At 39.6% G+C, this 68,519-nt stretch overlaps 1 protein-coding gene and 1 long non-coding RNA gene across 2 annotated transcripts; one reads left to right on the forward strand and one right to left on the reverse strand.

Moving 5' to 3' along the window:
- The first annotated feature begins 24,629 nt into the window (after window positions 1–24,629).
- Window positions 24,630–25,691, forward strand: LOC146700451 (uncharacterized). The gene is made up of 2 exons (XR_014922674.1): window positions 24,630–25,478; window positions 25,558–25,691. It is a non-coding gene; the product is annotated as an uncharacterized LOC146700451 (long non-coding RNA).
- An 18,334-nt stretch (window positions 25,692–44,025) lies between these two features.
- drd1b (dopamine receptor D1b) lies at window positions 44,026–51,139 on the reverse strand. Its single transcript, XM_085470668.1, has one exon. It carries the CDS (start codon window positions 49,655–49,657, stop codon window positions 48,266–48,268), a length of 1,392 nt encoding a protein of 463 aa, XP_085326794.1. The 5' UTR covers window positions 49,658–51,139; the 3' UTR covers window positions 44,026–48,265.
- Between the last annotated feature and the right edge of the window lie 17,380 nt (window positions 51,140–68,519).

Genomic DNA, 68,519 nt, shown 5'->3' on the forward strand with positions numbered 1-68,519 from the left:
CTGAAGCTCGGTCCTCTCTGGCACAGCTGGCACAGCGGGCACGCCACTGCAACCCCCTCTGGCCTCTGCTCCATAGCTGCTGGGTGACCTCTCGTTTGGGGCTCTACTCAGCTCTTACCAGGAGGGTGGCACGGTCCCCCCCCTTTTGGTGGTCCTCCTCGGGTCCTCGTACTCTAGGACCTCTGGATATCTGGGGCCTGGATCTCCTCCATACCTGCTTCATGCCCTGGGGGACGGAGCTATGGCTCCCCACACTCCCTAGCAGATCGTTACATGGAGAAACCTTTGGAATACAAGCATGCTGATCCACACAGGTGTGCACACAGGTGTACACACGGGTGTTCACAGACGCGGACTACACCTTTCTTCAATTCAATTCAATTCAATTTTATTTATATAGCGCCAAATCACAACAAAAGTCGCCTCAAGGCGCTTCATAGATACAGAGAAAAACCCAACAATCATATGACCCCCTATGAGCAAGCACTTTGGCGACAGTGGGAAGGAAAAACTCCCTTTTAACAGGAAGAAACCTCCGGCAGAACCAGGCTCAGGGAGGGGCGGCCATCTGCTGCGACCGGTTGGGGTGAGAGAAGGAAGACAGGATAAAGACATGCTGTGGAAGAGAGACAGAGGTTAATAACAGATATGATTCAATGCAGAGAGGTCTATTAATACATAGTGAGTGAGAAAGGTGACTGGAAAGGAAAAACTCAATGCATCATGGGAATCCCCCGGCAGCCTACATCTATTGCAGCATAACAAAGGGAGGATTCAGGGTCACCTGGTCCAGCCCTAACTATATGCTTTAGAAAAAAGGAAAGTTTTAAGCCTAATCTTAAAAGTAGAGATAGTGTCTGTCTCCCGAATCCAAACTGGAAGCTGGTTCCACAGAAGAGGGGCCTGAAAACTGAAGGCTCTCCCTCCCATTCTACTTTTAAATACTCTAGGAACAACAAGTAGGCCTGCAGAGCGAGAGCGGAGCGCTCTAATAGGGTGATATGGTACTACAAGGTCATTAAGATAAGATGGGGCCTGATTATTTAAGACCTTGTATGTGAGGAGCAGGATTTTGAATTCAATTCTGGATTTAACAGGAAGCCAATGAAGGGAAGCCAAAACAGGAGAAATATGCTCTCTCTTTCTAGTCCCTGTCAGGACTCTTGCTGCAGCATTTTGGATTAGCTGAAGGCTTTTCAGTGAGTTTTTTGGACATCCTGATAATAATGAATTACAGTAGTCCAGCCTGGAAGTAATAAATGCATGAACTAGTTTTTCAGCGTCACTCTGAGACAGGATATTTCTAATTTTAGAGATGTTGCGCAAATGGAAGAAAGCAGTCTTACATATTTGTTTAATATGTGCGTTGAAGGACATGTCCTGGTCAAAAATGACTCCAAGGTTCCTCACCGCGTTACTGGAGGCCAAGGTAATGCCATCCAGAGTAAGAATCTGATTAGATACCATATTTCTAAGATTTTCAGGGCCGAGTACAATAACCTCAGTTTTATCTGAATTAAGAAGCAGAAAGTTAGCGGCCATCCAGGTCTTTATGTCTTTAAGACATTCCTGCAGTTTAACTAATTGGTGTGTGTTATCTGGCTTCATGGACAGATAGAGCTGGGTGTCATCTGCATAGCAGTGAAAATGTATGCTATGTCTTCTAATGATACTGCCTAAGGGAAGCATGTATAATGTAAACAGAATTGGTCCTAGCACTGAACCCTGTGGAACTCCATAATTAACCTCAGTGTGTGAAGAGGACTCTCCATTTACATGCACGAATTGGAGTCTATTAGATAGATATGATACAAACCACTGCAGCGCAGTACTTGTAATACCTACAGCATGTTCTAATCGCTCTAATAGGATATTATGATCAACAGTATCGAACGCTGCACTGAGGTCTAGCAGGACAAGCACAGAGATGAGTCCACTGTCAGAGGCCATAAGAAGATCATTTGTAACCTTCACTAAAGCTGTTTCTGTGCTGTGCTGAGCTCTGAAACCTGACTGAAACTCTTCAAATAAACCATTCCTCTGCAGATGATCTGTTAGCTGTTTGACAACTACTCTTTCAAGGATTTTTGATATGAAAGGAAGGTTGGAGATTGGCCTATAATTAGCTAAGACTGCTGGGTCTAGAGATGGCTTTTTGAGTAAAGGTTTAACTACAGCCAGCTTGAAGGCCTGTGGTACATAGCCGATTATTAGAGATAGGTTGATCATATTTAAGATCGAAGAATTAATTAATGGCAGGACTTCTTTGAGCAGTTTTGTAGGAATGGGGTCTAAAAGACACGTTGATGGTTTGGAGGAAGTAATTATTGAAGTTAACTCAGAAAGATCAATTGGAGAAAAAGAGTCTAACTTAATATCAATGGTACTAAGAGTAGCTGTAGATAATATTACATCTGTGGGATGATTACTGGTAATTTTTTCTCTAATGATAAAAATTTTATTTGTGAAGAAGTTCATGAAGTCATTACTAGTTAACGTTAAAGGGATGGTTGGCTCAAAAGAGCTCTGACTTTTTGTCAGCCTGGCTACAGTGCTGAAGAGAAACCTAGGGTTGTTCTTATTTTCTTCAATCAGTGATGAATAGTAAGATGTTCTGGCTTTGCGGAGGGCTTTCTTATAAAGCAGCAAACTATTTCTCCAGGCTAAATGATGATCCTCTAAATTTGTGACACGCCATTTCCTCTCCAGATTACGAGTCATCTGCTTTAGGGTACGTGTTTCAGAATTATACCACGGAGTCAGGTACTTCTGATTTGAGGCCTTAGTTTTCACAGGAGCTACAGTATCCAGAGTCGTACGTAGTGAGGAGGTGAAATTATTAACAAGATAATCGACCTCTGTTGGGGTAGCGTTCAGATAGCTGCTTTGCTCTGTGTTGGTACAGGGCATTGGAGATGATAACAGTGGGTGGATTATATTCTTAAACTTAGTTACAGTGCTTTCAGAAAGACATCTACTTTGATAAAGTCTACTCTTCACCGCTGTGTAATCAATTATTGTAAAAGTAAATGTTATCAGGAAATGATCAGACAGGAGAGGGTTTTCAGGAAACACTGTTAAATGTTCAGGTTCGATGCCATATGTTAAAACAAGATCTAGAGTGTGATTAAAGTGGTGGGTGGGTTCTTTTACATTTTGAGAGAAACCAATTGAGTCTAATAACAGATTAAATGCCATGTTGAGGCTGTCATTTTTAGCATCTACATGGATGTTAAAATCACCCACAATAATTATTTTATCTGAGCTCAGAACTAAATTAGATATAAAGTCTGAGAAATCAGACAGAAACTCTGTGTAAGGCCCAGGTGGACGATAGATGATAACAAGTAAGACTGGTTTCTGAGTTTCACAGCTGGGGTGGACAATGTTAAGCATCAGGCTTTCAAATGAATTAAAAGTCTGTCTTGGTCTTTCATTACTTAATAGGCTGGTGTGAAAAATTGCTGCCACACCGCCCCCTCGGCCTGTGCTTCGAGATTTCTGGTAGTTAGAATGGCTCGGGGGTGTTGATTCATTTAAACTAACATAATCATCCTGCTGCAACCAGGTTTCTGTAAGGCAGAGTAAATCAATTTGTTGATCAATTATTAAGTCATGTACTAACAGAGACTTGGAGGAGAGAGACCTAATATTTAATAATCCACATTTCACTGTTTTACTCTTTGGTTCAGATGTGGATACTGTATTGTTCTTTCTTTGTGATTGTTTATGTTTAAGTTGTTTGTTGCTGGTTTTTAGTTTGTTTTTTGTCTTTTTGGAAGCTGACACAGTCTCTATGGAGATGGGTTTTTGGGGGGGTAGCAGGAGGAGAGAAGCTGCAGAGAAGCGTGTAAGACTGCAACTCTGCTTCCTGGTCCCAACTCTGGATAGTCATATTTTGGGGGGTTTAATAAATTTGTCCATATTTCTAGAAATGAGAGCTGCTCCATCCAAAGTGGGATGGATGCCGTCTCTCCTAACAAGACCAGGTTTCCTCCAGAAGGTTTGCCAATTATCTATGAAGCCCACATCATTTCTGGGACACCACTCAGACAGCCAGCAATTTAAGGAGAACATGCGGCTAAACATGTCACTCCTGGTCTGATTGGGGAGGGGACCAGAGAAAACTACAGAGTCCGACATTGTTTTGGCAAAGTTGCACACCGATTCAATATTGATTTTAGTGACCTCCGATTGGCGTAACCGGGTGTCATTACTGCCGACGTGAATTATGATTTTACTGAATTTACGTTTACCCTTAGCCAGCAGTTTTAAATTTCCTTCAATGTCGCCTGCTCTGGCCCCTGGAAGACAATTGACTATGGTTGCCGGTGTCTCTAGCTTCACATGTCTGAGAACAGAATCGCCAATTACCAGAGTTTGACCCCCGGCGGGTGTGTCGCCGAGTGGGGAAAAACGGTTAGACACATGAACGGGTTGGTGGTGTACCTGGGGCTTCTGTTTAGGACTATGCTTCCTCCTCACCGTGACCCAGCCGCCCTGATTCCCCAGCTGCTTGGGACCTGCCGGGGAACAGCTAGCGGGGCCTACGCTATTTTCGGCTGCACCAGCTACAGGGGCCTGGCTAGCTGCGGGTGAATGAAGGGTGCGAAGCCGAGTCTCCAATTCAGTAATCCTGGCCTCCAGCGCTGCAAATATGCTACATTTGTTACAGATATCATTACTGCTAAAGGAGGCCGAGGAGTAACTAAACATCTGACACAATGAGCAAGAAAGTGCAGGAGGGACAGGTGAAGTAGCCATGGTGCTAATGAGTCGGCTACGAGCTAAGCTAGGCTAGCGAGACAGTACAGAGACAGTGAGTGAATACTTTGGCTATAAATTAGGTAGTGAGTACACAGAAAGTGTGCTTCGGAGGAAGCACGTGAAGATTATACTATGAAAGAAGAATGTATTTAAAAGTTGTTAATTAAATCGCTAAGCGAATAAGCTACTCAGAAACACCACTGTGTTTGAGCAGGAACAGGAAGTGATACTCTACCACAGAGCGAGCGAACACCAAGTGACAGCGCCACCAAGAGTCAGAGTGCTGCTGCCTCAAAGCACATTGTACGCTGTCTATCTTGCGTGCCGCACAATATCGTTTAATATTTAGTATCTACTGTTATCTACTGCTAGATAGTTTATTGTGATGGTGCTGTATTTATTATGTTGCTCTTTTTTTTGTTTGCTTTCTCTTCTGTTTTTTTTTTCTCCATACAGGTGATCCAGGTGTTTTGTTTGTTTTTCTTTCTTTCTTCCCCCCTTTCTCACCATCTCTTCTCCCCTCTGGTTTTCTCTCTCCCTCTCTTTCTTTCATTCTTTCTGCCTGTCCTATCCCCCAGTCATGTCTGTCCCGTTTGTAAAATAAATACATAATTATAATAAAGGTCAATCAAATGGACCAATATGGCAAGGCCATGATGATCCACTTGGTAAAATAAATCCGCTTGGCATCTTTCTTGGCCTTAAGACGACAATTCTGATGGCTAAAGATCCAAACGGGACACACACACAAAAAAAGAAATCCTTGAAGTGCTACAGAGAAAATTACATTTTATTTATGTAATTAACACATTTTGAACTCTTAAAGAAATATAACAAAAGGAAAGTGTTAAAATCTCCCAATTCTTTTAATCTTTAATCCTCTCTCCCTAGCCTTGATAATCTAATGTTGTTATCCATTGTTCCTCTAGTGATTCAAAGTTGGTTTAGAATCTCATGTTCAGGACTCTCTGACCCAGGGACTTATTCTAATCATAATCTATGTGTGTAAGTGTGTTTGCATTTACCCCTCTGCACTCAAAGTCAATACCTACAATATATCCATCCGGACAATAACGCCAAACGAAGCTTACGACCTTCAAAAGATTGAGTGCCAACCCATTATGAGCACATTTGCAATGTGTGTATATTTAGTAAAAGAAATCAAAAATTAATGAACCATTTCTAAGTCTAACACATTATAAGTTTTACCATACCTAAATTATTAAACACAAACAAAGTCATAAAATGTTCATAAAACCATTGTTTGATGTTCAGACTCAAAAACCATTGTTTGATGTTCAGATTCAACTCAACTAGAACTCAACCTTTGTTCGCAAAATGTGTCTTGCTCTAGTCCAGAATAAATGTAAACCCGTGATTACACAGCGGTTTCAGTTTTATTCTGTAGCTATGCGGGAGTCCTCAGTTCTCAAGTCACCACCTTGGCTAACCAGACGCCGCTGGACCGGCCGGTGCGTCCACAGACAGGGGGGCTGCCACACCATGAACAAGCTCTTTAGGGGTTCCACTCCCAAGGTTGCTACCCTAGTTACCTCCGGGCCGCGTCCGATCTACCGGTTGGGAAACCACTCCCGGAACTAATCCACGAGGCCCGCTAGACATCAACCTTTGATCCTAAAATGTGTCTTTGCTCTAGTGTCCTCCCATTCACACATCAACCGTCACTGTCACCATGTTCATATTTCACACAATGAAACACACAGAGAGCGCGTCTCACATGCAGAAACACACACAGAAACCTCTGAGCTCACCTTTGAAAATGCAAGCGCACCACAAGCCAGACTCCATTTCACCTCTATTTCATATGCTAAACTTTGGCCGCGTTTTAGAAGTTTTCCCCATTTCTTGCAACAGAAGCCAATCATAGACAAAGTTAAATGCGGAGGGTAACGTGGGCTGCAACTCTAGTCTCAACGTAGAATGTTTTTAGTATCTTGCTAGAGCCAGTTCCTATGACACACTGGAATTTAGCCTCAACTTATGATGTTAGTATCTCGTGCCAAAAACCAGACACCGACAATTTAATGTGAAAATACGTGTAACTCAGCGAACAGATTAATTTGGAAAGCCCAATATGCACATTTGGTATTTATAATACAAAAGGCTGTGCTTACCTTTTTATATTTGGACCGGTCCTCTGTTCGCCTCGCCCCACAATCTCACCACAGGCCAAATCTGCCCCTCCTCAGCACACCAAAGATCCGGGTCACGGCACCAAGTTGTTAAAATCTCCCAATTCTTTGACTCTTTGGGCTGAAGGAAGGACAATACTCGGTGTATAAATGCTCAATCAACAATCCTTTATTTCCATACAATCCAACACTTTATGAGCATAAGCCATCATGATGGGGAGACATGCATGAAGGGGGTCACAGCAAATCTCAAACTGGTAGAGGGTTACTCAAGCTCTTATAGCCTTTAGTGGCCCCCACCTAGTCGTAAAAGCCTAAACATTCACATTCTTTCTCTGTTACGGCGCCTAACTTATGACCTCGGCTCCCTGTCTTTCTGCTCTCTGTAAAGGTGGGGGTATGGATTGTGGTCTGTCTCTTCTATTATCGGCACAAGGTCCTCTGCACCCAACACTCTCTTCATGATTCAGCAGTATGAAATGTCAAGAAACCATGTAACACATTCAACAGTGTCGAATAATACAGGTCAATCCAATAGATCTAATGATTTTCACTCTCTTTTAAGTCAGAAGTATAATGCAAACTAAAACTATATACTGATCACACACTCTATACTAAGGAGTATAATATGACCTACAGCAGTATCCTAATTCAACTACTTCAATTACAGATATAAGGTAACATATGATAACAGAATAATCTCACAAAAGACACCCAGCTAAACTAAAATGATCCATGTAGCAAACAAAAACTGTTGTGAGCCGCCACCCTTATATTGCCTTTGGGTTTTTGGAGCCTTGACCTGACTTTTAAAAAATAATTGGAAAAAAAGCACTATGCTGCTAAAAGATGAAAAATAGATATTTGCAAAATTCTGCCTAAATATGTATTTTACCTGGTTAATGTGTGTGGCGCACCTGAGCGGCACCCGCAATCACGCCTCGCCGCCTTAACGTCTGTGCTATCTGTGCTGTTGTGTTGGTATGTGTCGGGCTGTGAGCTGAAAAGCTAAAGCCGGCTGTATGCGTACAGCAACTGTGTGTGAAAAGTGGTCAATAAAGAGATGCTGAAAAGCATGTTCATGGAAACATCGTCGGGTCTGCCGTGATATGTTTACAATGGAACGTCTGCTCCTGAACCTCTGCGCACAGCGTCTGCAAATCGGGGCTGTACGAAGTCACTTTTATCTTTATGCAGGACTGTAAGCTGTCATCTGTGAGGCGTGAGCGGTGTTTGTTTTTAACATAGTTCACGGAGGAGAATAGCTGCTGACATAATGTGGATCCGAAGATCCATAATTGGCCTACCTGGGGGTGAAAGTCTCGATAAATGCACGGTGTTTCGGCGGGTACACCAGCTTCCGCGAGTGTGACGCTTATTTTGAGCAATGAAAAAATAATAGAATATATTTGTATTTTTATATTTCAATATCACAATAATCTTCCAATTTAGAACTACAAGTTAAAAAAGAACTAACATAAATAAATTACACTTCAGCTAAATACTTCTAATTTATTTTCCCAAACCACGCGGAGCCGCACTATAAGGACTAAAGAGCCGCATGCGGCTCCGGAGCCGCAGGTTGCCGACCCCTGCTCTATACGTTTACGCAAATATTTCTCCTCTCAAAGATGCTGGTGATCAGGCATAAGGAGGGATACAGAGGAGGGTGGGTTATATGGATAAAGGGATGTTCGAGGGGTAATTAAAGGACACACTATATTAAATATGTAACATATTTATAAAACAAGAATAAACATGAGAGGGTAGAAATAAGCTTCTCTGGGCTTTCAAAGATAAAGAAGTGTAAAATTCACCATATGGAGTGAATAATAGGGCACTGCAATGGTTCTTTTGAGGATTCATAAGTTGGATGAAGTTTGATAAACAGAAAAAAATGAAATAATTACCTCCATATTCTCAACTTTTTGCACAAGTACTTTTCACAGAATCTGGGCATCTTGGAGAACTTGCCACATTTCTTCAGTAGCTGCAGGCTGCCTTAGTTTTATTTATATGGTCGTAATTACTAATAATATTAGGCGACTCTCGTTTGTAAAGTAAAGCCCTTAGAATATTGTAAAGAAAAACCCAACAGAGTGATTCCCTTTTTAAGGAACAATTATGTGGGGCATAAGGAAGGAGACATTTTTTTGCAGAACTGGAGTGCAGCTATATGGGGTCAAGGGAAGAATGAGTGACAACAAAAGTCATAGTGGAGCTACAAACCATACAAACAGAGTTGTTAGATAGGCTGCAGATTAGAAATGTGTAGAGCTGGGTGCAGTCACAAAGAGAAAGGCTAGCTAGAACGAGAGAGAAGATTCACAAAGTGTGACAGGGAAGAGAGAAGAGGAGAGCCATGCAGAGCATCATGGGAGGTCTGCTAGCAGCATGGGCCTATGGCAGCACACTCTATTTTTAAACTGAAGCCTAATCTTAAAAATAAATAGGGTCGCTGCCTCTGGAAATATATCATAGTGGAATCCCCTACATAATTTTACTACAGCATTTTTGAATATTTTTCTCCACATTGTGTTTTCATTGCAAATGAAGACCAAAGAGTTTTGAGAGAAAAGCCAATGATGATGTCTAATTAAATAATAATGAATACAATGCATTATGAATTCAACAGTGTTGATTTCATGTAGCTTCCTATCAATTACATATCACCCACTGAAATGACTATGTTTGTTCTAATCACTAAATTGCAAAAAAGTAGTCTGACTTATTCTAAGTATTTGAAGATGTGCTAGCATTAGTGCTAACTGAGTTATATATAACTTATAACAGAAACTTCCTAGGTTAGGTTTAGACTTCTTTTGTGAGGGTGACAGCTCGAGGGAAACTACAGAGAAATTTGTAAGACTGCAACTCCTGGTCTTGACTCTGTATTGTCATAGTTTAGGACTTCAAATTAAATCATCAAATCTAATCATCGATTTCTCATTTGTTGCTCCTCTATTACATGCCCATGCTACATTATTGTTTGACAAACCGATACTTAGTCACATTGAGGAGAAATAAAAGGTTGGCACATGTTTTTTATGTGCCAAAAATGAGTTATTGATGCTAGGAAAAATGATGAAATTGTGATATCTGATATAGTTGTTCAGCTCCTGATTATCTAGGAGGAGTTTGTGGACAGAGATTTCGTCTATTACAAGATGAGAGCACCATTGTAAAAAAAAAAAAAAATGGTTCATACAGTCTCTTCCAATTAGATCAACTTATTTGCCTGTGTTTTTAAAAATTTATCTGTGCAGTCAGCATCAATACATGCCTTCTTCACAGCCATCAATGGAGAGTATGCATGCATGATTTTACATGTCATCACTGTTAAAAGCAGAAGTAGAGAGAAAACTCGATGTCAGTGAACTACAGTTCATAATTGGATACCATCACCACTAAAGTAAATAACAGTTAACATTCAGTATTGCCTGGTCTAACCCAGTGATGCATTTAATAACCACAGCATCTGAATGACTTTTGGATCACGATGGTCACTCTTTCATACTGTTGTGTTTTCCCGTTGAGCCTCGAGTCCACTGCTTGCTCCGCTGTAGGCCTAACTGGTCATGATCGTTTGGTTGGTTTCTAACAGTGACGTTATCACTCTCTTACTGCAAGAAATCTGTGAAAATCTTTGCTTTTGATATAATGCTTTTCAACTGGGTTCTTGACAATAACACAGAAGTATGTCATACTCAAAATGGCATGACTAATGGCCTCAATGCAAAAGTATCTAGAGTATTTTTTCCAAATCCCAAAACCATGGAGATTATTCCCTTGCCTTATATCTAATATATGATGGGCTGTAACTAGGCCAAAAGCAATGGCAAATTGTTTCTTCATTTTAATATCGCTAGAACACGAAAACGGAAGATACTGTGAGAAAGTTGTGAAAAATCTAATTTAATGATATAGGGGTCTGACATGATGATGTCTTCAGAGATAAATATTTATACACTAAATAGAATAAGACAGTTGACGTGTTGCCATCAAGTTCCAAAAGACTTTCCTGTAAAAACTCTGTTCAGTCATCTAAATTCCCTCATGAAGAAGCTTATGCACAGACTTTGTGTCCCTGCAAGGCAAGTAAATCTGCAAGGATTAATCTCAGATTGAGATCTGTCACTCAGTCTCTTCACTCAGGAAGCCGACACGCCGGGTGTGTTTGGTCAGCCTTATATTATGACTCATTTGTATTCAGAACCACCACATCCTCTAGTCTTCTCAGGTAAAATGCTATATTCACGGAGAAGCTACTTATAAATAACATTTGTGATATTTGAGAGCTGTATCGTTTCCAGGATGGCTTGAGGATAGGAGAAGAGTTAGCACTCAAGCTTAAAGCCTTTTCTTTCAATGGAGGTCATACAAAGAATGATTCCAAACCAGGCAAACAAATTAAGGAAGAGATGGTAAAAAAAAAATAAAAAATCCCAATGCTGAAAAGTAATACACAGTCTGGAAAAGGACAAAAGGAAATTTGTGAGCATATATAAAAGGTGGGCTGGAATCAAAACCTGAGACTTGTGCTTGAAGGAAGAAAATTGAGTTGACAATGAATGTATTTTAAAAGAAAATGAAAACAGTAACAATTATAATGATGACCGATGGGTAGTTATAAAGAATTCAAGATAAACCGATAGTTGTGACCACCATGCACAAGCTTAACAAAGGCGTTACATTTCTTGAGAAAAATATTATTATTAATAATAATTATTTATTTATTTAGCTTCATTGTTCTATTATCAATATTTTAAAGTGACAACACTATGTCACAGTTAGGTCCTGAAGAGCACCTTCAGGACTAGTTTCAGTGCTGTAATTTATTGGGGCTGAGTGGAGAAGTGAGAATACGTGAGTGTGGCAGGCAGACAACGTTGGAAAAAAACTGAGGTTATAAACAAGGAAGGAGAGAAGAGAGACAACAGACACAAAAGGGCTCAGAACAAAACATTCTGCACAGGACTGACCATCGTATTTGGTTATACGATTTCACGGACGCAGTCCTGAGGTCTCTGTTGTTGTTTTCAGTCCAATTTACCCTTCAACATTTGATCACCTGTGAGTGGCCTGCTGGCTGCTCTTCCTAACCTACAGACACATGTAGTGCCTCTGTTAACCATCCTCCACATAATAAATTGTGGTGTCTGATTATCATAGGACTACTCTGTCTCCTACAGAGACTGTTTTGAAAACACTAATTGCCCATGTGTTCATTTATCACCTGAGAAGATTTATCAAACAGAAATCCAGTGGGCTCATTATCATGATAAACTGTTTTTCAGTTGCAGTCTAAATTTATGTTTTGTTTCCGAATTGTAGGTATTGCTTTGCTTTCAGTGTGTCAACAACAGCACACCAGACCAATTTAAAGTGGCACCATAATGAAAAACTAGATTTGGGACTTGTTTTGCAATTTATGTGTGTAAAACAAAGTTTTGTTTTGTTTTTAAACCATACTATTTTCACTTCTCCATTGTCTTCAGTATATGTGATTATACAAGAGGTTGTGAAAAAGTTTCAGGAACAAGAATATAAAAATAAAAAACCTTACACAAGAGCTTAACTTGGCTAATCCCCCAGTGAAAAGTTTCTTTTCAGGCATGCACAGATGGATTCAAAAGCAGGTGCTACTTTTGGTTTAGTCCCCTGGAAGTGTCACTTCAACCACTTGCACTGTGCCTTTGCAAATTTAACATGGGCCTCAAACTTGCACAGACCGCAAATATCTTTCAAATATGTGAAGGATCATTGATGCGAGTTGTGTCTCCAGCTATGACCATGCAGTTTTCAACAGTTCAAGGGGTTCTGCACTGTGAATTGGTCCCCCTGGGTGAGACTGCCAATGTCTAGTTCTAGTGTAACATGCTGAGGCGTCTGAGAGGAAACATTAAGTGGAAATGAACTGAACTGTGGTGTGTGTCAGTTTGTGCCAGCACAGAGTGCATTGAAAACAAAGACGTTTTTAGTCATGTCCTCTCAGTGTTTGCTCACTACCTGGAACATTCACTGGATTTTGCTTGAAGCTTTGTCCAGTTGAAGTTCAAGTTGAAGGATCATCACTTTGTCATATGGGAAAAGATCTATCTTCACTGCAAAGACACAAGTGAAAGGGGATATATCACTGGAAATCGCACCAGTGTATGAAAAGGATCTTGACTGGGAATCCAAATTTAAATCAGGTCATGTTTTTCATTTTTATTTGGCCATTCACAGAATTTTTGTTCACCCCTTCCTAGGGATGGGTATCGAAAACCGGTTCTTGTTGAAAACCGGTTCCCACTGTTTCAATTCCTTGGAATTGTTTGCCATTTTTGCAAATGATTCCCTTATCGATTCCAGTCACCCCAAATGACGTCACCACGTTGCGGAGCGTCATTTACCCGGCAGGAAACACGGCGCCTAAGCGGCTCAAACGCTCAAAAGTTTGGTTATACTTTACGAGAACGGATGACAACAGGGCAACTTGCAATACTTGAAAAGTAGATATTTCATTTAAGGGAGGAAACACTACGAATATGCAAAAGCATTTGCTCACAAAACACACGATGACCTTAAATGAATGTCGTGTTTTTAATTCCGCTCCGGACTCGTGAATCTCAACCCAGCAGCAGCGGTAACGTTTGCACGTCCTCTCCCGTTAGTGCGGCAGGTAAATAATCAACTAACAGTGCATATTATGTTAGCGCGATCTGCCTTATTACAAAACCTGCCATTACTGTGCATTTAGGTGACCATGATGAGAGAGACAGAGTCTGGCTGGCTCAGATGCTGGCAGTTTTCGCTGCAGTCTACCGGTAGCGTCTCCTTTCAGGCCAGGATAGACGAATGTCACCGAGCAGTGACTAAGTTTGTGGTAAAAGGCTTGACCCATTTGCCACAGCAGATGCCCCGATTTTTGGTAAGTGAATGTGTTTAATTGTAGACAGGGATATTACAGGATATTCTTGTGTAATTGCTACAGAGAAATTTATGTTATACTTTGTTATTGCTACAGAAGAATATTTATTTTGTTATTTTACATTTAAAAAATTTTTTCCTGGGGACCCGGTGACACCCCATTGAAGAGCCGTAGGCTGGATCTCTTAAGATCTCACTGTTGGTTTTGTAAGGCCATGTTACTCCTAAATTTCTATCTTGTTCAAAGAGAAGATATAAAACAAAGTTCTAAGTTAATCGACCTTAGTGTTCTCCTTTTTTAAAAAGAATCGATAAGAGAATCGATAAAGAATCGAATCGTTAAACAGAATCGAAACTGGAATCGGAATCGTGAAAATCTTATCAATACCCATCCCTACCCCTTCCATATATTGATTTCTCTAGAGCTTTGAATCCATTGTCCTTCTGCCTGCAGAGTTTAGATGATGACACTGTTGTGAAGCAGAACTGGGATTATGTACTGTAAACCGGCTTTTACGATTATTCACATCACTCTCTCGGTAAATGCTAACTGTCTATCCTCTGAGGGACAAGGCTAATCTGAACCTATCGGTCACTTCATAAAAGTTGAGTTCCTTTCACTTTAACAACAACAAGCCAATAATTAAACAGATTTAACACTAGCAAGAAATAATTTATGACATTGTTAACATAATATAAGGTCACTTCAGGTTAAATTAGCTCGGAACGGTAATTCCAGGTATTGCCGGTGGGCAATTATTGAACATGCATTGAAATGATTATAATTTGCGTTTTATGGGCTTTGCACTGTATGTTATTACATTATGTAGAACTCTTTGTATTAACCGCTGGTACAAATGGGGCACTGCTGTTCCTGCAGTTTGATTCTGACAGCTGGTCCTAGTGGCTGTAATAGACATATACCTTATCACACACACACACACACACACACACACAGAGAGAGAGAGAGAGAGAGAGAGAGAGAGAGAGAGAGAGAGTAAATTGCACACTTTATTAATCTAAAAATTTTAATTCCACCAAATAAACCATCTTATAGTGATGGGACATCAAAACCCTGGAGGCCTGACTGAGAGACTAAAAAAGGAATCATTACATAAAGAATATGACTGAGGGTGTTTGTTTATTTATTTATTTATTTATTTATTTATCTATTGGTAGCGTGGCCTACCAAATTCAAGCATGTCTGCTTATTCGTCCTTACACTCTAATGTGTTTTTAAGTTAGTTTCCAAGTCAATAGAACATTTTTAATTATTATGACTTTTTTGGCATTAAGACTGCATTTAATTTTCAGTTTTCTGTTTCCCATTCTCTCTGTGCTTCTTATCCAATGTGTCCACTTTCTCCACTCTTACACAAGCAAATAATCACTACACTGAAACCTACATACCAAAATCACATGCTATCATGCTGATCCACCCCCCACCGTTGCCCTGTTTCATTTTCTCTGTGCAGCAAAGACAGCAGAATGAACATTTATGCATTTTATGTGGATAGAACTGGGGGCAAAATAATCCTCATCTCAGGGAAAATGAAAGTGAACTGTGAGATACCAATAAAGGCCAAGATTAATCTATTTTCCCTTTAAATAAGTTCTATTGCCTTTTTTGGCCATTTTAATTTTGAGATACAAATGGTCACATTGGAGTGCCTTGACCTCCTGCCTTTCCTATAAGACCTACATATTGGCCGTCTATTGATGCAAACACGTCTTTATGCGATATTTCTAGCAAATCAGTTTTCTTTTAAGCCTAGCTTCCATTCCAATGTTTTAAGTAATCATATGTCGGTTAAAGTGGCAAATGTCTACAATACCTGCAATACTGTAGGATTCTGTAACATATTCTGTAATGTCAATCATCAAAGCAAGTTTTTACAATATATACTCCACATTTTTTATCCTTATGTCTCTAAGTGTGCATGCTTTGACTTTATCAGAGACAACCTAAGGTGAACCAAGTCCCTGGTGCACTTCCAACCACTCGTTAAAGCATGCACTGCTTTCTGAGTTTAAATATGGACGTTTTTTTGCACTATGTATAAGCACTTTGTGTTGATATATTTTCATGTGAATAATATGTATATTATGTATCTATGTAATGCATTTTCTGAAAAATGGGTTGGCAAAAATAGACTACATTAAGATCCAAACATTTTGTCCCCTGTTTCGCCTTGACCTACTTCTTGCTTCTTAGTACCTAGCATAATTAGGAGGTTATCCACCAAGTGGTAAAAGGTGACACATGACAAATTGAGCATATATACTTTTGCTTTAAATAGTTTCAAATGGAATAGTGATAACATTACTGAATTCACTTGGCGGGAACTTTTGGACGGTTTGTGTTTCTCTCATCTGTTGTCTATGATATGGACCTGTACCATGTTGAAGTGCCTGGCAAATAGCCACCCAGTTTCGTGCATTTTCATTAGGCCTGGCTGACCGGGAACCAGCAGGACATCGGTATGGTAATACCATGGGAGGTTGTCTGAAATTGGTTTCTTAGATTTGTTCTTGAACTGGGAATGAAGCAGATGAAGTCGAGAATGACACTGATTTGCTTTTGGAGCTTGGGGTTTTAGGAGAAGCTATTTCTTGTATAGATGAATGAAATGTACAGTTATAACATGCAAGTTAATTATTCTGAAGGATCCAGTATTTTCAGAGATGCCGTGAACATCACTGTAAAACACAGACATAAGAACACAGGCACAGCAGAGAGAAGAAACTATATTTTCTGTCTTTCTTCCTTCTTTGGTATCATAAAGTTATTATGAACCCCTCTAGGCATCCCCCTTCTTAACTTTTTCATATTGTTGCAAAACAGCAGGCTTCTATGTCTACAGACTGCAAACATTAATGCGCGAAATGTATTTGCACAAGAAAATCTGTTATAAAAATATTGATAGTATAGAGGAAATCTGACTAAAATGAAAAATATTTCCTCTTTTGCCGCTTCCATTGCTTTAAAGTAACACTCCTCACGCATCAATTTTAAGTTAGGACAGTGGATTGCAGGAGCAGTTTGAAGGACAGGGCTAAAATAAAATAGATCTAACCGTATTTCCAACTAGAGCAAGAGGCATGTGCCCTATTATAGTTAGGTCATTAGTGGCTCAAAGTAGAAATGACTGCAGGAGGGGGAGGAAAAATATCTGTCACAAATGCCATGCATAAATTCTTTGTGGATAAGTAAGAATAATTTAATGTGATTTCCTTAGACAGATGTTGTGCAGGAACAAAAAACATCTTGATTTGCCATTTCAAAAGGCCACTTTGACACCCCAGACAGAAAGGGCAGAAGCAACTTTCCACTCTGTCATCTTCCTTTGCGTACTTCAGTGAAGAACTGGCTTCTCACACTTCCAAGCGTTATGAGCAGATGTCACGCTTGAAGTTATTTGTTAGACAAGAATATTAAGAGAGACAGAAAAGGTGAAGGAAGGTCAAAAGGGAGATAAGAACGTGATAAAGGGGCATAATTAACATTTCAAAAGAAAGTAGCTATACTTTTCTGTGTGCGCATGAAGGCTGTATTTCCTGATGTGCAGACATTTACATGTACAGTTGTAGAATTGTTGATGTTTTTACACCCGGGGTGAGGTAAATATTTACAGCCTCTAATAGACGTTAGTTTCCAATTAGCTGATGTAAAATCTTCCCACTCCTGTTGCTTTGTGGGTGTATTCCAAAATCTTATCGAATTAAACCTGATGCAAATTTGCAGTAAAACGTATTTATTTTTCCTCTCATGCTGACACATCTGCAGTTGCTCAGTCTCTTCTGTAGATTTGTTGACGCTCAGCCAAACTGGGTGAACATTTACAAAAATCTAACCTAAGGCCATTTAGTGCTCTCCAATGACAACCAATGACAAGTCTGATCACCAGCCTGCTGTACTTGCGTCTGAACAATTTCACTTTTTATGGAGCTATATGTCTAGGATCATAAGATGTGTGCAATATTATCTTTGTTGTTGTAACATCACACATTCCCCATTTGCTGGAAAACACAAACTATGATGCACAGAATGCATTAGATGGGTGATGGACCATTTTCAGAGACTACATTGCTTTGGACTATTACTTTTGGACTCCATTTAGGGGTATTGGTCTTTTCAAAGAAGATATTTTGACATGTCTTACTGCAGTATAAACAATCATTTTAATGTTCCCATTTAGCTGCTTCAGTTACTGAGGAGTGAGCATGTGCAAGCCTGTTACAAATTCCTTCGAAACTTGCATACAAAAGAATGATTGTAAAAGGTGCATCAGCTGTCACAAAAATGAAATTCAAATTTGCTCCATCCCTAACTCATCAAGTCAATTGTTCCACTATATCTCCTCTAACACATCCACCAAACTCCTTGTGGAAAGTAGCCCTTTGTTAGATATTGTGCGAATGCGGTCACACGGCATTCGCCGTGACCGCATTCCACTGTGTCCACTGTGGCCTCTCTGCATGTCTGTGTCTGCAGCTTCGGTCCTCCTTTAACCAAACAGACACACATGCATGAACAGCAGCTACATTTATATATTGCCCCGCCCTCACAGACGGAATGGTTTTACTGGCTGGGAACCCCCTTCTGAAAGGCTGACATACATAAACATATGTAGAGTTCCACAAGGTCATAACTCTAAATATGTTTTCCCCTCTGTCAAAGTTTGAAAAATGTGATTCTGTTTTTATTTTTATTTTTGCTATTTCAGTCATTTAGTCAATTTGACATTTGTTTCCATATTTGTGATACTTAATAGTATCATTGCTGGACTCAAATGTTTCCAGTTTATTGGATATATTTCTTCATACAAAGATAGTTGACGTTGGGTCGTGGTACAAGTATTAAAACTATAACAAATGTTTGTTTTGTTTTGGTTTTGGTTTTCCTTTTAAAAGAGACAAAAATGATCCGTGTGGTAAGGAATTAGAATGATGTCCTGCAAATTGTACTTCTTTTCTTTGGAGTAGATGTATTGGTGTATCTGTTAAAAGAAAAGAATGAAAGAGTCAAGATAGATAGCGTTAATCAGAGTGACTGTAGGGAAGGGTAAGAAATCTTACAGGAGGATAGAGATAGAGTCAGTCTAAGGACATCTAAGCAGGGCTATAATTTCCCAGAGGGACCCTGCAAGAATCTTGTGGTCCCTGGTACCACATTTTAGCTGAAGAGAATTCAATCTGACCAAATGAAACCAAATTAAAATCCCATGGTCAAAGATGAGCCAATTTAAGCTCAACCAGTACCCACTTGTCTCAGATAACTACTGACAGGTCGGACTTGTGTGAACCATACTGTTCAAAAGTTTGGGCTCACCTACAAAATTTCACAGTTCTCCAGAAAACTCTTGGAATACTTTTATTCATCAAATGAGTTGGAATAGAGTCAGTACACTGACAAGGCAAGAAATATTAATTTTGTCCTTCAAACTGTCAATTTGCAGCAATCACAGTCTAAGGGGCCTTTGTCATTCTAGCTGTCAGTTTAATCTGGAGGTGTTTCACCTCCTGCTTCCCAAACCTCCCTCATATTAGACTGGTCAGATTGGTTTGTCTCTGTGCAAGATGATTGCTTTTTTCGCTGCATTGTTCTTGTGTATTTGAAGCTTTGGTCTGGATCACTGTCCTCTTGAAAGAGAAAATTATCTCAAAATAACCAGCATCTCTGATTACATTGTAAATGGAGTGACATGCAACCTCGTTTAAGATCCTATTTTTCCTTTACAAAGCTGACATTTTTAGTATCACATAAGCACCTGCACACCATTTCTCCCATTTGTTTGATTGATGGTTTCTGAAAATCCTTCTAGCACCTTGGAGGTTGAGATTATTTGGAGCAAAATAAGAGCACATGAGTAATTATTTGAAAAGTATATGTTTTTCTGTGTGTTTTGTGTCCTGTGTTGCATTCTCCTTCTTTTTTCTTTTATGTGCCGCTCAAATATGGGCTCCTTTCTCCAAGTTTGCCTGGATGGCCAGGTAACATTTAAAATATGCTGCCACTTAAGAGCCTCCGAGACACTTATATATTTTTGCTCTTCGTCACTTGTACACTGGGGACTCTGTCTGTTGTGGTTTGAGTCAGATTGGGTGGTTTATGATTCCATTAAAATTTAATTTGCACCATTTTGGATCAATTTCACACTCCTCAGTAAACTGGAGAGACTGTCTAAGAGGCAGACACAGAACATATGAATTACCCCTGTTACTGTGATCTGTCATACATTCATGATTTTTAACCGTATGTGGTATATATGTGTCAAAGCACCACTTTATTTCATTGGTGGAGTGAAGTTAAATGCATTTGTATCTATCCTACAATTGGCATCTGGATTTAAAATGATTTACCTTCACCTTGTGGAAAAACGTTAAGCTAACTTCTAACTCTTTTTCTTATGACTTTTACTCTATAGAAATCTCAGCACTCTCACAACCTGCTGGACTGGAACACTTTTTATTTCAATTTGTACCACCATGGGTACATGCACATGCGGGAACTGCACTCATCTCCTCTAAATCTAAAAGCTCTCACGGTTCAGTAGGCTTAAAGCTTTTAAAAGCAACTCTGATTATGGAGACGTGCTTGTATTTAAATATATTAAAAACACTGTAGATCTCTCAAAACTTCCTACTTTAAAAATGTAATAAAGTACTTTGTAGAAAAAACAATGATGGCCCAAAAGCCAGAGAGCAGTTTGGGTAGTGAAGTCAAATGTGAAGGTCTAGATAAGGATGTATTCGGTTGAACATTTTCAGCATAATCAAGGAGGAAAAACATACTGGGCATTACATAGAATTTACATCAAAATGAAGATGATCACAGAGGTGAGGAAGCAAGAGGCCAAATTGTTGCTGTCTGTGAAGGAACTGCTCCTCTTTGCCAACAAAATGGGAGAGCGTGTCTTGTAAAGAGCTCCACTTTCTGTCTTCTACTGGTAAATATATGGATCATTTTATGCTGTACTAATTTAAGACATTAACATCCACTGCCTAAATACACAACTGGCTTTCTCTACTTTTTTTATGCAAGCTAATTGTTCACACACGCAAATACACTGCATAATTACTAGCACACATCTGCTGGCCACGTTTCTGTAGCAGCGTTGGTCTTAATTAAAGAACACTGTACACTTGCTGAACTGACTAAACCAACAGACTGTGAGTGTCAGTATTCCGGCCTTAGCAGATGGTTTGCTGTGTAGCAGGAGACAATCTGATATTTTTCATCTTTCACATTCTTATATCGATTTTCACTTGCTATCCAAGGGCATTTCGCCTCCTTATGAGAGAAAATTCTTGGCACAGCATTTCGTTTGAGTCCTTGCTTATAATGTTTGTGAGATGTATGAAATGCAGCAGGAGGAAAGGGAACACTGTGATGACGATATCACTTTCCGTGATTCTATTTGACTCGAAACTGCAAACAAAGGCATCAGAGCGTGGCATTTTTGATACCTTGAGTACTCTGTGCTACTAGAAATAGCAACTTTGCAATGATAGCCACAGAGTGCAACCTGTCTATATTAGCAAAGTGGAGTGGTCTGTGCACCCAAAGTAATGGCAACCTTACTTTGGGTGCCCTAAAAACATTGGATGCAAAATCTCTGCACACCTGAAAAAGTGACAGGTGTGGCAGTGACACAAAAACTAAAGTGATACTGGCATCTTACTATAATGTATGAAATGTCTCTTTGTTTGTCTGTGAATTCCCCCTATCAGCTGAGCAACCACAAGTGACACATACATACAGTAGCTACATCTTAAGCCCCTGAAGGCTCTTAACAACATCATATATTTGGATGTCAGTCACATAATAACAGGCTGAAAGGAAATGTTTTCAGCAGTTAGGATCCTATAACACGATATAAAAGAATCATTCTATTTAATGACAATAACATCTTATTTATATCCACAAAAGTTGAAATATGCATGCTAATACGCATGCTTCTTTTCTTTCTTTTCTCAGTCTAATTGAGTTAGCTGACAGCACAAACAGGCAAAACGATACTGTGGCATGGGCATATACTACCATTCAAATTATAATGCTTCAGTCCAGTTGAACTTTATCAAGTATTTAGGAATGTGGCCCATATACCTAATTTATTAAATGTTCTGCAGAAAACACAACTATGTATGGGAGTTCTGTTTCATTGTTTATTATCTTCCTAGGTCTAAATATGTATGGAATATTCTCACAACTGCAGTGATGTGATATCTGCTCCAGGGTGTTCAATATAATTCCCAGTCAGTTTAAAATTGACTCAGACCTTTTTAGGCTGATAAAACAGATGTCACGCAACAACAGCAGCATCTCCTTGGGTCCTGGGCAGTTAACTGGATTAGCACCAGATTTGATACATTCATGCATCTTTGGTTTCGAGTAAAATGTCTTAACAATTATTGGAGACATTTCCTTGACATATGACGTAGACATTTGTGTGTACCGCAGCAAAATAAACAAACTGTAAACGTGATAAATGTAATTCGTGTTCCTATTGAATGTGCAGCCTTTATTGAAAAACAATACTGTGCCCAAGTATTTCATCACAGAGCTACAGGCATGACTAAATGACACCCTCAGTTATAATCAGTCAATCATCATGGACTATTAAGACACCATGAGGAGAACATCATTAGCAGACTCATAGGGAAACCAATGAGTCACACTTAACATGTTTGTTTTTCAAGACGTTGTTAGATACATCCATGAGACTGCATTTTATTTGCTAAACATATTCCTTTCTGTTCATTTTACGGTATTCAGAGAATATTTTTTATGGCTAAATATGGAGCCAAGATGGTGAATGTCTGTATACCATTGTTTTATATTGTGTTGAAACTGTTTCTGATGACTGATATCAATACTACTAAAATACGACAATTCGTCCAGAGAAAGACAAGATTGCCTTCATTAAATTTCATAGTAATCCATCCTATGAGCTTGGATGTGTTTGGTAAGTTTCAAGTTTACCAAATGACACTGCCATCCACAGAGTAACGCTACATGCATAAGGAAATTGTAGCAGTCAAGAGTTATGTGAAAAGATCAAATTTAAAGGGAGCAATGGTAAACATTTTAAGCATGTTAAATATGGATATATCTCTGATTGTCTGAAAGTAAGCTACAGAAGGACTTGTTGGCATTGATGACTAGAAATTTTATAGACAGGATATACAGTATTAGGTTGTAGCCATGTACCCTATTCATAGTAATGTAATTAGTCTGAACTACATCACTGTCCCCAAAGGTATTTTTATTTTTATTTTTTGTATAAGAGAGAGAAGCCATGCCCTGAGAATCACTGGTGCAGCTGAAAGCTACTTAAGAGATAATGATCTTTCATTATCATTTTATTAGAGCATTTACAAACTTACAGATATGCATTAAATATTTTTTTCCAGTGACGTTTTACTGAAGTATATTTTAAATGTGACCACTTCAACATATATAAATCACTTTCACTTTTAATGGTAAATAGACATTGTGAGACGGAAGTAACAAACATTTCAGCTGATCTGCTAACAGAATAATAATGAAAGCATTTCATCCAGGGCCAAAGCGACTAAAATGTGATTTGTTTGATTTTGCTTAATTGCCCAATCCATTTTTAAAATATGTTGTAAGATGCTCTGTTATAGTAGGGTATTGAAATTACGATGCAAAGCACCTTGAGGGAGTTGTTGTAATTTGGTGCTATTTAAGAAAATTGTATTGAACTGAATTTAATATTTCCAGGAAAGAACACAATCCTTGCAAAAGATAATTAGATCCAGGTCATCTAGTCCAGTTTGCTACCATATCAACTTAGAAGTTATTTTTTATTTATTATTTCTTTAAGTGGTTGGCAACTTCACAAGAAATAACTAAATAAATACAAAAATAAAACTTCACTACTGTAGTGAGAGCTTAGGAATATTCATGGGCAGTGCATATTAAGTTAACAATATGTCCAAGTAGGTTAAACATGGTATGTGTTCACCACATATTACCATACTAAAAATTCATATATTAAAATACTTACATTTGCATTAACCTCATTGGGAAGCTCATAAAAATAAATTTATTATGCTTACAAGTTATTTCAGTCTACTCCTTGTACTCGTCACTGGCATGCAAAAGATTGTTATTGCTATTATGAATTCGTGTTTCATATACATACAAACAAAGTAACAGGAAACCCAGAGTGTGATGAACGATTGCTGAAATATATATATATTTTTAATATCAAACAGCATAAAAAATAAAGGTTAACTGCAACTACTAATGATGCATTGTGCTGATAAATGGGGCAAAAAGTAAATGAGACAAACAACATTAAGATGAATGATAATGGATCCAGGAGCACTATGTTTTATGTTTAGAAGTTTGCAAATGCCAATACGACCAATTAATTTGACATTATTAACAACAACAATGTAACTCATCAAAACACTTCCACTTGATCTTCTAAACAAAATAACTTTTCAATTCTGAGCCATTCCAGCAGCAGCAGCAGCAGCACATACACAGCACATAAACTATTTGAGCTTCTTTAATGATGCAGCAATGGAAGGAAATGTAATTAAACTGGATCTTTACTGTTGGATAATCTGACACAGTTTACACAATTAGGGAGTGAATCAGGCACAGCAAGAGCACCATTGCCCATCCCTCCTAGCCAATCACCCCTGCCCAGACTCCCTACAGACTCATCAATCAGAATTAATCAACTCCACTTAAATATGACCCCCTGTTGCCTTCATGCATGGCAGCTCTACAAAGCCTGAAACAAAAGATGATGATTCATTTATATGAGGAACATGATAATTCTTAAAATTAATGTATTTATTTTGACATCTGTTTGGCTTAGCTACAAAAATGATGGATTATCTATAGTTTGGGAATGACCAGGCTAAAGGGAAGCAAGTCACAAGTAATTGAAGGTGGGTTTTTAGTTTGCAGACACAAAAATGTCCTCTTTAATGAGGAGGATATGCTTCTCATTAACAAACCAGGACAAAGCAAAAACTCAGTTAGACAACGAGTCAACCAGAAGTTTATAAACTTATATTAATCAATAAGAAAGAAAAGGTACGCTGAAGTTACATGTTCAGTGGCAGAAACATGATATTTTAGTTTTATAGGGTAGCAAAAAAATGTTTGAAACAGAGGATAAGAAACCATTGTTGACCACTGATAAAGAGACAAGAGATTTTGTGCTTTTCTAAGTGTCAGGTGAAAAAATGTGCAAAAGTTTGTGGGATACATGAACCACATGATATAACTCCAAATTAAAGAAAGTATACATTATAGGTGCTTTGTCAATACATTCGACAATGACATAAAAATATTTTCTTCTCTAACTCCTCTATAGGAAGTATGTAAGTACGGTTTACTTATAAAGTGCTTTACAATACAGAAATAGGTTGTCATGGTCCCCGTGCCTGCTCGGCTGGCCCTGTGTGGCTACATGTTATGTTTTGTCTTTTCTCTCTCTCCTCTCTCTCTGCTCGCTGCCTGGGCGGAGCTCATTGTGAGCTCCCGGCCTCCACCACCTGTAGGCAATCACCTGTGGCTCCTCACCTTGTTTGCTCCCGCTACTTAAGGCAGTGACTGAGAGCACCTCGCCGCTGGACTATTGAATAACGCTCGTCAGTGCTACTTTAGCCTCAGCCAGTTTTGAGCTCTGTCCGTGAAAGTTCCGTGCTAACCCTTGTTCTCTGTATGCAGATTTCTCGTGTTTGGTTTGGAGACTCTGGACGCTTTTCCCGACCCCGCTCTGCACCCCTGGGAACCCTGGCCCCCTTCTCCTTCACCTGTATATAGTGCACCTGGAGTGTGTAAATAAACCTGTTTTTCTGAGATTTCAGTCTGCGCCGAGTCCTCCCTGCTCCTCCGTGACAGAGGTATAAAATAATTAAAGCATAAAGAGATAAATCTAAATGAAAGCATGCCTGCACAGGTTGGTCTTAAGTTTCTTTTTAAAGATATCAACAGTGTCCAATGCAAACAATGTCCTCAATTTGGGACCCACAACCTTGAAAGCACAGTCACCTTTTGTCTTTAACTTGGACTGAGGTAAAGTCAACAAGCACTGATCAACAGACCTCAGATGTGTGGTTGTAGTAGTTCACTGATATATGGAGGCATCTAAAAGTGATCACCAAAATTTTGGGGAGCCAGCGTAAGGAAAACAAAACTGGTGTCACGTGGAACATTTAAGAGGACCTGGTGGTGAGTAGCCTCGCAGCAGCATTCTGAACCATTTGTAAGCTATCCGAGGATGATTGGATCTACTTGAATGAAGTATTTGGGTTAAAAGAAAAATCATGAAACTTATGATCTACCTGGACCATTGTTGTCAAGGTAATGGAAAGACTGCAGCCAGCCATTAAAAAAAACGACTCTGACTGTTGCTTGGAGACAGGCCATGAAAATCCAACTTTTTGTTAACACATCCATCTGAAATTGCCCTTTGGTTCATAGGGAATGTTTCACCCCTGAAAGGGTTTTTGAGTTAAACTCAAACATACGGTACAGTGAAATAACAATGCTTTGCTGAACCAGGAGAAAGCTTCACTAATAGAAGAACAATGTAGTAGAAGTACTGTATCTCCTTAGAGGAGACTCCTGTAACATTTTGCTTACATTAGATATTCTTGGGGGAAACGATAGATGTTTGACGTTTGTCAAATCTTTTTCTTCTCATCTCGACCCACAAAAGTTTCCGCTTGCTGCGATCCTCAGGCCTGCTCTTTGTTCTCTGCCTATTTTCCTCATAAACACTCTTGATCTCATCATAAATTAACATGGCAACATTAAAAAGAAGAACTAGAGCATATTAAATAAATCAGACAAATGCACAAAGATCAAATAGTGGTTTTGTAAAATATATCCTCATATTGGCATTGTATCGTCTCTACAGCTTAAACTGAGAAGTGGAAAATTTGCTAATCAATACTCCCCAACAGCATGTTTTTTTTTCCCTTTTAATGTAGAAAACAGCAATCTAAAATATCATCCCTCACACATCTTCATGTACTTTTATGTTGCTTATGTTTTAAGAAATACCTCAATGATTGTTTCTTTCACTCTTGTAATTTGGTATATTTGTTTAGCCAGTCTCTTAGCCAGGCTACTTTAAAGAAGCCATAGGAGGAAACTGAGATCCTGTTACCATTCCTGGCTCCGCACCAACTGCTGAGGTTGTGACAGGCAAATCTCTTTTTTCTCTACGTTTTTCACAAATGAAATAATTAGACTTACAATATGGATGACTAGATTTCATTTTTGTTTCCTAGTTGCTGTTTAGAGCTTCTGTACAGCCTCCATATAACAACTAATGAATTTAAACTTCTGATTAATATGCTATGCAAGACAGACTAACTTTTGATTTAGTAGCATAAAGTAAAAGCTGCAGAGTTTTTGCCATGAATGAGCAATGCTTGTGTGGATCACATAGTGGGAGAGTCGCTACGCAACATTCAAAAAGTCAACATCATGTAAGGTTTAAAACACACAACAGCAGGCAGAAAAGACAAAAAACGCTCAAAACAGTTCTCTTGTGTGTAATTTCTTTTTCCGGTCTGCGTCCTTAAACACTTTCTCCTCTTTATCACCAGTGTTGGGTAAGTTACTTTAAATTAGTAACTTAGTTACATTACTAGTTACTTCTATCAAAAGTAACTCAGTTACTTCAAGTTACTCGTTACTTTCAGAGTAACTAGTTACTAGGGAAAGTAACTTTGGTTTTACTCAGAATTCTCTTGTTAATGTGTTGCTTCCGTAACTGGATATCCAGCAAGAGTGCCAGTCTTCTAACTTGCTTACTTGCCACAAGTGCACTGTGCCAATTACCAATAGAAAGGAAAAAATAATGTGCATATTTCCACGAGAGAAATCCCACGTCAATTCTAATAAGCTTGAAAATCAATATTCAATATATCCCCCACACTTATTAGTGTTGCTATTATTAGTGAGGATTTATTTGAGTTTCTTTCTAGTTTTCCGTTTCTTCTGTAATTCCTGATTTATAAGTCTGTTCTTATATTCTGTGTCAATATGACGTGTTTCTTGCCTGAGTGTTTAATGTTCTCAAGCTTGTGTGTCATGTCTACGTCTCTCAATGTTTCCTGTTTTATTTTGAAGAGTCTGGTGTCTCCTTCCGTGTCTGCAATTGGGTCCACTATTCTCACTCCCACGCAGTAGGTTTCCACACACTGTGACAGCTTTCTAGCAATTTCTTTAAGAAGTCCTCAGGAATAGTTTTCCGGAATTTTTGAGGGATGTCCCAAAACCCATGTGTGAATGTTTTATACAGGATATATATAACATTCATTCTGAAGAATAAAAAAAAACATTGACATCCAGGCTTTGGGGAGGCCAATACATGAAATTCCACTAATTTTGTCAGAGCTTCTACTGTGTTTGACAGAGGGCTGCAGACACTAACTGTTCGAGCTCTCTTCTAACCTTCTCTGTACATCTTAATGACAATTTTAACCACATTTACATTAATCACTTTATAAAACCTGTTGCTACTGATTTGCATTCCAGTTCTTGAGAAATTCAGCAGCCTTAGCTCCCCGCTTCCCTTCAATAAGAACAGGTTCTTAACAGCCACCCTTCCACTGAGACCACTTGTGATAGGCTTCAGTGAACACTAAACGGATCAACTAAAGGGCCATGTCGGGATTTTGCAAATTACTTTCATATTATCTGCCTAGTTAGCAAGATGACCTATTATGGTGCTTTGCTAAACAAAGCTAAAAGTGTTGCTCTCATATTAAATTAGTTTAGTGAACCTGATAGTTTAAGTACTCTTGAATTCATAGTAAAATTCACTGATAAATTTTCATTAAGGTTTTCAGTTTCATTTGCATCTAAAAGACAATTAGGCTGTTGTGAGCATGTTATTAATTTATTAATTTATTAATTTATAACAATTGCCATACAGTTAACAATTGCCACAAGAAATTATGATGGCATCTCTGTTCATTTTCACACAGAGAAAACAAAGGAACCATGGCTTTGGGAAAGCTGCCTTACAGTGCTGAAAGCTCACAAATATAGGTCATTCCCTCTGCAGAAAATATAGGTCTCTGAGATAATAAATCATCAAGCAAAAAAAGTGCTCTGACAGCAATGGCGAGAACATATTTGTCTGTGCATCTAAGCGCAAAATGTACAGGATGTGCTAGGTTACCTTGTTTTTTGTGTGGCCACATTCAGTGTTCCTTCTGAAAACTTACGATCTCCTGGGAGTCTTTGTAAAAAATAATGTGAATAACATTTATTAAAGCCACCTACTGAGGGCTGTGGTAGAGGAAAAAATGAATAAAAATCATAATTAAAGTACTCTTAGACAGTACCTAGAACTCTCACTCGGACCCCTGAGTTTAGGATAGAGTTTAATATGTGTACAAAGGTGACAGACTCTTCAGTCTATTTTATTTATTCGGTTCGGTTATTTATGTTCCTCATCTTGGAAAACACTTGGAAAACACCGTGACAAGAGCACATAACCATGTTTGTACAAAAAGACCAGGTGTAAATCTTACTCTGTGTCTTGTCTGAGTCTCAGATGTATGTATATATATATATATATATATATATATATTAGGGGTGCAACGATATTCGTATCGATATTGAACCGTTCGATACAGTGCTTTCGGTTCGGTACGCATATGTATCGAACAATACAACATTTGTAATTTATTTTATCAACTTTCCTTCTGACAATGCTGTCTGTGTTGAGCGCTCAGTGAATCTGCGTTCGACTACTCCGCCTAGGCTGCACTGTCGAGCGCAGATCCACTGAGTGCTCCACACAGACAGCATAGTCAGAAGGAAGAGCGCAGGGCACCTCCCCCACCCTCATTCAGATCTGGCGTTTGGAATTATTTTGGTTTTCATGTGACGTATGACCCTGAAGGTAAGCGAGTCATGGACTAAAGTAAAACAGTATGTTGGATGTGCCATGCAATGCTCAATTACATGGGTGGGAACTAGTGTGTTAGCGCAGTTAGCTCGTTAACGTGTTAGCCGTCTAGCCCCATGCACGGGGCGATCGGCGGTAGCTCGTTAACGGAGATTTGCCGTGTTGTGGTGTTAAGGTCATTTCAACGAGATTAACCTGAAAGCACTAGTGGGAACACAACGAATATGACTGCACATTTACGCCGACATCATCCTAGTGCAAAGACAAAAACAACAAGCATGCTACTAACTTTAGCCGAGTCATTTAGACAGCTGTTAGCACATGATTCTCCTTATGCTGCTGAGAATATAGCCCAGAAGAAGCGGATAGTATAGCTTTTATTTTGGAAAGAGACATTTCTCTGTAATAAACTCTCTTTTCCAAAGATGAGTGATTCCTCAATCAGATACAGGGCTTGCAATATCGCTAGCCTGGCATCCTGGGGCTAGCGATTTTTTCAGTCGGGCTACCCTGCCCGTCGGGCTATTGTAGGAAGGAAAAATATATGTCAATGCTTTTGCATTCTTTCAGAAATGTAGCTGGGTAATTATGTCATTGGCATCAGTGAGCCACTGTCAATATGTGACATATTGAAATCGCGTTTGAATTTGCGCTTGTTTTTTTGCTTTCACTTTGCAATCGTGTGAACTGTGTATAGAGAGCGACAGCACTGATCTGTGAGTGATGATAATTTGTGCACCAATTCCACTGACATCGTCTTATTAATCGTTAGCTTACTATGCAAACATGACAAGTGAAATCTCCTGCAGCAAGCTTAAACATGTGAGAGGTTGATCGCGCAGAGAATCGCTGAGCTTATGTGAGTGAGTGTGTAAAAGCATTTCAGTTCTGCTGAGCCAAACAAGACAGGTCAGGGTGAAGAAGTGACAGCCAAAGAAAAGCTTACCACAAAACGGAGAAGTTATGACAAATCAGACTATAAGGCAAAAAGAAAGTGCAGCTTTATGGTTTCATGGACAAAATAATTTCTGTGGCTGCAATATGACGAGCTAAATAACCAGGGCTGCACATAAGTGGTCCGCAGGTGCGCATTCGCTGTCAAAATAAAAAACACGCACAAGGGTTAGGGTTAAATTTAAAAACTGTACTTTTGAGTTAAAATATACATTTATAATTTTAATAAATGACAAATTAAAAATGCATGAACATTTTTTTTGTATCGAAAAAATATCGAACCGTGACACCAAAGTATCGAACCGAACCGAACCGTGAATTTTGTGTATCGTTGCACCCCTAATATATATATATATATATATATATATATATATATATATATACAGCCACCTCCTGTACATCCCATATGGAAAAGATATATATAAATCTTATAAAGTTTGTATCTGTCTTGTGTGAAACTTGTATGAAAAGCATATAAGTGTGAAAACAGATATAAGATCCCTTGAAAAATTATATAATGAAACTTGTATGTTTTGGATACTTACTAAAACAATGTATGAAAGTAATGCGAAAGTGGCCACTTTCATGAGTAATCACATATAAGTTTTTACTATTTCTTTTCCGTATGGGATGGATGACATCAAGCTGTATGCCAAGAGTGAACGAGACATCGATTCACTGATCCACACTACCAGGCTATACAGCAATGACATTGGAATGTCGTTCGGACTGGAGAAGTGTAGTCGGATGGTATCAAAGAGAGGGAAGGTAGTCAGAACTGAGGGGATTGAACTACCAGAAGGCAACATTGCAGACATAGAGGACAGTTACAAGTACTTGGGGATCCCACAGGCGAATGGGAACCAGGAAGAGGCCGCTAGAAAAGCTGCAACCACCAAGTACCTGCAGAGGGTCAGGCAAGTCCTGAGGAGTCAGCTGAATGGTAAGAACAAGATCCGGGCCATCAACACGTACGCCCTGCCCGTGATCAGGTACCCTGCTGGGGTAATAGGCTGGCCAAAGGAGGAGATAGAAGCCACTGACATAAAGACAAGAAAGCTCCTTACCATGCATGGTCCAGCACCCTGTGGCTGTACGCTAAGCGGAAGGAAGGGGGCCGGGGACTGGTGAGTGTCAGCACCACAGTCCAGGATGAGACAACGAACATCCAAGAATACATTGGGAAGATGGCCCCAACTGACCGAGTGCTCAGTGAATACCTCAGGCAGCAGAAACCCAAGAAAGAGGAGGGAGACGAGGAACCATCATGGAAGGACAGGCCCCTGCACGGTATGTACCACCGGCAGATAGAGGAGGTGGCTGATATCCAGAAATCCTACCAGTGGCTGGACAAAGCTGGACTGAAAGACAGCACAGAGGCACTAATCATGGCAGCACAAGAACAAGCTCTGAGCACAAGATCCATAGAGGCTGGGGTCTATCACACCAGGCAAGACCCCAGGTGCAGGCTGTGTAAAGATGCCCCAGAGACAATCCAGCACATAACAGCAGGGTGCAAGATGCTAGCAGGCAAGGCATACATGGAACGCCATAACCAAGTGGCCGGCATAGTGTACAGGAACATCTGTGCCGAGTATAATCTGGAAGTCCCGAGGTCAAAATGGGAGATGCCCCCAAGGGTGGTGGAGAATGACCGAGCTAAGATCCTGTGGGACTTCCAGATACAGACGGACAAAATGGTGGTGGCTAACCAACCGGACATAGTGGTGGTAGACAAACAGAAGAAGACGGCCGTAGTGATCGATGTAGCGGTTCCGAATGACAGCAATATCAGGAAGAAGGAACACGAGAAGCTGGAGAAATACCAAGGGCTCAGAGAAGAGCTCGAGAGGATGTGGAGGGTGAAGGTAACGGTGGTCCCCGTGGTAATCGGAGCACTAGGTGCGGTGACTCCCAAGCTAGGCGAGTGGCTCCAGCAGATCCCGGGAATAACATCGGAGATCTCTGTCCAGAAGAGCGCAGTCCTGGGAACAGCTAAGATACTGCGCAGGACCCTCAAGCTCCCAGGCCTCTAGTAGAGGACCCGAGCTTGAAGGATAAACCGCCCGCAGGGGCGTGCTGGGTGTTATATATATATATATATATATATATATATATATATATATATATATATATATATATATATATATATATATATATACACACACACATATATATATACACACACATATATATACACATATATATACACGCATGTATACATATATAAATATATTCATTATTATTATTATTAATGGGTGTTTTTTACGAGGACTGTAGTACATAGACATGCATGATAATATATGATTTTATATTGCACTAAATTGCACAAAAAAATTAGCAAAGTGTATTTACCAATAACAACTTAATGTACACGTGATGTACGTGTAATATTGGTGATATTTATAATATAGCAACTTATTTTGATAGGTTTTGCCTAAATTAGTGGTCAGATATATACTGTAACTGAATTTTCTCAGTGCATTTGGAGAAAATGGCATTTTTAACCCTCTTACTTGGTTTAGTCACCCATACATCTTTTTAGACAGAAAATATATTTTGTGATTGTGTTGGTTTTTATGATTGATTGAATTGTATAGATCTGGAAAGAAGTGTGTCTATAATAAATAGACACACTTCAGGAAATGACAGAAATAAAAAATGCATTTACCCCTTTAGGAGGGTTGAACAGACCATCTGGAGTAGAGGGAGTTTTCCCTACTGGCCACTTGACCCTGTGGGTCAGTATTTGGTCTTACAAATCAATATAACAAGATTAGAAAGAAACATAATTTCATCAGCTAACCGTGTTATTGTGTGACCTGAGGTAGCATTGATGAGTTCACCCATAAACCGAATATTAAGATATTTCTTTCTTTAGCAGTTTGTAACCACAAGGACCTAAAGTTGCATTTGTGTACTATATGCCCATTGTAAATACTAGAATTAATGACAAAATACAAACTCTCAAACAGGTTCACACAAAACACACATTCAGACTTACAACATAACTTTAAGATTAACTAAGCAATGGAGAAGAATGCAGAGGAGCCGGGCTAGCAGCAAGAGAACTAAAGCTATGCCGTGGTAGCTGGGAACCTAAGGGCAAGGGAAAATACAGAGAAGCCAGGCAGAAAGGGATCCAGGAAGCAAGGAGCTGAGCTGAGCCAATAAAGGGATCAGATGATGCAGGAGGTTGGGGAGCAAAGCAGAGATACCTGTGGGAACGTGCAAGCAGGCTTTGTTCAGGCTGCCTCTGAGATAATGTATAGCAATCCAAGTAGTCTAATCGTTAGCTCCAAGAAAGATGGAATTTGTATGTTCAGCAAAGTGAAAAAGGTAGTGAGAGTGATTTCATAGGATTTTTATTAGGTCATAATCAATGCTGACCCATCCTTCCATCCATTCTCTTCCACTTATCCAGTTTAGGGTCGAGGGGGTGCTGGAGCCTATTCCAGCTGTCTTAGGGCAATAGGCAGGGTACACCCTGGACAGGTATCCAGTCTTTCACAGAGCTAACACATAGAGACAGACAACCATTTGCACTCACATCCATACCTATGGGCAATTTAGAATCACCAATTAACTGGTGATTCAAACTAACTGCATGTCTGTGGACTGTGGGAGGAAGCCGGAGTACCTGGAGAGAACTCACAGAAACACAGGGAGAACATGCAAGCTCCACACAGAACTCACTTTTCACACTGTCAGCACACTATAGTCCATGGTTAATTAATTCAACAAACGAGCTAAGCAACGATAACAAAGATGTGCGGTATTTATACCAGATCACTGATCAGCCACATATGGTAGTGGCAGTCTTTTGGTGGTAGCTGTTCTTCACAAACCCAGTCATTAAGCCACGCCAATGGATAAAGTAAAGTAGTGTGCAAGTCTCGAGTCACTGCTCACTTCTTTGTAGTTTGCTAGGAAAATGGGAACTAATTAGAGCAATTTACTGAAATATCTGCAAACATAAATGTAAATATAGTATAAAAAGCAAAATTAGAATTTATACAAGTCTAAGCTTGAAAGTCAATATTTGGTAGAACCATCTTTGTTTAACAACAAAGCCTGATTTCTTTTATAAGCCTCAGTCACATTAGAGTCAAAATAAGACAACCTCCACACCATGACGCAAAAAAATGTGATTGGAGATTGTTTGCATTGCGTTTTGTGTTACCTGGAATTATCTGCAAATAGTTGCACCCAGAAGTTCATTGAGCAACACCTCCAATCTCTGGATTACAATTTTTGGTCATAAATTGATTGCAACAGTTTTCTGTTTGGAAGTAACCTGTCTCAGTCTAACACAGACTGACTGCAAGTGTAGAGTGGTTTCCAGCATGCTGCAAAGTCAGACTGTGCTAATGAGGGCAACTTCTTTGCGCTATCAAATAATAAAGTAACACAAACATGCATTACTACAGTTTGTGGCAGACAATTTACTGTAAATTGTATTAAATTAAACACAAAAATTGCCTTGTTTTGAGCCCAATTTGTGTTCAATGGTTTCTGCCAGAGTTTTTTTTTTTTTGAATGAAGTGTCTAATTGGGACTGGTGCATGCCTCGAATCTTTGAGTGCACTATGTCTCCTCTGCACTCCGTCTTTATGCTGAGTGTGCTCTGTAATAGTACTGGCATTATATTGAAATAAAGCAGAAATGAACTTAGCTGAGCTTCAAAGGACAGAGAAGAATCGCAATCCAAGATGCATCTTGGTTTTCTTTTTACAGTGAGCAGCGTAGGTTCCAGTACTTCAGGACTTTAGTCACATTTCTACACAGAGATTAGTGCACAATGAAAACACCTCTGCATGTCTTTTCTCGGCAGTTGCAAAAACAGAGCAACTTTTGTGTTTTGTTCATTTTTTTTTCTTTCCATAATAGGCACCATTATAACATATGCCTGTCAAAATGCACCAATTAATGGAACTGTGTTAGTATTAATTATAAGTGTTAAAATATGTTCAAGTTAGTCAAATTAAGAGATGCAATATTCACAGTCTCATGCTTTCCTCTTTAGATACTGCAAGTAAAGTAGCAATCTAGCTCTGTCACTTTCCTTAAATATTTAATAAGAAATCATTTCAAGATGCATCTCCACAAAATGCTGTTAAAGAAATAATTAATAAGTATTGCACTACAAATCTGCTTTGACAATGATTTTCTGCCCTTTTTTTTATAAATCCTCATACTGGGAACACTGGATCCTACTTCTTTTTTACTGAGATCAACAGGAGTGTTTCAGAGTTTGAGAGTTATTAAATATGTGAAAATTATTTGGTTTTACAAGGTGTTTTATAGCATCATAGACCAAATTTGCAAGTTATAACTGTGAATGATGCAGTGAGTAACATTCAGGTTAGGATTGATCTTTTCACTAAGGAGTGAGGTTGCTCCTCTCCATAAACCCATCACAGCAGCCAGACTGACAGTTGCAAAGCCAACACACCCCCACCCCATGCATATAACATTTCATCAGAGAAATGTAGCAAGGCTTTCCTAACTGCAAAATTTGAGACAGCTGCCCTGATGCATCACTCCAGTTCAGTTTCACGCACTTCAGAAAAACCCAGAGCAATGTGTATATTTAGTTACAACAGCTTCATGAACACAGGTCAAGATCTGATTTCAGGTTTATATGGAAGGACATCCTGTATCTTTAAAAATAAAGAAATGATGAGTGCCTCAGGACGACTCCACAGCACTGTATATGTAAAGGTGTTCATTGTGTTTTTTCTACCTCTTGTGTGTGCTTTATCCTTCCAAGTACAGTTCTAATAAAATGGTGATTTCATTGGTAGCATCCTATCTCCCCAGTTCACAATCAGACTGACTGACTGGGACTTGTATTCATGACAGCTGGCTATACTGTATATCCCTGCAAGGAGAGTTAAGATATGTAAAGCCACATCAGTTCGCTCAGAGTGAGACAGACTTCATCTTTAATTCAACTAGAAGGCACTTCATCACAGATGAATATGAGATCTTGAGATTCTTACAGAGCACTCGGCAGGAGGCCGTCTAGCAGCCCTGAGCCCTCTGGTAAAGGGTGTAATGTAAGTAGTGGCAGTGAGTGCCACTACAGTGAGCAAAATGACAAATAATGCCAGTTTATGATTGAAAGGACGCTCAACAGTAAGTCAGATACATGCAATGAAAGGGGTAGGAGAGAAGTGAGAGCCTGGACCAGAATGAATGGAAAAACGTAGCCCAGTTTTGTTGCTGAGTTTCAAAATCCCCAACTGTGAAGTGAAAAAAAAAACACTGATATCTTGTTAGCTAGATTGTGAGATGCCTCAGCTAAGATAAAAAAAAGTAGAGTCTTTTCCAGCTGGCAAACTTGGCAGTTGGATAAGACTAGGAACTGTAAAAAGTTGCCTCTCATCAAAATTGTGAAACCTGCAGAAACAGATTGTAAAAGCAACACTGATATTTTTTCAGTGATTCTTGTAGATTCTAATTCTTATGAAGTGAATAGCGAAACAGTTCATTTTGGCATTCTCAGAAATTCAAGTCCACCTTCTTTTAGTATTTGTCTTCACAAACTCCTGACGGCCTGCAGGAGATATCGAGTGAAATGGACAACTACACACCAGTCGTGCCTGTCTACAGTTTGGTGTTTCACAGATAACATGCAGTGGAGTTTTTAAAGCTTTATCACTGAAAACAGCAGCTTGCTTCAAACATGAACAACACTGATGAGAGCAGTGAGAGTAAACTTGACAGGGTAAGATAGGACCGTGAAATACAAACGACAAGCTGGATGAATGAAGATGAATGCAGTTGATAAGAATTGTGCGGCTGGTGATTCTCCAAGGGAGCCCTTTCACATTGCTGTAGCCATTTATGTGATTATGTTTCTTCATATAAAAATATTCACAGCAATAAATTTAGACGGTAAAATTTAATGTTTAAAAGTGATTTTACCTGTTTAGCCAAGAAACCAAAACAAACGTTTTGGCTGAAAATAAAGTAAAAGCTATTGAATTACAATAACAGATAGTTCTTGCTGCACAAGTTCTACAGATTTAATTTTTTGATACTCATATTTTTTTGGAAGTCTGAAATGATTGTGTGCCTGTCCTTACTTCTCAGGTACACAGCGGCAGGCATCTGTCATGCTGACTATTGCAAAACTGAAAGCAGAGAGAAACTGGACAGAAACTGATATCAACAAAAATGACAGTGCAAAGTCAAAGCTGCTGAAAAATTGTATTGATCAGGCCCAAGAGTTATCACTATTTACTCACACATACTTTACTAGATATACCTGAGAAATGTAATGCAATCCAAGACAATAGTTTATTTATATACTTAGTGATTAAGATTACAGTCTGAACTTGGGGTGAATTTGATTTCTTTGGGATGATTAACAACAGTTAAAAAAAAGCTGTGAAAGTTTTCCACTTGTGAATAATTTCTCACTGAGGATTGACTTGAAATTGCTTGGAAATGTCAATACAACCTTTCTCAAAATGACAGGGTGATGACGATGTCTTTGCTCAATGGAATTCTATTAAATCACACCTTAATGCTCAAAAAATGTCTGCTTTTATAGGGGTGCCCGCACAGGTGGACCTGATAAGGTCCAGAGTATTTTATTATGTTTTGGCAAAAACCTTAGAGTAGAAAGAGGGTGTGCTGTCTTTTTCATCATGACTGTACATTAACATAGATGAGAAAGAAAAACTAATCTATGACAAAACTGTTGTGTTGGACTGCATTAGATTCTACTGGTGTAACAAAATGACCAGTCGATGTAACTTTAAAACAGTATACAACACAAAACGACCGTGGCTCAGGGGGTTGGGAAGCGTATCTGTAACCGGAAGGTCGCCGGTTCGATCCCCGGGCTCTCTGTCCTGGTCGTTGTGTCCTTGGGCAAGACACTTTACCCTACTTGCCTACTGGTGTTGGCCAGAGGGGCCGATGGCGCGATATGGCAGCCTCGCTTCTGTCAGTCTGCCCCAGGGCAGCTGTGGCTACAACCGTAGCTTGCCTCCACCAGTGTGTGAATGTGAGAGTGAATGAATAGTGGCATTGTAAAGCGCTTTGGGTGCCTTGAAAAGCGCTATATAAATCCAATCTATTATTATTATTATTATTAAAACACTTGCTCTCATACCCAACAAAATAAAGGGTTTATTGGAGTTAAGAGTGCAAATAGCTTGAAAGACCATATTAGCATAAGACAATATGATAATGACGAGAAGAAAAAGTGCATGAGCTCACATGCATAGAAGACTCAAACTGAGGGTACAACCTAGAGGAACATATAAGAAATTTTTCATGAATAAAACATAGTTTCTTAACACTAGAACAAAACAATGCTGCAGAGGTTACTGAGGGAACTTACCTCTCTAAGGTTTCCATGGCTCCCAAAGTTTGTTTTCTTTTGAAGGAACTGATGGTATATTCTCAGTAATAACGGAAAAAGTCACTCTGATAAATTTTTATGCTTGTTTTATATATATATATATATATATATATAGAGAGAGAGAGATTTATTCAAATGCTTAGAAATTTCCACACTGCGATGACCCTAAGTCTTTATGTTGCATCAATGGTTCTGCAATGCAACACCAATGCTGCTCACCAGCCCCAGGCTAACATTTTGTTTGGGCAACATGACAAGATGCATGGCTTGATCCATTTCTTGATGAGATAAAGCACTTCACAGCTAAAGGAGGGTGAGTCATAAAGCAGATGTGAAGGAAAGTCAAGGGGAAGGTGTGCTGTATGAATGCAAAGAGAAGAAGAGAGTTAAAAGGGGAATAAAGTAGAATCAAGGTTCAGCTGGTTTTAAAGCATGAAACATGGGCAGGAAGAGACACATTACAATGTAGGATATAAATGTGATGGCTTGTTTGATGATGATGATGATGATGATGATGATGATGGATGATTGTGTCTAAAAAGAACAGTTTTGCAAGCTGGGCACGAATCCATCTCAATCCAATGAGAGATAACATGTTTCTTTTCTGTTTTTTCCGTTTAAATTTGTATTTCTAAATTTGAAGCACACATTTAAAACTCAACAGGCAACCTACAAACAAGAAACATAACAACAAAAAAGAAAAAGAAAACCACAGACAAATTTAATGAAGAAGACAAGCAGAAGGCTCTGTATGAGACACTACACAACAAAAGACTTCAAATCAGCTATCACAGCCAAACATTGACTGATAGGGTCATTCTGTCAGCTGTGATGATCAATAATATTGAAAGCAAGGTCATAGTGATTCCTTAAAGTAAGGCCAGTGTCACTCTTTGATCCTCTGAGAATTTATTTTTGAATGTAACAACATTTACAGCATTGAAATGAAGCAATGAAACCGCCACGCTTCTGTTTTTTTTTTTTGTTGATCAAGGGAGTAGAAGAGTCAAGCAGATGCTATATAGGTGATCACATTCCCCAGTTTCTTAGTGCTGAAACAGAGGCACATGAGGAATGACGGAAGTAACTGTCAAAAAAGCCTCTGAAATTTCAAGCAGAGACCCGGGTAAAGATAGAGTTCAAGGACAACTAACATGAATAAAACAAAACCCAAGTCCCATGGGCAGGTAGTGTACCATAAGGTTGGCACAAATATTATCCATCTTTAGCATACTCAGAAACGTCAGACCAGAAAGACCATTAAAGGTTTCTTGGAGATAACATGCAAGAAAAACACCTCAAGGTCCACCATCTGGAGGAAATGCCATCTGCCTACAAATGTGAAGTATTGAAAGTTCAGGTAGTCTGCAACATTTAGTAGATAACATCATTTCCTGGAGAAACCTGTTTGATGCTCTAGTAATGTGTGTGTTTGGCACAGAGAGATAACACCGGTGATGTTGCTGGGTAAGAGTGAATTTATTAACCACCATCTGTTGTCCAATCCCTGTACACCAAAATGAACAAAAATACTACAGCAAATCTCTGTTGTGTATTTTATTTGCAACAGAATTTATGGACTTAATGGCAGCAACAGATCTCAGGAAAATTGGTCAGGGTCAACGAAAATCTGGAAATGTAAGTGGTGCTAAAGAGAAAGCAAAATTAGTTGCAAAATGTAGAAACATTTTGCAACTAATTGGGTTAATTAGTCATTAACATAAAGCATCTAAAATGAGCATCTCAGACATGCAGAAGCATCTACAAAATGTGTGAACAATGTTCTGTGAAAAGAATGTTTTGTGAGAACTTTGAATATATCATTATCAACAGTATATAATATCACTGAAAGATTCAAAAATTCTGGAGAAATCTCTGTGCGCAAGGGACAAGTGTGGAAATTTATACTGGATGCCTTTGACATTTTGGACAATGAATTCAAAGCTGATATAATTCTGCCATGGGAATCACTGAACGAGTTCAGGAAATATCATTGTCTCTGAACACAGTTTTTTATGCCATGCACACATAAAGAGCTATCGTGCTAAGAAGAAACTATATGTGAACATGATCCACAAACACCGCAGTCTTATCTCTGCCAAAGCTTATTTAAAATAGACTGTGACAAAGTGTAAAACGTTTCTGTGGTGAGATGGATCGTTTTCGCTAGACTAAAGAAAAGTGGGAACATTTAGCTTGTTAACAGCCCTTAGTTCAAAAGTTGCATTTATGGTGCAATATGGTGGTGGATTAATATGGTGGTGGCAAAATATTCCCCCATCCAGACATCATCTTTTGCAGGGATGTTCTTGCATATTTATCAAAACAATGCTAAACCACATACAGTGGGGCAAAAAAGTATTTAGTCAGCCGATTGTGCAAGTTCCCCCACCTAAAATGATGACAGAGGTCAGTAATTTGCACTAGAGGTACACTTCAACTGTGAGAGACAGAATGTGAAAAAAAAAAAATCCATGAATCCACATGGTAGGATTTGTAAAGAATTTATTCGTAAATCAGGGTGGAAAATAAGTATTTGGTCAATAACAAAAATACAACTCAATACTTTGTAACATAACCTTTGTTGGCAATAACAGAGGTCAAACGTTTACTATAGGTCTTTACCAGGTTTGCACACACAGTAGCTGGTATTTTGGCCCATTCCTCCATGCAGATCTTCTCGAGAGCAGTGATGTCCACTCCTTTGTTGCCCGGGTGGTGTGTTTTGGATCATTGTCATGTTGGAAGACCCAGCCTCGTTTCATCTTCAAAGTTCTCACTGATGGAAGGAGGTTTTGGCTCAAAATCTCACGATACATGGCCCCATTCATTCTGTCCTTAACACGGATCAGTCGTCCTGTCGCCTTGGCAGAAAAACAGCCCCATAGCATGATGTTTCCACCCCCATGCTTCACAGTAGGTATGGTGTTCTTGGGATGCAACTCAGTACTCAAAAGCAGTCCAGCAATGAATATTGGAGAAATTCTGAAACAACTCCAGAAGTGCATCAAAATTATATGAGCATGAGAGTGCCAAGGGGAAAGGGGCAAATTGAATGGCATGTTTCTAATCCTCTGGGTGCCCTCCCTTGACAAAAGGTGTTACTTTTGCAAATAAAATGATTTCACTATTAATGCGAGGTGATTCATTTTGCAAATTGAAACTCAGAAGTAATCATTTGAAGCAGGGAACAGGGTAATTCACTCGTGAAGGCATGTTAAATATTTGTTGGTAGTATGGACAGAACTGACTAAGCCATCCTGGAGGCTGCTTTCATTGCCCAGACAAAAGCCATTCCTCACTGAGCATGTCTCCATAACACCAGGAGAAGCAAAACCCTTTAAAAAAAAAATACAAAATAATGATCATTTTCAGTTGTGATGGTAACTGACAGGAGGGTTTGGGGCAGTTCCTTTTAATCTCACCTGTGTTTTCCATCCCAACTCGCTCTCTCACAGCAGCGTCTTATCTTCAATAACTGTTTCTTCCTGATTGCCTCTTGTTGCATCCACTCCCACAATAGCTCTAATTTACTTACTAACCTGATTCTGTCCAGGAGTTTCTTTTTAGTGTGGGATCTCTCGTATTAATGGAAAGCAATTTACTTTTTCCATGCTACTTTGTTATTGGTCCAAAATAAATGCTCCACCACAGGATATCCAATCAATTAACAACCTGAACAGAATGTGCAGGTCTATGATAGGCTCCTAATGTCATGATCAATTCTCCAAAAAATATGAATCAGAAAATCAGAAGTAATAAATTGGAAAAGAAATTTTGAAGCTATCAATTTTAACTCTAAGTGACATCACATGTGGGCAAAATTACACTGAGTTTTTTTCCCTTCCTACTGATTTAGTTTCCCTTTTCCTAACTGTTAAGGGAACCGTTAAATGACTGATTCGGTTCATCGTTGCAGCCATCTGGGCTGAATCTACATCGGGATTACGTTAGAGTGAGGTCACCCAGCATGCTACCTAACTCTACTCACCTGGATCTAGGTACTGCATCATCCTCGGTTGGGCTTACAGGTTTCTAACACATTATGCAGTAGCTGTCGTAGTTTTTTTTTTTAAGAAATCTTGCATACGTCTCACTTAATTTGTTTACTGAACACAGAGATAAGTGCCTAACTATAAATCAATCCATCCATTATCTATAAGTAAGGAATAATATGTTGTGGTTTAGTTTTCCACATGTTACTGATGGCTTTTAAGTCCCCAGCAGTTTAGACTTCTTCTTCTCCTTAAGAAGGAATGATAACAACTGTTAATTACAAATGTATAATCTTTTGCTTTATATTTGCTCCTAAGGCTAAAAGCTGACAAACCAAGTTACAGCCAAGCGAGCTGAAATTAAACTATTGATTATCAAACCTATTCTCCACAGGCACAAAGATAAACAGGGTAGACCCTCACAGGAGGCCACACTTTGATTAGTTTTAAAAACTAAACAAAATCATTAAAGCGTTTTATTTTTGAAGGTGCAGTCTATTTGAGTGCACGCTGTTACAAGTGTATTTTAACTATCAGCGAAGATGCAATTAAAAAAAAAAAAGAAGTGTATTTTTCATCTCGTTGTAGTCGGCTCAGCAGTATGTTACCGTATATCTGCGCCTGCAAGGGTTTCCACCCACATTGAAGTTAACAAATGAGGCAGGGGTGAGAGTGGAGGAAGAGGACATGTCAACTGTCAAGTGGCTGTCAGGTTATGTAAAGGCAGGGCGAAGGCAGGAGCAGCGAGGACACCACGCTCAGTGAGCTGGAAAAAAAATATGCGTCACAATCAATCTGCATTGATCCTCTGCAGTGGCATGATCTTCCAATATCCACTGAGTGTCAGAGGTACATGACCACTCACACCCGTGCATCTCTTCAAAGTCAAAAAATTAGGAAAAAAAAGGAGAGAGAAGTCACTGAACACCTATGAAAAAAAAACATGTTTATTTTACAAGAAGGGCACGTTTTCTGTACAAACTGTAAACTAAATACTGTAATTATTCAGAGGGTTATAATCTTTGACATCACTTTCATGAATGAACACCAGAACCATGTAAATAAATAAATATATAAATAGCCAGTGACTGTTGCATCCTACTGTAAATTATATTCCCACACTGGAAAAAACGTACAGCATGTAAGCTTGCTACACACATTAAGGATTTTTTTTTCAAGATAAAAAGCACTTGTGTTCATCACGACTACATTTTGAACATCATTGTACAATACTCAATCCCTGCAAGCCCCTATCCAAAAATACTGCCACTGAATTATTTTTTTACATGAAGCTCTGTCACTGAATCAAGGCTGAGGTAGGGACTCCATCATTACTCTAGACAGTTAAATAAGCTGAGACATCATTGTTGAAATGGCTCCACATTCCCAGGGCTGGGGAGTGTTGTTCAGCCCTGCGTCTGTTGCATCGCTTGGCCAGTCATTGGAGGAGATGGAGGAGGAGCGGGACGAGGATGAGGGATTGTGTACTGTCAGATTTGCTTAAGTTGTCATACATCATGTAACTACACTGATTGAGAGACCGTGTACTGTCAACTAAAGCTCCCCAAAGCAACTTGTAAGGCAGCCTAGAGGAAATGCTCCAGATCAAACAAAACATTTTGCTTGTGGGACTCTTGCCAGACATCGCCCTTCTCCAAAATCAAAGCAGTGGCAGCTGAAAAGATGAGTCACTGAGTTTACAAGGTGAAGGCTCAGGGGGCGGTTTACATGGAGCCATCATCTGAACTCTCAGCTGGAGGTATGTTTTCTATAAATGTCTACATACAGCATATACAAAAACATCTGGTAAAATGTGCGAATCCAATCATGTGGCATGAAATGGCAGATTAATCCCAGTCCCATTCAAGAGTACCCGCACCCACCCTGAATTTCAGCTTATAAAACACTGTTTAGATCACAGCTTACTCTACAGTACAACCACATTCAGCCAGAAATAAGAATTTTGGCAAAAAATAAAATATTAATAATAATAATAATAATAAAGTCAGCAGGTGGGAGTTTAATTCAGCGCTTCAACTTAGATTAGAGGCAGGAAACAGTACGCGCACTCTATTTAATAATAAATTCAATCAGTGTTAACATGAGAGGTTGACTCACGAAGTTGACAGAGCCAGCCGAGAGAAAAGAGAAAGAGATGGAGAAAAAAAAAAGGTGAGTGTGTAAAGGGGAAGGGGTGGGAGGGGCAATCTTCCCCAAGGCAGTTTCCTTCCATGTCCAATCCTGACAGATTATATGCACTTCATGTTTTATTGCATGTTTGAGTTGGCTTCTGTTTGACTAAGAGTGAATTTAGAGGAGCTGCTGCAAAGTGCTAAGCTGATATGGCTAATAATCTACAAAAGGCAAGAGCTGAGTATAATTGGGCCGAGTTACAGCACATTGTGGCACTTGAAATAGCTTGAGCACTTGTAAAATTGAGTTAATTCATTGTGAAAGATACCTAATCTAAACTGCACTTAATGAAAAGAAAAATCTCATTTTTTTAATAGATGGACACGTGGGAGGTGACAGGGAAGCAGAGAGGACAATGTGTTGCTTTTGTGTCACAAGCCAAGCCACATATTGAACTAAAAGCTTTCCCCCTTTGTTGCCATCTAGATACTATTGGATTTTCCAGAGCAGGAAAATCAAATGCTTCGTTCAAGACCTACTGCTTTCTATTGGATCGGTTCTTCCCTTCCCTGATGTGCGACAGTTTCATGCCTTCATGGACACAAACTGCATGCGATGGACACTCAAAGTGCAAAGTGCCTGAAAGCGTGCTGCTGAGCACTATTTCCCAAGGAATGCAGAGCAGAAAAAGACTATATCTATATTTGGCTCTGACAGTCATGTTTGCCTAAATACTAGATTTGTTTTAAATACTACATGAAACTGAAATATGTTTCTAGTGTATAGGCAGTGATCCCTATAAATAGATATCTGCATAACTTCCTAAACTCAGCTTATTCCTTTATGCCCTCTGTAGTGGACACACAAATCTCAAAAAGTTAGACTAAAAAGGCGTTTTTTTCCCTTCAGTTCTCAGGAAGATATGAATCTGCAGATATCTATTTATGGTAGACCCTAACAGATATCTATACAGAAAAGGCTACGTGAACCTTTCTGGTTTCTTGTTTGTCGTCCTGCTCTGTAGCACTTTTGACCAAACACGTGTGAACAGCTTGCGGTTGCATGTAGGTGCACGCTCCACATGAAGAGCTGTCATCTTTTGATGATTTAGTTTTATATTAGCTTCTTAAAATGAAACTGTATTGGCAAATGCAAGGCCACTAAAAAAAAAAAAAAAAAAAAAAAAAAATCACCTGTTGTCTCCTAGGTTAAGGTAGCAGAGTAGTCGATTGGTTCTGTGTCAGTCAAGCCAATGAATAGGCTTTAATCCTTCTCTCCCTATAGTTTCAGTTGTATGCTTGAAATACATAATTTCTTACTTTTTGTTTGCTTAGTTTTGCTACTACACTCTTAAGTGATCGTTGGCATTGGCATGCACTGGTATAATCAATACTATCTTTTAATGTAGCTAAGGCTAACTAAGATATTAGCAAAGTTCAGACTGATTTAGTGCTAAATTGGACCTTATGGAGTCAGTCTAACTGGTGCAAAAAGCAGAGCTGTTCAAAAACATGACAACGGGAAATGGATGGCAGCACATCAGAAGCACTCACTAATGAAAACTGTCTTATAAGATTTCTTACTTCCACAGTCCTACATAAATTATAATTAATGTTTAGTTTTCAAATTTAACTGCGTTCAGACTTGACTCTGCACAGAGAGATACTGTCAAGCTGCAGAACGAGCAGTTTACAAAATCATATATCTGCAAGCTTACAAAAGGTCAGTAAAAGTCACTTGCATTACGGCTGAGTCGACTTAGTAGCTGCTGCTCTACCCTCTCTGTCCAAGTGCAGTTTTTAGTTTTACACATTTACAATCTTTTTTTAATTATGGGCTGACGGCATTTGCCAAGAATAGAATCACAAGCACCACTTTAAATGGATGGTGGTGGCGGGGGGAGGGGGTTAAAACGGAGGGCTGCCAAAAACAATGGTGCAGACAAAATGAAATTAAAAAGAAGATACGGTGCAGGTGTGAAGGACTAAACTAACAGGGAGAAGAGTGGAGGAAGGAGAGCGGCGCTTGGCATTACTCAAGAAATAAGGGCAGCGTGAAAGGGGGAAGGGGATGAGAAGAAACTCCAAAGAGGTTTCACTGAAGAATGGATGACGGCAGGCAAAGCCAATGAAAACAGGGAGTAAGGAGTAGAAATGGAAGAAACTTCAGGTCAGTCCCAGCTGGCTGAAGAAAGATCAGCATACAAAGAAAAGAAAAGGCAGGAACTTTCTTCATTTCCTCGTCTCTTTCTCTCTCAAGTACACCTCATTTGGATAACAGTGGGTGATGCAGAGGTGGGAGGATGAGTTAAGAATAAAAAATTTTGACAATTTGGCTTACAGCATCAAACTCTGTTGTTGGTTTTAGTTGTAATCAGAACAGTGTTACTTTGGTATCAGTATTTTTTGTTCTTACTTCAAATAAACTGCCACTGGAATTTAGCGATTTTGCTTTCGCTGTCATTAGAAATGTGCTAAAGGAAAAAAAACTGCAATAGCTGACTAACAATACTGTAGCAAAACCAATTTACCCACTTTGTTTGCTTTTTCATGAAACACATACAAAGCACCTACCTACAAGATATTTTACTAATACTATATTTTCTCCCACTGTATATACTGTGTTTGAATCCCTCCAGAATAGTGTCATCACTGTACAGTATACACATGCAGATGTATACATTTTTGCAAAAACTAAAAAAAATGTATACATGTGCCCATAGGTAGTATTCTGCTGTTAATATTCACATTATCAACATTTATCATCAAATGTGTCAATGTCATCAATAAATGCTGAATATATTTTGCAGATAGTTATATCCAGGATAAAGTGCCTGTACTTTAAAACATTCTGTAGGTTTTTCATGTAGGTTTTTTTGACAGTCTTAAGGACTTGTATAACACACTCACTGGTTTCTTGTTCCTATAGACATGTGTCTCTGCCGTTTGTTTTTGCTGTCCTCCTGTGTAATCGTTTCTTGCCTTTGTGCATACGTGCATGCCTCACTGAATTTCAATGCACCTTTGCCTTTTCTCAACATGTCACGGCTTTGTGCTGTCCGTTCTGTGTTATGGGGTTGATCTTTTCCAGGGTGACTTCAGCATCGCTGTCTAAATTCCCAGAGATGGCCGGTGAGTGTTTCTCAAGGGTGTTGTTTGCCACGCCCACCTCGGCCTCCCCTCCACTTCCGTCTTTCTTCTGTAATTCCTCCTCCTGACACAGGATGCTGTGAGGAATCACATAGTTTGCTGAGCTGTTGCCCTCCTTTGGGATGTGGCTCTTGGGCTCATACTGACAGTTGGGGTTCGAGGTAGGAGCACCCATATTGTTGTTAATACTGACGATCTCAATGGCGTTGCTCCCCGGGCACAGCCGATGGCAACCCAGGAGGATGGAGAAGGCCTTGCGGAAGTCGGCATTGAAGGCATAGATGATTGGGTTGAGCGAAGAGTTTGCCCAGCCAAACCACACAAACACATCAAAGGTGGTGGAGCTGATGCAGGGGAATTCTGTGGATCCATCTGGCATGTGTGTTTCACAGAATGGAACCATGCAGTTTAGGATGAAGAAGGGCAACCAGCAGCACACAAACACACCCATAATGACAGAGAGCGTCTTTAAGACTTTGGTTTCTCTTTTGAATGACATTTTAAATGAGCTCTCACTGTCCATGTTTGAACTGTTTCCCATGCTGCTGTGTCGGTTTTTGGCACTCTCTGCTGCTCGCTCCAAAGCAGATATTCTCCTTATCTGTGTCTGGGCGATGCGGTAGATCCGGGTGTAGGTGACGATCATAATTGCCACGGGGATGTAGAAGCTGATAAGGGAGGAGGAGATGGCATAGGTCCTGTTAAGACTGAAGTCACAGTTGTCAGGGGGCAAATCATCAGGGTAGGTTCCATTTAGCTCGACATAGCTGGTGGTCTGAGCTTTGTGCCAGTTAAGCTGAACAGGAATGAAGGAGATGAGGACAGACAAGGTCCATGCCACACTGATCATCAGACACGCTACTTTAGGGGTCATCTTGCGTTCATAGCGGAATGGGCTTGAAATGGCCCAGTAACGATCGACACTAATCACACACAAGTTCAAGATGGAGGCAGTGGAGCACATTATGTCAAATGCCACCCACACGTTGCAGAATGCACCAAATGGCCAAAACCCCACAATCTCTGTCGCTGCCTTCCATGGCATTACCAAAATAGCTACCAGGAGGTCAGAGATGGCCAGCGAGATGACAAAGAAATTGGTAACCTTCGACCTCAGGTGTCGGAACTTGGTGACGGCAGCGCACACCAGGGTGTTGCCTAGCAGCGTGGTGAAGATGAGCAGGGAGAGAAAGCATCCTGTCAGAACACGTTTCGAGGAGTCTCTCTCTGGCGTAAGCTGCTTTCCATCTCGAACCGTTGAGAAATTCTGATCCATTGTTTATGTTACAGTTTTAATAAAGAGAGAGGGGATGGGTGAGGGGGATGTCAGCAGTCACCCCATCACATCCCCAGCCTGCAGCAGCTGTGTTCCTCCAAGGACGACTCTTAGACGGAGAGCGTAGCTGGTGGAGAGGTAAATTGTCTTGGCACCAGCTCTCTCACTGACTGGGTCATCAATAGGTTCCTTGTCACAACCACCATTCTTGCACAAGGGATGCTATAAATATTTCAAAATTCTCTCCTCAGGAATGTTTCCCTTAAAAATCTCTGGTTCATAAATTCCTGCAGCAGCAGCACAGAAGGCAGACATTCTAGTTTGCAGAGGAAGAAGAATATTCCAGCAATTCGCAATTGTTTTCTTTTTTCCAATCGCAAATTGAGTCCTAAAAAAATGAGTAAAGCAGCAATAAAAATGAGTTTTAAAGACAAGTTCTTGGTCCCTTTTCTCTTGGCATTGTATGCCTCAGCTGTCAAGCCCTCAGCGAAAAGTTTCACAACATACTGTTGCTAAGCTTTTGAGTAAACAGAGGCTCAGCCAATCATTAGCCTTATATACCACCTCATCAATAACTTCTATTGATGGTTTTCGCACCGCGTTTATCTGATTTGTTTAATGATCTGCGAGGCGCGTCCCTGTGATTGTCCCAGTATCGACGCTGATCCAACCGACTACTAGGTAATGTCCTCTGTGTTATTCTTTTTAATTTCTCTTTAAACGCTCCTCTCTCCTAGTAAATGGCACGGTCCCCAGCTAAACATAACACCTGAGTGTTGAGGAAAAATAAGAAATAAATAAAATAAAAATGCATTCAAAAGTCTTAATGATGCGTTTTCAAAGAAGAGAGATGCAGATTAAACGAGAAAACCAGAAAAAAAACGCATCACTCTCGCAGCGCTTTGTATTCTGACACGATGCTTCAATTCAAACGCGTTTAGTTTCCTTTTGGCTGAATTTTGTAGCAATTTACCAAAAGCCTTTCATCCTTTAAAGTGCAGAGTTTTCATCCGGACATCAGCCCAAATCCCTGGATTTGAAATAAAGGCTCACTTCATTTATTTATTTTATTATCATTATTATTATTATTATTATCGATTTTTGTAGACAGCGTTTGCTTCGCTCTTTGGATGTGGATAGCTCCGGGCAAGTTTTAAGCGTCTTGGGTTAGCTTTGAAAACAACTGAATCCAAAACGAACCAATGAAACCATCCGTTAATTTTTAACTAATAAAAAAAAGTTCCGTTCCGAATCCACATTTCTTCGGTATACATCCAACTTGTATCTTGGTAGTGAAGGAGAAGGAGCTCACCCTCTCTGCGCGCTCCTCTATGCCAAGAAAGTCACGCTCTCCCTTTTTGCGGCGTTTCCTTGGGTGTTTAAATGAGTCTTTATGCTTTTCTTTTTGGGGGCCATCCTTTGTGATGCAACATTCAGATACACTGCGATGTGTCTTCGGTGTGACTGGCAAGCGGAGAGAGATAGGAATGACTCTGGTCTCTCCAAGAGCGTGTTTCTACGCGCTCCTCTCTCTCCGCTCAGCTGCTGCTGCTGCCTGCTGCTGCGCACCACGGTCCCTGCCACAACTGCTCCATCTATTCAAGCAGGATCAGAAGGGTAAAGCTGCACAAATTCAGCCTATACTGCACACCGTTTGCTACTGAAAGTGTTTAACCAAATAATTTACGGCGACCTTTATGATTGTGAATTTATAAGTGTCCGATACATGCAAGGCTCATTCTGAAAAAAGAGAGAGGGAGTGCGTGTATTCTCTGCTCTCCAAATTACGCGGATTTCTGTCCTTGAAGTTACGCATTTGAATTTTGGTGACTCTTGTCTTACAGTTTTTATAAGTACCTGAATTACTATTTTACACTAGGCTACCATTAACTGTGGCATTTTCAGCTTCTTCTTCGTCTTTTTTTATCACCTGCACTTCACCTACACAGACCTATAAAAAGCCATCACTACCATAAAGTCGCGAAAAGACAAGATGAGCTATAAACGAATCTACCGCGATATCCTGGGATGAATTTGTAGCCAGCAGACACACAGAGGCACAATGAGGCCATCTACAGGATACAAGACTGCAGGAGGCTATGTGAGAGTGGGAGCCGACAGACTGAGCCGCAGCGTTGCATTAACGTCACCTCAGTAAACATGAATGACCAACTTTGAATTAAATTAGGTTCCCAGGAGCCGTGCTGCAGCACGAAGAGCCATAAATTAAGAGAGGTACAGAGTGTTGGTGTGTGTGTGTGTGTACTTCTGTTTACTATGGGGACAAAATCTGTTTATACTGTCAGCTGTGGTGAACCCCCCGCCCCACCCCCCATTTTGGGACAAAAAGCAAGTTCCCATAAAGTAAAACATTAAACCGAAAAGGTTTAGATTAAGTTTTAAGTTCAAGAAATAAATATAAGCCAAAGTAATGTCCTCTGAAGTGATGTTTGTATGTGAGTCAGTGACTGAGAGAGAGAGCGAGATAGAGATGTGTACTACTCAAGTTATGCTATCATGCCACTGGCTGCCTGACAGGCTTGGCCAATTTGAATATTAACTATTAGCAAGATGAAATCCTCAATGGACGCCCTCTCACTGTGTGTGTGTGTGTGTGTGTGTGTGTGTGTCTGTCTCTATGTGCAAGTATGACTGTGCTCATCTGTGTGGGGGTTTGCAGATGTGCATGTGTGTGTATGCGTGTGTGAAGTGAGTGAGTAATGCATGTAGACAAGCCAAGTGTAAGAGGCCTAGCAGACACAACGCCCACATTTCCCCGTAGCACAGAGCCAGGGTGTGCGTGCAGCCGAAAAAGTTCAAACCAAGACCATGTCACACACAAACAGAAACACACACACACAGTCTCACTCATTCACTCACACAAGACCAACCATGCAATGGAATTTACGTCTGCTCCAAAAAGCAAATAGAATAGAATAGAATATGGTTTTCAAAATTAAATTCCAGTGGTCAATTTTTCTCACAAGCAAACAGGAAATGTAAATAATATGGTGCCGTTTAAATGAATATGATGATTCACTTTATGGCTTGTTTGTAATCTCTGTACATACAACAGCACACAGTTCAGTTGTAATCGTCAAAAATCAATTTAAAATCAGTCTTGCTTTTCAAAGTCAGCAGCAAAAGTTGCATGAGGTCAGCCGTTTCAAAAGATATGAGTACTATAAGTACTGTGTTTTCTAATGAACTAGCGTTGCAAAACTTTGCATGACTTTAAATGACACCACAGTGAAAATTTGCCATTGTGCTGGCCCTCAGTTATTCCTAGAGGCAATGATTTGGAGGAGATGATCTAAAAACTGTCCAAAAAGCTTCTCATCATGACTCCACGGTCCATGCTAATATCTGTTGGGGGCTTTCCAAGCCCCATTTAAAAACATTACCACAATGCATGGATTCACCCATTCAAACCAGGAAATATCAAACAATTCAAGTTGTCAGGAGGAGTAGGGGCAAAAGCGATGAGGGAAAACTCAAACTACATCTTTAACGCTCATTGCAAAACATTTGACTACTGAATAAGATTCACAAAGCAGCATCTTACACATGCATTAACATCTGTATGCATTGCTGTCATGAAAAACTAGCATCAGGACATACATGATGCCAAGCTGCATAATCAGCATCACACAGATGACTGTATATTAAAATTAGCCATTGGACGCTAAACAGGAAGTTCCTATAGCTTCATTAAAATATAGCTTTTTTTTTTTTTTTACATGACTACTTATATAAGAGACTGTCTGGTGCCTGGTTTCCTTTCTCTAAAATAGAGAAACTAGTAATTACTGTGCATAGCCTTGAAATGCTATAATCATCTGTCAAGTGTGTGCAAAAGCTCTGTTCTTCCTTGCAATCTATTCAGCCTTCTATACAAAACAACGTCTTTTTGAATCTGGGAAAAAGCTGTCAGTTGATACTGATAGCATGTTTCATTTAGTTTTGAATAGTTTAGCATTTAAAATTATTATTAGGGGCATCCGGTACCCATCTGTAACTTAGAGTCCAGCAAGCAAAAGTACAAAAACAGGTAACATGCATCTCTCAAAAATGTGGTCTTAAAAAGAGCAACAATATTTATTCCTCTTGGCCCAGCCAAACCACCGACGTTTGCTGTTGGAAACGATTGCATTTTAAAAGCACATTGTTTTCCTTTGTGGTTCGAGAAATTCACTTTAAACACTGATAATGAAATATGAGTAATGAAAAAAAGAAAATGATGACACTTGCGTCAAGTTGATGCTTGCATTATGACACAGTTTTTCAAGCCTGTCAACAGCATTAGATAATTCTCTGTGAAATGTCCAACTGCAAATAGAATTTAAAAACAAGACCTGTCAGGCATTTCTGATTCATGCTTTTCCAATTCTTAACCGACATACAAGGCATGGAGGAGCTTGTATGTGTTTCTGTGTGTTTTCATATGTGTAAGGTGACAGGAGACAGAAAGTGAGATAAATGAATATAACACTAAGATTGACCCTGTCTTTGTCACACACATTTTCACTCTTTCTTCCTCTCTGCCCTGCTCTAAATCCTCCGTGTCGGTGTGACATCCATCAGGTCCCACAATCTGCTCGTGAAGCCTTTAACCTCCCAGACCCCCAGCTTGAGCAAAATGTTGTGCACTAATCCCACCACTGAGATTTACCATTTTACACGCATATAAAAGCTGGTGTTACACTCGACTATAACTGCATAATTATCCTCACTGTGGAAATCTGAGGTCTGTCTAATCTGTCTAATCAACCTATACTGTTTTTGCATCTGTGCATTATAAGTTTATGACATCTTTTCACGCATCAGGAAACTGAAAAGACCTCTAAATGACCTCACTGAGCCATTAGGCCCTTAATTACTGCTTTAAATGATTTCTCTCAGAGCTAAAAGGGTACTTATTTACACCAAATATGATAATGAGGACAGAGGTGAAAGCAAAAAGATGGTATTCTTGCATGATCAAAAAAACCCAGAAATTATTATTAGCTGATAGGCTTCAAAAGTCTAATTTATAAAATGTAAATTTAAAACATTTATATGCCACATCTTATTTACAATTGTATTTACTTTGGTGGAACAACTTCAATGGATACCATTATAATCAGGCAAGTCTTACTATCAAATGTATAATGCAACCTGTTGAGATTTTCTGTCCCTTTCTTCTTCTCAGTCTCTTTTGCCTCTTCCTTTAGACCCCAAGATAAAAGAATCACTGCATCAGGACCATCTGTCTGCACTTTCATTTGCTAGAGTAGGTTTATAAAGAAGGGGAAGCATCAGTCATGTAAAAGGTTAATCTCTAAGCATTCTGCAAACATATTTAGATTACTATTTTGATATAATGCAATGCTAATCCCTTTACTCTAACATTAAGCGTCACAACTTAATGCCTCACTCCAATTTTTTACCTTATCCCCAAAACCAAGTGTTACGCTTATTGTCTCTGACTCAATCTCATGAAGCCTTTATGGCTATCTGTGTCATGGTACCGGGTCTATGACGCTGTGTTTCTATGTTTCTTATGTTCTTATTTGGTATCGTTTAGTTCCTTGTTCTTCCTAGTTTATCCATTTGTATTTCTAGTTCTGAGTTTCTTGTTCATGTAGGTTATTCCATTTTGTTCCTGCCTGCATAGTCAGTCATGTATGTTAACTTCCATCTCCATGTTGAGTCATCTGTTTCCCAGTCATGTCTCTTGCGCCCTCTGTTCCCTCTATTCACTCAGTCCGTGTCTCAGTGTGTTTCTTGTGTTTCCTGTTTTATTTTGGTAGTCCCTTGTCCTGTGTTCACTGTGTTCAGTTTTGCTTCCTTCCTGTTTTATTGTGTCTGATTAGGTGCAGCTGTTTTCCCTTGTGTTTCCCATCCTGTCATTAGTCGTTAGTCCTCTGTCTGTGGTCATGTTGTCCCTCATTGCTGTGTGTGTTTCTCTGTGGTCCTTGTTTGGCTCACAGCTCCTAGTTCTTGTTCCCAGTTTAGTTCACCCCTTTGTGTTTTGAGTTCTGCATTTGGGTCCTACTAATGCCTGCCACGCAGCTACATCGTGTGAATCTGACAAAGGATTTCAGAAAATGCTGATCTAATGAGATTTTCCAGTACACCTATCTCTTGGGTTTACAGAGAATGGTCTTAAAAAGGACAAAGTATCTAGTGAGTGGCAGTTCTGAGTGGTTAGAGTAACAGGTTTCACATGTTAGCGCATTTAAAGTGAGAGAATTAATTCAATTTAAATACAAAAATGGAGTAAAAAATGAAAAACAACTTCACTTTCAGTACATTTTTCTTGTTGCACTTTTGTTTGTTGCACTCTATCAACCAGTGATATGACTTTTACAGAAAGGTAAGCACATCTCAGAAAAACAGGGTTATATCTTGATTTAAAGAAAGTTTATTATATCACATGTTTACCAAGGTAGTTAGCAGGAGGAAACTCATCTGCTACAAAGATAAATAACTGAAGCTCATTTACTTACCATTGCTAGCTGTGTTTGTTTACGATAAGCAGATCATAACTGATCTCAGGGCAGTGAAAGCTAGAACAATGGCAGCTTTTCTTGCATATCTCCCTTCGTCTCCCATCAATTTATCCACAATGTTTATCCATAATGTGCAAGCGCAAAACACCAGAAAAAAAAAAAAAAAGATTACTGGCCTCTGCACCTGCCCAGCTCAATTATTGTTAAAGGGAGCAGACACGACCATGACATGCAGACATCTACAGTTTCCTATGTACATGAAACAAGTGGAGCTTTCACACACATTCACGTGATGCAAAAAAAATAAATCAAACAAGCAGGCAGACAAGTGACTAGATTTTCCTTACTGAACTTACAGTAAGCTTCATTAGTGAAACAATTCAGCAGGAGAAAGACCCAAACATAGAAAACATAGAAAAATTCAAGTCTGAAATCCAAATTTTTCATCCAAAACCAGGTAACGGTCACACATCGTGCGGCAGTCAGTAAGGCAACTACTCCAGAAGAGGAGCAGTTAAAAGTCTAATAAACAGTTAAGAAGTTCGTACACAAGAAAAAAAGAAAAACTAGGAACTCTAGAAAGCTAGAAGAAATAATAGCTAGAAATCTTGAGTAAGGAATCAAAATGTTCCTGCAAACGAAAGAATAACTGCAGGTATAATGACTAATTACTGGTTGAACACAGGTGGCAAAGAAAGTGGGGGAAAACAGAACAAAGACTGAGGAATAAGACAGAAATTTCAGGAAAAAAAAAAAAAAAATGTGACTAACACAAACTGAGTAAACAGTAAAAACTAAAGTAGACCAAAAAAATGATCTCCTGCCTCCTTTAACCGATCACTTTTCTTTGACTTCAATGAGAAATGTCAGGAGGTCACGGAAAGGCGTGACGGAGAATTTATAAGGATTTTACTCATGAACGCTCATTTTGCTATGAACTGTGAGACAAAATTAGCCCACCTCCTTTCATAATGGAAAGTTCATTGCTTAAGGAAGCAATAAAAGAAGCACTGAACCATCTTAGTATTTAGAGGATTTACATAGTAATTAGAATGTCTGTCACACGAATACTTCCAGGTCACTTCACTCAGAAGTCTTTCTAAGTGAAATTGACTATTTGACTGCATCCTAACACAAGGATGGAAAACTGACAGCAATATGCAATGAATAAGAAGCTAAGCAGGACATATCTAAACAGTAAACTCCACATCATGACAAATAGTCTCTCTTTTGGCAGCTTGTGAAATGTCAAACAGTATCAACAGAAGCCTCACTTCTTGATGCATTCTCAATCATCCAGGTAAGTAAATCTCCAAAAAGTTGATTCTCTTCATCTGGATGTAGCGTTTTCACTACATCCAGTGAGACGCAGTGAGACCACACTTGTGACAACAGGTCTCACCAAAAATCTCAGCTGCACAACGTTTTGTCACACTTGTGGTTACGGTAACTAGTAACACTGAAAATCTTACTAGTTAACTCCAACAGTCAAAACACTGAACTTAAACTCTAACTAGTAAAGAACAAAATGCAGGGATGTTCCGGGTTAGGCAGTAAATTGTTGTATCACTAGTAAAGGAGGCAAGCATGAACTAGTCTGAAATAAGGAATTACACTGAAGATGATGTTGTTGAATGAAGCATCTCAAGATACAATTCTGATGATTAATATTAACATATGTATATGCATAAGTATTAACATATGTATATGAAGTCAGTGCTTCTCAGCTAGGGCAGCTAGGGAGGAGGAATGTAATCAGCAGAGATGAATGGAAACAGAAAAGCCAACACTGGGCAGGATATTTGATGGAAAATGCAAAATTTGAAATGAGTGAAAATAATGTTTCCAGAGATGATCAAGCTTACAATAATGGTTTATTACAGAAGCAAAATTGATGATTTGTTCCATTAGTAGTCCATTAGGATATCAGATAGGGCATTTGCAGGGTTACGGTGCACATCTGCATATGGTTATCACACAGGTCAAACATATAGTGATATGCTGAGGTAGACTTATACAGAAGAACAAGGTGGACAAAAACATACAGACACATACCAGTCACACATGTGTAAGCATGTTAAAAAGAAAAAACATCTTTTCACAAATTGCACGATTTTGCACTAATTTATCCTGCACGTGTTTTAAAAGTACATACTATACATGCTTTCCAAAAAGTTACAAATTTAGACAAGTCAGCCAAGAAGGATTCAGTGACATAAATATAGACAAGCATGAATAAACATTGTTATTATACAGTGTTTGATAAGGTAAGATTAACATTACTGAGAATTAAGGAAGCAAAATGTAGAAAATACTTCCATTTAGCAATTTGAATGATGTTATTGTGACAAAGTGGCTAGGACAGAATTCATTTGCCATTTGTCACTTGCATATATTGTTATTTTGTGTTCTGTTATTTTACAGTCAGCCATAATGCTTTGATTTAGACATTGCTGGTGTAACTTCTCTTAACACACACTATCCCGGGTTTTGTTTGTGGTAGTAGTAGTTACATCCTTTACATCCATGCATGTGTTTTAAAGCAAACACTACTAAACATCAGGTCATCTGAATTTTCTTCTGTTTATAGGCACATGTCTGGTAAATTATGTTTCTTTATGTTGCTTTGGTTATACTTACCATGGTGTCCATGTTGTGCATTCAGGTCGTATATGTGAGACAGGTGTATGGGAAGGGCAGCCCACTACTTCCTGTTTATATAGGGTCATGAGGTCAATGAGTGCATCACTGGGTGTAACCAAATGGGGGGGTTTTCATTTTGTATAGTATTGTTTGTTTTCTTTAAAGTAGCCTTTTGAGTTATTTTGTATGCAGTGTTTTACTTTACAAACCATTTAGTTGAGTAAATGAGTTTGTCAGTTTCATGCATGACTTTATTCCTGTTCTTTGTTTAGAATTGTATTGTTTGGTCTGACCTATTTGTTTCAATGGTAGGGACTAACGAGGTCAGGTGTGGGCAAAGTCCTGTATAAAGCAAAGTGGGATTTTTGCATGCCTGATTGATTATTTTATGGTACAATGGAGATGCCAGCAATAAAATATGCTTAAAAGAACTTCAATCGTCTGCTAATGCTATTTACTTATCACCTTCCTTGCTGCTTAAGTTATGCTACATCAGTTATATGAATTTGTTACTGCTGTGACTTGACAATTTCACAGGGGTATTGTTGTTTCTTATTTATTTTGAATTGTCTCAAAAAAAGGAAGGGAAGCCAACTGGATCGGAACATCCATGGGTCAAAAAACAACAATTTAGATGTCATCCACTGCCATGAAAGCGCTGTTGTCACTCTGATACCGGCTGTCGCAGGATGCTGTGGAGTCCTTAATAAACCTTCAGAAGAACTGTCAACAGCTGTATGCTCGGTGAAATTGGTTTTTGCAGCAAAGTCAAAGTATCTGTGAAATGTCAGATGCAATCATGTCCACGAATCATATTAGATGTTAGCATCACAAATTGATATATTCAAAATTTCCAATAATTATTCTGTTAATTTCATTAGCACAGTTTCTTTAAATTGAAAAAACAAATGTCAGGCTTTAAACAAAAGAGAAATGCCACCATATAGTGATAAATACACAGATGAGGAAAAACAGAAAATAAACAGTTATTGGGGTAAATTAATGTAAATGAATGTGTACTACCCCATGCTTAGTGATAGTCTCCAGTAGGAAAACATATACTAAAACAAATTTCATTAATATGTCTTATATTGTTTTATTATACATAATCTAGATAACTACAATTGACCGTTACATTTTAGTATTAAATGAAAGGTAATGGTCAATGGTATCTTTGACAATATATACTCAACAAACACATAATATGATAAACATGAACTACAAAAATGATTTGCCATTGTAACAATTCATCATAGACTTGTCTCTCTATTTCTTTTTTTTTCCTTTATCAAACTCCATTATTATTATATTTCTAAATACAGCAGATAGTACATCAGTAACACCTCAAATATTTAACTCAATTCATTTTCAATTAAACACAAAACCTCAGAGTATTAATATCATATTTTAATGGCAAGTAAACCATCAGTATGTACATCCATATATTGCTTTCTGTGACCTTCTCCTCCTTGTCCCCATATAAAGTGCATTAACCACACTGCCATATGTCAGTTGACTATTTTCTTCAATCCCATTGGTATTTATTTCAGTTGCCTCCGTCAAATTTGTAACCCGCTACCTCATTTGCATTCATAGTCTCTCATGAGTTCTTCATGTGGTTTTAATGAGATGAAGTTACATTTTATGCCATATACTTCCTCCTCAAGCTTGTATCTTGTATCTGAACAGAAACCACAGCCACCTGGAATCAGCTGTAGCCCAGTTCAGGGTCAGAGCCCTTTTCTTTTGTCTTTTATTAGAAAGTTGCAGGTGTGAGAAATGTGGAAAGGAGAGAGAGATACACTAGCCACATTATTAGGCATATGGCCTATAGCGCTTTACTAGTCCCTAAGGATCCTAAAGCGCTTTACACATCCAGTCATCCACCCATTCACACACACATTCACACATTCACACACTGGTGATGGCAAGCTACGTTGTAGCCACAGCCACCCTGGGGCGCACTGACAGAGGCGAGGCTGCTGGACACTGGCGCCACCGGGCCCTCTGACCACCACCAGTAGGGAACGGGTGAAGTGTCTTGCCCAAGGACACAACGACCGAGACTGTCCAAGCCAGGGCTCAAACCAGCAACCTTCCGATTACAAGGCGAACTCCCAACTCTTGAGCCACGATTGCCCCAATAATTTCAACTTCTTGTTAACACAAATATCTAAACAGTCACATGGCAGCAGCTCAATGCATGTAGACATTGTCAAGGCAATCTGCTGAATGCAAATCAAGCATCAGCATGGGGAAGGGTACAGGTAGTACCAACAAAGCTTTAAGCGTCCAGGCTGACCTGAGTATTGTAGCAGACCATAGCCATTCTTTTTTGATCACAGTGTACTCATCTTCTACTACCTTGGGTCCACAATCACTGTTGGGATGTACAGCCAGTAGGCCTGTAGGAACTGTGTGAAACTGTGATGCGCTCCCAAAAGGTTGATTCTGTTCATCTGGATGTAGCATTTTTCAGTGGGAGAAATGTTTCGTCACTCATCCAAGTGACTTCTTCAGTCTCAGGTGACTGCAGATTTTCCCAACCTTATAAACAGTACATTGCACAATGACTGAAACTACCACCACTGAATGAATAATGGACTGGGAGGTCAATATGGACCAAAATGGAAATGTTCAAGAAATGTTTCTAGCAGCTTGTTGAATCTATGTCTCAAATTATTAAGGCTTTTCTAAAGGGCAAATGAGGGTCCAACACAGCACTAGCAAGCTGTACCTAATGAAGTGGCCGGTTATTGTAGAAAGGAATGGAAGAAAGCAGAACTGTCCATGTAGCAAGTGTCCAGGGCAGCCAGGAATTGAGCTAGGGACTTTTTCCTTGAAGAGATTTGTGCTTATATAGTATGTGCACCACAACTCAGCTTTAACTTTGATCAGGTTTCTTTTTTTTTTAACCTCTATTCACGCTCCTTCTTCCTAAAGTCACTGTCAGTTGAGATCGTCACATCTATCACAAGTACTTTTCCTGCATCTTGTCAGCCACCCGGACTGTCTGGTTAGTCTGTCTGGAGCTTGAAGTCCCAAAGGACTTTAACTCTGCTATTCTTACCCACTTTTGGTGGTGTGTTTCATTGGGATTTGGGGACTTCCAACCCGCAGATGTTCCTTTTCACTGTCCCAGCTAATTTGTTACACCTGTCAGTGTTTGCTGTCCCAGTACACAGCCTGGAACTTATGTCCTGTCTACTGCTGTCTCCGTGTACTGAGGGCCTGTTTTTGTTCTGCCATGATCAGAACCTAAGAGCTGTTCATCAAGCAGCCTTTTTTATCCACAGGCAGTTTAAAAAATAATAATAATAAAATAATTTAATAAGAAGAAAAGCAGAGACAGCTCACTACAGATTAACTAAGAGACATGAGCACACAAAGCATTGCTTTGTTCTGCACTAGTAATGAGGGATTTTAAAACAACAAAATCATCAGTAATATTTACATCTGAGTGTTTCCTATGATAAAAAATCACAAATGGACACTAATACGTATAAAAAACAGTGTACTGTTAAAATACAGTATACTTTTATTCTTGTTTCTACAAATACTCAATTTTGTAATAGGATGTAATGATCCTCTTTTATTGTTCTACCAAGTACTTGGCTTTTTCTAAGCTCCTTGGCTATAACAAGAACAGAATGAAATTGATCCTTTCATCCAAGATGCTTTATCAACTTCCCCTTTATCATCAGATGAGAAAGTGCTTCTTTACTGGCAATTTTGCCATGATGCCAAATGTTATGTGGCTAACTGCTTTGACAAAGGGCCATATTCAAAACCCTTCTGTATGAGCACAGAATTGCTTGGATAGACCTTTTCATGAAAGTGTCTCTGTGGGATAAACGCAGCTGCAGCTATGATAAATAACAGTTCTGTCTGATACAGGTGTGCCAGTGTGCGAGCACTGAATAGTCAATTGTATTGTGAAGCAAATGTCGATAATTAGCCCACCTAAATAAAGCATGCACACAAGGTTTATCAGATGCAGCTGCTCATTATATGTCCTTAAGCAGATTTTTAGGTTATGCTTCATTGTTTTAATGTACAAAGTAATTTCTAGGGAATGGAAAAAAAGATATCTGACTGGACATGAGCCTGCAGACATACAGGAAGGACACTCTGTGACCTCATTACTGTTACTCACCCACGCCCATTTTCATTATTCCCATCCTCTTCACTAATTTCACTTGTTTATAGCCACCAATCTTTCTCCGTTCTCATAATTACTTGGTTCAAAATCGATGAACTCCTCTTGCCCTAATGATTAGAACGTCACCAGGAGTGGTAACACACCCAAGGGCCTAAAAGCAAGCATGCAGACAAGCAGTTGCTTAGTAAGAAGCGTGTAATTGCTATGCAGACCAAAACAAATGGTCCAGCAAGGCCTATTTATTCTTCAGTTATGGATTTGACTTATTGGGATGCAAAGGACATCTCTGAAATACAGAGATGAAATTAAAGTGTGCAAATATGTTGAGTGGGTAGAAACTGATAGCATGTATTGCATCAGTAAACAGCACAAGCCACTTACAGTTTATCGTAGAAACCTACAGAAGTGCTGTAAAAGAACTTTAAATGAACTCTTCACAAACACCTTTGAATTTTCTCCTTTTCATTTCTTAGTGGACTCGATCCTTTTCTTCTGGTATTACACTCTGTGTCTTCTGAGATGATTTTTTTTTTTTTTTTGCTTAAATAGTTCACTTTTCATTCCCAGTTTGTTTTTCTTTTTAATAAACATAATTTTGAAAAGTTTTTGCTGTTTCCAGCAATTGGATATTGTGTATTTGTTCCTAAGCTTGGCTTTAAACAAATAAACAAATATTAGACAAGTAGAGAAAAAAATTCAATATAGATTCACATTATTTCAAGTCTGCCTTAAAAAAATGCTTTGATCCCCATATAGACATTGATTATAACATTATGGTGCTGCAGCTGGGTTACAGGAGTGATGCAGGACCCCTTTTCTTTGACAATGTAGTGTTCAGGTTTGCAAAAACAGAAATCCCTGAAGTAAAATACGATGAGCAATTAATTTGTCTACCATTTATTCTTTTGCATTTGAAAAGCAGAACTGGGCCATGAGAATGACAAAGACATATAGAGTTAAAATGCGACACTATGGTGAAGATTGCTCTTTATATTTTTACTTTCCCCAATTTTGTCAGCTGAAGCACTTTCAGAAGTGCTTCAGCTGACAAAATCCCACAAATAAGTGTAGCTGTCACCCACACCAAGTACAGAGCTATAAAGCTGTGTAGTGCCTGCACAATAACCACAAGCAAGCGACTATCAGCCCTGATAACTATGCTGACTAATTTGTGTGTATCACTACACAGTGTCACTCTCTGTCTATGTGTCTTCACATACAGCATGTTGCTGCCCTTTCTTTGGAGCTTTGGACTCAACAATCAGGTGTTGCTATTTGGAACCGGTATAAAAGTTAAGAAGCTATGAAAAACAGTTCAAAAATCACCTTTGAACTCTGTCTGTCTTTGTTAGAAAAGGTATGTTCAGCTGGGGACAGCCTAGCCGTTTCCTCTTTTTACCTTACATAATATTTAATCCTGTCATCAGTCATGTCCTTTCCTGCCTTTTTGACCCAAACTGAGTGGATAAATGTGTAGCCATGCATGAAGACAAAGGGCAGAGTCTTTACTGAAGAACAACAAAAAAGAAAAAAAAAGAAGGAAAACGTCAGACTATGTCAAGGGAGTATTTGTGTTTGTGTTAGTCAAAATTAGCAAAGTGAAGTTCAAAAAGTGTACTGTGAATGGAGGGATGAAAGACAAAACCCTTTAATGTTATCCTTAAAATGTTATGAGGCCTTACCAATAGAAAAAGTCAAAGAGATCGATTGATTGTTACTTTTTAACGCAAAAACATAAATATTTTTGCTCTTTTTCTATTTTTATTTCTTCCCCTTACCTGAAACCCATCAAGTGATTTTTATAGACAGACTCCTTCAGTGAAACTAAAAGTCGTTTTGACAAATCCTGACTGTGTGGGAGGTGCTGTGATGGATATGCACAAATACCGGGATTTTGAAATCATAAATAAGAAAAAAAAAGTGTTTGCATGCCAGGGCTCATGTTATAAAGCCCTCAGCATGCCATGAGAAGTAAAACAGTCAAAAATGTCTCTCTGACACTGTCACAGTCTGACAAAGAGACTCAAATGTACTGTAGATATCAAGCTGGGAGACGATTAACTGTGTATTTGAAAATGTAACACATGCACCACAGAGGTACGATTTAAATGACGTGATTTTTTTCCCCCCTTGGTTTTGAAAGGGGTTTCTGTCTACACTGTAAGTTAAAAATACATGTAGAAAGAAACAGTAGAAAAAGTGAGGCTGAGGGTGGCAAGAAGAGGACAAGTCACTATTCATTGGATGCTGGTAAGATGATGGGAAAATGTTGCTTTTTCAGAATGTGTTCCTATTTTTGTCTCAGAACACTCTTAAGGCCACTGACCAAAATGGTCCATCCTCAGAGCACTAGTAAGGTCGAAACAAGTGTAAAGATCACAGAGGAAGATTCTTTTTGAAAATGTCTAATGTATAGATTACTTAATGTATAATTTGGTTCCATCACACAGCATTCAGACTGACAAAACACACTTTTTTTTTTTTTGGACACTTGACGCCTCACCGATTCTAGGAGCTTTTCTGCTTTTTGTCTTTCTCTATTTCAAGAAGCTTTCCAGTGAGTGGGCAGCACCAAGTCCCCAAAGATTTAATGAAATTTCTTTTTTTGTGAGACAATTTTTAAAATGTCAAAAACAGACGGTTCACGGAAAGGCGGGTCTGTCAGTCTGGCTTGTGAAATGGCGACTGATGTTGACCGTCATATCAAAATGTTTTATTTATTGATTTTATTTATTTATTTACTGAGCAGAAAAATATAGCTGCTGCTTTTATTATATCAGTTCATTTACTTTCTTCCTCTCTACAACCTCTTCTCCAGGTTTTTTGTGCTTTTCCATCATATCTCAGTAAGTTAGGGTGCTATAATAGGATTAGGTAAGATAAGGCCTTTCATATATATATATATATATATATATATATATATATATATATATATATATATACATACATATAACAATCAGCCGAGACTGCAAGACCAGACTGACCAACCTGTGCACTGCCTGGATTGATTACAAGAAGGCCTATGACTCAATGCCCCACAGCTGGATACTGGAATGCCTAGAATTGTACAAGATCAATGGGACCCTAAGAGCCTTCATCGGGAACTCAATGGGGATGTGGCGTACAACACTAGAGGCCAACTCCAAGCCCATAGCACAAGTCACCATCAAGTGCGGGATCTACCAAGGAGATGCTCTGTCCCCACTGCTGTTCTGCATAGGCCTGAACCCCCTCAGTGAGATCATTAACAAGACTGGCTACGGATACCGACTACGGAACGGAGCAGTTGTCAGCCACCTCCTGTACATGGATGACATCAAGCTGTATGCCAAGAGTGAACGAGACATTGATTCACTGATCCACAGTACCAGGCTATACAGCAATGACATTGGAATGTCGTTCGGACTGGAGAAGTGTAGCCGGATGGTATCAAAGAGAGGGAAGGTAGTCAGAACTGAGGGGATTGAACTACCAGAAGGCAACATTGCAGACATAGAGGACAGTTACAAGTACCTGGGGATCCCGCAGGCAAATGGGAACCATGAAGAGGCTGCTAGAAAGGCTGCAACCACCAAGTACCTGCAGAGGGTCAGGCAAGTCCTGAGGAGTCAGCTGAATGGTAAGAACAAGATCTGGGCCATCAACACGTACGCCCTGCCCGTGATCAGGTACCCTGCTGGGGTAATAGGCTGGCCAAAGGAGGAGATAGAAGCCACTGACATAAAGACAAGAAAGCTCCTTACCATGCATGGAGGGTTTCACCCCAAGTCCAGCACCCTGAGGCTGTACGCTAAGCGGAAGGAAGGGGGCCGGGGACTGGTGAGTGTCAGCACCACAGTCCAGGATGAGACAACGAACATCCAAGAATACATTGGGAAGATGGCCCCAACTGACCGAGTGCTCAGTGAATACCTCAGGCAGCAGAAACCCAAGAAAGAGGAGGGAAACGAGGAACCATCATGGAAGGACAGGCCCCTGCACGGTATGTACCACCGGCAGATAGAGGAGGTGGCTGATATCCAGAAATCCTACCAGTGGCTGGACAAAGCTGGACTGAAAGACAGCACAGAGGCACTAATCATGGCAGCACAAGAACAAGCTCTGAGTACAAGATCCATAGAGGCTGGGGTCTCTCACACCAGGCAAGACCCCAGGTGCAGGCTGTTTAAAGATGCCCCAGAGACAATCCAGCACATAACAGCAGGGTGCAAGATGCTAGCAGGCAAGGCATACATGGAACGCCATAACCAAGTGGCCGGCATAGTGTACAGGAACATCTGTGCCGAGTATAACCTGGAAGTCCCGAGGTCAAAATGGGAGATGCCCCCAAGGGTGGTGGAGAATGACCGAGCTAAGATCCTGTGGGACTTCCAGATACAGACGGACAAAATGGTGGTGGCTAACCAACCGGACATAGTGGTGGTAGACAAACAGAAGAAGACGGCCGTAGTGATCGATGTAGCGGTTCCGAATGACAGCAATATCAGGAAGAAGGAACACGAGAAGCTGGAGAAATACCAAGGGCTAAGAGAAGAGCTCGAGAGGATGTGGAGGGTGAAGGTAACGGTGGTCCCCGTGGTAATCGGAGCACTGGGTGCGGTGACTCCCAAGCTAGGCGAGTGGCTCCAGCAGATCCCGGGAATAACATCGGAGATCTCTGTCCAGAAGAGCGCAGTCCTGGGAACAGCTAAGATACTGCGCAGGACCCTCAAGCTCCCAGGCCTCTGGTAGAGGACCCGAGCTTGAAGGATAAACCGCCCGCAGGGGCGTGCTGGGTGTTTTTTTTTTTTTAAATAATATATAATATATACAGTGTTGGGAAGGTTACTTTTAAAATGTATTCCGTTACAGAATACAGAATACATGCCCCAAAATGTATTCTGTAACGTATTCCGTTACGTTACTCAATGAGAGTAACGTATTCTGAATACTTTGGATTACTTAATATATTATCGTGCTTTTTACAACAACGTGAATGTACTATTGCTGTGTGATTTATTACTATTACTGAAGGTCCGCGACTCCGAACTGTAGTAAAGGGACCTCTGACTAATACGGCGGGGTCCCTGTCGGCTCGTAGCCGAAAAATAGCTTTACTTTGTTGTGTGGGTCAATTTTTCTTGCGAGAGACAGAGAGAGGCGTTGAAAGGCTGCTCCAACGGAACTTATTGTTTTCGGAGGAAAACACGAACACGGTGTACAGTCGAGTCTTAATAGCTTACTTACAACTGGGCTCGTCAGGCACTCTTCTTGGCTGCAGTGGTTATTATTATATTTACATGCTTCCAGCTCCCGTTTTTCCTCGACGACAACTCGTACCTTTCCACTCCCCTTTTTCTCCCTTCTCGCGCTCACAGACACATAACGTGTATGGCAGTCCATTCTCCCTGCAACACGGACTACACTGCCCATGATGCTACATTCTTTAGAGCTATGCTTGTAGCATTCTGCCTGTTAGCTTAGCACAACAACAACAACGAAAAGGCGCTCTCTCACCCAGGAAACACACAGTCGCAGAAAGAGAGAGAGAGAGCGTCGCCCTGTAACCATGGCAACCGTAACG

Source organism: Copadichromis virginalis, linkage group LG10, assembly GCF_057382275.1.
Source record: "Copadichromis virginalis isolate Kocher_CV1m ecotype Utaka linkage group LG10, C_Virginalis_male_GT1.1, whole genome shotgun sequence".
Lineage (NCBI taxonomy): Eukaryota > Metazoa > Chordata > Actinopteri > Cichliformes > Cichlidae > Copadichromis > Copadichromis virginalis.

Bases quoted from the DNA above. Each gene is read 5' to 3' on its own strand.
- drd1b (XM_085470668.1), bottom strand. From the start codon at position 49,657: ATGGATCAGAATTTCTCAACGGTTCGAGATGGAAAGCAGCTTACGCCA.